Below are 72089 nucleotides of genomic sequence, written 5' to 3'. Positions count from 1 at the left end.
ACGGCTCTTCTCCGTGCAAAAGCGTGGTAACAGTGAAGCAGGAGGCCGATCACTCAGGTAAACGCATCCTTTCCTGCTCACCTGAGCTCAGGTCATGTGACTCTTTCAGGTGGAACCAGTTCAGCAGTTCAGCGCTGAGTGAAGATTTGAAAAAGCGTATCTGATCTTGATCTTGTCTATTATCTCTTCTCTCTGTCACTCATTGTGTCTTTCTGCTCTTTTACAACAACAACAAATGCAAGTCATCTATTTGCAACACAATCCAGGCGTCTTTAGATCAATTTTCGAACTAGAGCTAGCTAGTTTTATGCTGATATCCTCACAGTTGTTTATTCTCTAATATTAAATGGCACTTCTTGACAAGTTTCTAAACAACTAAACTCAAATAAGAGTGAGCATAAAATAACCCAGAATGCTATTGTAATAATAATAATAATAATAACAATAATAATAATAATAATAATTGGAAATAATAATAATTTAAAATGTTAATAATTCGCAAAAATAATTATAATGTAGTAATAAACATTTTCTATTTTATTTTCATTTTTTCAAATATAATATTTCTGTTATTACGATATTATTATTGTTGGTTTAAATAATAATAATAATTATATGTAGTATTTGTAGTATTATGTTAATAGTAGCATTATTAGTATTATTATTAACATACTACTACTACTACTAATAATAATAATTATTATTAAAATGTAATTTTTTCAAATGTTTAGTTATAACTGTTATTAATGATTATTATTATTATTATTATTATTATTATTATTATTATTATTATTATTATTATTATTATTATTATTATTATTATTATTATTATTAACAACAACAATTATAATAATAATAATTGAAAATAATAATATTAATAATGTAATAAACATTTTCTGTATTTTGTTAATTTTTTCAAATATTTAGTTATTACTGTTATTACATTGATAATATTTCTGATAATAATAATAATAATAATAATAATAATAATAATAATAATAATAATAATAATAATTATTATTAATATTATTATGTTAATAATAATATTATGATGCTTATTATTAACAACAACAGCAACATAGTAATAATAATAATAATAATAATAATAATAATAATAATAATAATAATAATAATAATAATAATAATAATATATGTACATAAATCAGTAGATTATGTTAATAATGGTGTTATCATTATGATGATTATTATTATTAACATAATAATACTGTTACTACTACTACTAATAATAATAAAAATGTAGTAACAAACATTATCTGTATTTTTTCAATATTTATTTATTTCTGTTATTAAATTAATAACATTTTGTTATTATTATTATTATTATTATTATTATTAGTGTTGTTATTATTATTATTATTTTGTTAATAGTATTATTATGATATTACTACATAATAATAATAATATTAAGTATACATAAAGCAGTAGGTTTCAGAGTTATGTTTTAGGTTAAGAAAAATGTTTATTTTTTTGTTTAGAAAAAACAGATTTTAGCATAAAAAATTTCATATTATGAAACTACTGTACTTGACTGTTTTTTTGTTTGTTTACATGACTTAAATTAGTTAGTCAAACTATTATGAAAAATATTTATTTATTATACTTATATTTTCTACATTTACCAACAATGTATCAATTTGTAAACAAAGTTGTATGTGTCACTGTAATTAAAGGCACTGTGAAATAACATGAACAATACTGGAACTTAATTATTATTTATTGTTATTATGATTAATTATTGCTTTTATTATTTCAAATAGGTCAAATAAATTGGGGCTGTTAAAGGGTGTAATTCAGGGTTATTTTAGCATTCTATTTAAAAAGAGGCTTGTCTTGTGGATTGAGAGAATTTGAAAGGGTTCTTGCAAACACTGCAGCAGTTTGTTCTGTCTGCCTCAGTCAAAGTGTTGCAAATACCCAGAATGCTTCACGCTTCTCTCACAAAAGCCTGAGATTATTCTGCCTGCTCCTCTTTTATTCTAGTTTATATATAAAACACGACCCCAGCTGGTTGACTTTCCCCTGCATTTGCTTTACAAAACTTTAAAAACAAACACTTGAACACTTGGTACAGAGCTGATGGAAACAGTTGGATATATAGCAGTGATCCTCAACCACCAGGCCGCGGATCGGGAAATTGGTATCATCCCGCACAAGAAATCTGAACGATCTTATATTCTGAAAAATCTTTTATTTTAAAAAGTTGACTGTATTCTCTCGGTTACATCTTGGTCACTTGAGCGCCCAAATTTAACCCACGAGCAGCAATATGAGTAAGAAACAGACATCCAGTGAAGGGCCCACGAACTGCCAAGGAATGGATCCACAACCCATTTGTCAACAAATCAGGTGAATCCACCTTGTCTGTGCAAGAATATCAACTGCTGGAGATCACAAATGACGGCTGCCTGTAAGGGGCTGTTCACATATCGCGTCTTTTCTAGAGTTCGCACAAGTTCATTGTTTCCAATGGAGGTGCGTGACTTGCACGGCTTCCAGACCAGAAGCACCTAGTATACAGCGAGTCACGTGACAAGAATTGACCGATGAGCTTCAGCTTGTATGGAATATTCACATTCGGTCAACTAATTATCTCAGACAAACACAGAACAACCTAACACTGCAGTGCTTGTAATTTTTTCCATAAACAATACTTGTATCAGAGTGACAGCAGTGTTTTGTCAGCATGTCTTCCCTTGAGAAAACTGTTGATGGTCACCTTGAAACCTACAACCTAGCATTGACTGGTCCGCGATGCTAAAAATGTTGAGGACCACTGCTATATAGTATTTTTGCAGTCAAGCCTGAAATTATTCATAATCCTGGCAAATTCTGTCTTAACGTTTTTGTTCAGATGTAAATAAGAGCTGAGAAATATTTATTTATTTCGACAATGATGCCTCTTGTACATCATCTTAGTATGTTTTTGGAGAAACCAGTGTCATTTCCAGTCATAACTCATAATTATTCATAGATTTTACTGGTTGTTTAATAGCTTGCTTGTTTGCCTTTATTATGGTGTTAAATGCAAACATTTTTGCCATAGGCAGTTATTTTGGTTCAGTTATTTTAGCTATATCACATTGCAGCCCAAGATTACTCACTGAAGCTAAGCAGGGCTGGATGGGAGACCACATGGGAATGCTAGGTTGCTGTTGGAAGTGTTGTTAGTGAGGCCAGCAGGGGGTGCTCAGCTTGCAATCTGTGTGAGTCCTAATGCCCCAGTATAGTGAAGGGGACACTACACTGTCAATAAGCGCCGTTTTTAAGATGAAACGTTAAACCGAGGTCATGACTCTCTGTGGTCATTAAAAATCCCATGGCACTACTTGTAAAGAGTAGGGGTGTAACCCCAGTGTCCTGGCCAAAGTCCCTCAATCGGTCCTTAATCATCATAGCCTCCAAATCATCCCAAACCATCGAATTGGCTCTGTCACTGTCTCTCCACTCCACCAAAAACTGGTGTGTGGTCCTATGGCTGCCGTCACATCATCCAAGAGGATGCTGCACACTGGTGGTGGAGTGGAGAGACCCCCCTCATGATTGTGAAGTGCTTTGGATGTATGGCCATACACAATAAATGCGCTATATACACACACATTACATTACATTACAGTATCTGGCCATATTTCTTCATAAAAGGAAAATTAGGATCATCATTTTCATTGCAGTTTTCTAAAATAAATTGTTATACGAGGATTGTTAATAATTAATATATATCTCTGTACTCTCAGAAATAAAGGTACATGAGCTGTCACTAGGGTGGTAACTTTTCAAAAGGTACAAATTTGTACCTGAAAGGTCCATATTAATATCTCAAGGGTACATATTGGTACTTAAAAAGTACAAAAATGTTCCTATTTAAAATTGTCAGGTACAAATATATACGTTTGAGGTACCAATATGGACACTTTAAGTACAAATGTGTACCCTTTGAAAAGGTACCACCCCTGTGAACCCTTGCATACCTTTATTTCTGAGAGTTTAACACAGATTAAATCCTCATTTCCAAACACAAACATTTATTAAATGAAAAACAACATGGATTAAACTGACCGGCTATATCAACACATTCACAGTTCATCCAAAATAAACATGTAAAAATTCTTGAACACCCAAACGTGTTCCTGACAGGTTTCAACATTTGTGCTTTTGCGTTTGGGATGGGATGTGATCGCACTACACCTATCATTCTGTGGTGGACCTGTTTATCCAGATCTCCTTGTTAGCGTGTGTGTGTGTGTGTGTTTCTCACGTCCACCATTCTCTGCTTCCCTCTTCAAATGTGCTGGATTGGGGTAAAAGGTGAGCTTAGCTTGTGTTTGTTTTGTAAGTCAGCGCTGATGTGGAGTTTGTGATACACATCGAATTGGCAAAGCAAAATCAAACTGCAACGTAATTGATTTACAAAAAGCCTTTCAGCTGCTTCATATGTTTGTAACCTGATTTCCACTACATCATTTTATTACAGAGTCGTGGGAAATCCAGTTTAGTTGCAGGGACCGGAGGGATTGTGTCCAGAGTAAACTTATATCGGCTTTTCTTTACGTCACATTGAAATTAAAATTCACTCTTGTTATTTATATGTCTGTATAGTAGCGCATGCTATAAATGATGTATCTGTAAACTTCAGGGCGGAGATATTGGTCCTTTAGAGTGGGGCTATCAGTCATTTATGGCGGGGCTATTCATAATTTGGGGAGGGGCTAACAGTTATTTAGGGAGGGGCTTATAGCTGGGCCATCAGCCATTTAGGGAGAGGATATCAGTCATTTATGGAGGGGCTATCAGTCATTTAGGGAGGGGCTATTATAATTTAGGCCGTGTCTATCAGTCATAGGGAGGGGCTATCAGTCCTTTAGAATGGGACTATCAGTCCTTTAGTGCGGGGATATCAGTCTTTCAGGGAGGGGCTGACAGTCATTTAGGGTGGGACTATCAGAAATTTCGGGCGGGACTATCAGTCCTTCAGGGAGGGGCTACTAGTACTTAGGGGCTACTAGTGGTTATCAGTGCTTTAAGGAGAGGCTATCAGTCCTTTAGGGTGGGGTTTTCAGTCGTTTATGGAGGGGGCTATTTGTCCTTTAGGGCGTGGCTATTAGTCTTTTAGGAAGGGGCTATCAGTCCTTTAGGGCAGGGCTATCAGTCCTGTAAGGCGGTGCTATGAGTCCTTTAGGAGGGGCTATCAGTCTATTAGAGAGGGGGCTATCAGTCCCGTAAGGCGGGGCTATCAGTTCTTTAGGGAGGGGCTATAGGTCCTTTAGGGTGGAGCTATCAGTGATTAAGGGCGGGGCTATAATTGTCAAAATTAATAAATTTTAGATTGTTATAATCAGACTTCATGAAAACAGTCAGAAACACTGACCACAAAACCAGTCAAGGGTTTATTTTGAAACTAAGATTTGTAGATCACTGTAAGCTGAATAAAAAGTACACAACAAAACAAATTACCATCCTTAACACTCCTTATTGTATATAGAAAGAGTGAAAAACATCCAAACTCAACTTCTAATAAAACTGGTATGTAGCATCAGAGGAGGAAAGCCCCGCCCATCAGTGATGATCTCTCCTTCATTAGCATAGGCATAAACAGTCCTGAGTGAGAAGCAGCCCCACCATTATAGTTTTCACACCATGCCTGCCCAAAATAATGTCTAAATTTTAGGATGCATAAATGAACACTGTAGTCTCCATAGACGGCCTTCTTCTGAGACACTTTTTTTTGACATTTTCAGTTTTTCACAGAGATAACATTAGTCCTGTTTGGAATCTGCCACTATGCTAACACATAGATGTTTGTAGCCCCGCCCTCTTTTAAAAAGTGCACAATCTCATTTAAATTTAAAGCGACACTCACCAAACTGACACAATTTGAATCAAAGGCTTAAAGGCTCAGTTTTGAAGCATTATGAAACATTATTTGCGTGATATTTTGAACTGAAACACACACACATTCTAGAGACTTCAGAGACTTATTTGACATCTTGTAAAAAGGGGCATAATAGGTGTCCTTTAAGAGTCCTGTTCACTTCCCTCTTCACTGTTCTCCATATTGACTCTCTCTTCCCTGTTGTTGTTCCTCAGAGGACCATCTGATCATCAACGATCTGCCCGACGTCTGTCAGACCATCGAGGTGGTGACGGAGAACGAGGAGCAGGCTGTGACCTCTAGCGACCTTTACCCCTTACAGATCTCCCCCGTCTCCTCATACGGTTGGTTTGGCCCTTTAATCATTTTATTAGCCGTTTAGAGTTTTGCTGGTGTCATTTATTCAGTGCCATACAAACTCATAAAATACCTACTGTTTAATCATTAAAAAAATCTAAACCTCCAAACCGTCCTGCTGCTTGATCTTCAGCTACGGTGGAAAATTACAGGGTGCTCTGTAAAACTATTTGTTAGTTACCCTGTTCTGCATTTTTATTAGATATATAAACAAATAAATAAATAGTATTGAAAATTCAGAAGCTTTGAGGCATTAAGATCAGGTGTGTGTTCTCCGTGCTGTTCAATGTCCTATAGAGATCAGTGTATCAAGGACACAGTGCGTGTGTGTCACGTCACGGCTGTACTTCTGTACTGTAACTCAGCTCTGGCCAGAGTTAATGTATAACGCAGAGGTAGAACACAATATTCACTGTCCCCTGTGTGCGTGTGTGTGTGTGTGTGTGTGTGTGTGTGTGTGTGTGTGTGTGTGTGTGTGCCCTAGTTACAGTGTGTCTTCAGTCTGATGTAGGGATCCACTTAATGCTAAAATCCAGACGATTTGCACTGATTCTTTCACTAGAGTTGACTGGCTGTATGGTGTCTTGGTGAAACTGTGTTTAGTGTATTGCATTGTAGCTTCACAAGTGATTTGTGGCTGCGGTCAAGCTCTGATTGGTTGATAGGTGATTATTTGCAGGTATATTATATATATAGGTGTATATTATAAACATTTCTTCACGTTTGTGCTGTAAGTGGTGCTGTATGTGCAGCTTTCACTTGTTGGATATCATTAGACAATTTTCAGTTCTGATTCCAATTAGATTATTTGTTTTAATAAAATTAATAATTGCTTAAAATGATCTATTAAATTATGTACAAAATAGTAGCTCTCCTAAATTATTAGCTACCCTGTACACTACCAGACAAAAGTCTTGTCACCTATCAAAGTTTTAGGAACAACAAGTAACTTGACTTCTAGTTGATCATTTGGTATCAGAAGTGGCTTATATGAAAGGCAAAGGCCTCTAGATTACGCTTATTTGACCAAAATAAAATATGATCATGTCTTGATTTTTAATGATTTCTTTAGGACAGTAAGGTCTGACTTTGCTTAGACAAAAGTCTTGTCACTGAACAGAAATATTGTTCAGTATAGAATATAAAGTCATGCTGCAGTGGAAACAGAATGAATATTGTGTCTGACTCCATCATGAGCTTGGAGGACTGCATCCATACATCTCTGCAATGACTCAAATCACTTATTAATAAAGTCATCTAGAATGGCAAAGAAAGCATTCCTGCAGGACTCCCAGAGTTCATCAAGATTCTTTGTGTTCATCTTCAATGCCTCCTCCTTCATCTTACCCTAGACATGCTCAATAATGTTCATGTCTGGTGACTGGGCTGGCCAATCCTGGAGCACCTTGACCTTCTTTGCTTTCAGGAGCTTTAATGTGGAGGCTGAAGTATGAGAAGGAGCGCTATCCTGCTGAAGAATTTGCCCTCTCCTGTGGTTTGTAATGTAATGGGCAGCACAGATGTCTTGATACCTCAGGCTGTTGAAGTTGCCATCCACTCTGCAGATCTCTCACACGGCCCCATACTGAATGTAACCCCAAACCATGATTTTTCCTTCACCAAACTTCTGTTTTCTGATTTCTGTGAGAATCTTGGTTCCAGTAGGTCTTCTGCAGTATTTGTGATGATTGGGATGCAGGTCAACAATTGATTCCTGAAAATCGACCTTCTGCCACTTTTCCAAATGATCAGCTACAAGTCAAGTTATTATTTTTTGTTGCTCTTACAACTGGAATCAATGACAAGACGTTTGTCGGGTAGTGTACATAATATTTTACTAGATATTTTTCAAGATACTAGTATTAAGCTTAACTAGGTTAATTCATTCTTTCATTTTCTTTTCGGCTTAGTCCCTTTATTAATCTGGGGTCGCCACAGCGGAATGAACCGCCAACTTATCCAGCACATTTCCAGCACCATCTCTGGGAAACATCCACACACACTCACTCACATTCATACACTACGGACAATTAAGCCTACCCAATTCACCTGTACCACATGTCTTTGGACTGTGGGGGGAAACCCATGCGAATGCAGGGAGAACATGCAAACTCCACACAGAAACGCCAACTGACCCAGCCGAGGCTCGATCCAGCGACCTTCTTGCTGTGAGGCGACAGCACTACCTACTGCGCCACTGCGTCTTTTTTATTCTTGTTTATTCTAGCCGAAAATAAAACAAATAAGACTTTTTTCCAGATGACAAAAAATATTATAAGAAAATATTGTGAAAAATTACCATCTGTTAAACATCATTTGGGAAATATTTAAAAAAGAAATACCTCAACTGTATGTAAATAAACTAAATAGGATTTAAACCGAAATTACATCCTTGTAAATAAGAGAAATACTTAGTCTGGATTAAGTAATACCAATATCTTAGCAAACATAACTAAAACATAGCTAAATTGTTGCCAACTATGACACAAACTTGCGCTAACTTTTTTGTACTATTCAAAGTCATTCAGTGTAATGCTAAAAGTGTAAAGTGATACAAAACCCACAATGCTACTAGATCTAATAGGCTACATTCCCTTTTATAAGGGTTGTAGTTTTTATCTTGTTTTCTTTGGGAGTAACTTACGAGTAAGGAATGCAAATGACTTCCTAGAATAGTTGAATAAACGCACACTTAGAGTATGTCATTCATCCACATCGCTGTCATCATTTACATGACATGATCTTGGCGCATTGTTGGCATTGTGTGGCCTTGGCTTATCAAAACTTGTTTTAGCGGTGTAAAAATGTACCGTAGCGATTGTCAGTGCGTTTGTATTCAGACGGGAATGTTGACTCATGTCCTGTTGTTCCGTGTTTTCCAATCAACAGTCCTTTTCTTTTTCTTTTTTCTCAGAAGTCCCTGAGGCTGAAAGCGTGTGGTTTTATAGCTCAAACCTCTTGCTCAAGTGTCGAGTTATTCGTGGTAAACACAAACACAATGCCAAAGTTAAACAAAAAGAAAACGAGCTGTCTTTTTTGCATTTGGTATGCCTGATTTAGGCTCTAGGGAATCTTTGGGCAGTTTTAGGCTGCTTGGCTTTTTCTTAACATGTTGTTTCAGGCTGGTGGAGAGAAAACTATCATATAAAATATTATAAATAAAATATAATATAAAATATTACTTTAAATAAATTTACATTTACATTTACATTTAGTCATTTAGCAGACGCTTTTATCCAAAGCGACTTACAAATGAGGACAAGGAAGCAATTTACACAACTATAAGAGCAGCAGTGAACAAGTGCTATAGACAAGTTTCAGTAAAGTCTAAAAAGCAAAGCATTAGAATTTTTATTTGAGAGAGAGAGAGTACAGTTAGTGGTATAGCCAGAGAGGCAGTTACAGATTAGGAAGGAAAGTGGAGACTAAATAGTTGAGTTTTTAGTCGTTTCTTGAAGACAGCAAGTGACTCTGCCGTTCTGATGTAGTAGGGGAGTTCATTCCTCCAACTGGGCAGATTGAATGCGAGAGTTCGGGAAAGTGATTTCTTCCCTCTTAGGGATGGAACCACGAGGCGACGTTCATTCACAGAACGCAAGTTTCTGGAGGGCACATAAATCTGCAGAAGTGAGAGCAGATACGAAGGAGCAAAGCCAGAGGTCGCTTTGTAAGCAAACATCAGAGCTTTGAATTTGATGCGAGCAGCAACTGGCAGCCAGTGCAAAAGGGTGAGTAGCGGAGTGACGTGTGCTCTTTTGGGTTCATCAAAGACCACTCGTGCTGCTGCGTTCTGAAGCAGCTGAAGAGGTTTGATAGAATTAGCTGGTAGCCCGGCTAGCAGAGAGTTGCAATAATCCAGTTTGGAGAGAACAAGAGCTTGAACAATGAGTTGAGTTGCATGTTCAGATAGGAAGGATCGGACCTTTCTGATGTTATAGAGTGCGAATCTGCAAGATCGAGCAGTTCTAGAAATGTGGTCAGAGAAGTTTAGTTGGTCATCAATCGTTACTCCAAGGCTTTTTACCATTTTGGATGCAGTAACGGTTGCCCACTCCATCTGGATTGAAAAGTTATGGTGTAGAATCGGGTTGGCAGAAACTTCAAGCATTTCCGTTTTCGTGAGGTTAAGCTGAAGATGATGATGAAATTAAGTTTTTTTTCTCACACACTGAGCCAAAATGTGGCATTTTTATCTGTGCTTCTTATGGTTTTTACAAAGGGATTTATTCATCAGGGATGTGATTCTTCCATAAAAATACAAACTTCTGGATTTCGGGATTTTCCGAGCTGTAATTTGCTTAATTCCAAAGTTTTTTTTTTTTTTTTGAATGGGAGGAGATCTCAATGAGGTTCATCATCATCAGAGCTGACGACCTGATGCTTTGGGTCTTCACTGTTCATCATTGTGCACAACTCATTCCAGACGTCGTTCAGGCATGTAATTGTAGACGTACTAGGCTACTGTGTGTAAAATATAATATATTGTGTAGTCCTATAATGTGTGCCGATGACGAAGCTGCTGACCATATGCAATATTATAAAATCGTTTTGAATGTGTGCGCAGCTGTGCAAACTGATGAAACAAAAAATGAAACTTGTGTGACTAAAATCAAATATTTATATAAAGAATATTATTTATAATTGTTTTTTGGAATTATTATTTCTATTATTTTTTTTTTACTATTTAAAACACACAGATATATATATATATATATATATATATATATATATATATATATATATATATATATATATATATATATATATATATATATATATATATATATATACAATTTTAATATATTATATATATATATATATATATATATATATATATATATATATATATATATATATATATATATATATATATATATATATATATATTTAGTTTTTTTGTCCTCGGCTGATCACCTACCTGATTCATACAGTTGAAAAAAAAATGATTAGGCCTCCTGTAAAAAAAATCTTTCTTTTTTAAATATTTCTTAAATGATGTTTAACAGAGCAAGGAAATTTTCACAGTATTTCCTATAATATTTTTTCTTCCAGAGAAAATGTATTTGTTTTATTTGGGCTAGAATTAATACTATTTTTGAATTTTTTAAAAATCATTTAAAGGTTAAAGGTCATTATTCGCCCCATTAAGCAATATTTTTTTCCCGATGGTCTACAGAACAAACCATCATTATACAGTAACTTGCCTAATTACCCTAGTTAAGCCTTTAAATGTCACTTTAAGCTGAATACTAGTATCTTGTAAAATATCTAGTCAAATATTATTTACTGTCATCATGGCAAAGATAAAATAAATCAGTTATTAGAAATGAGTTATTAAAACTATTATGTTTAGAAATGTGATGTTTTATGGAGTTTAGATGTTAACACAATTAAATAAAACAAGAATTTTGAAGCAGGCTTTATCCATTGTTCAAATTTCTGTTTACTAGTGCATATTTAAATTAGATTATGCCTCATTTGCATATTTATGATGTGACCCTGGGCTACAGAAACTTAAGTCTTAAGCTGTTCAGATATTCAGATGTTCAGATATTTTTGGCAATTTGGACATTGTAGTGGCCAAAATGATCCCTGAAGAACATTTTGTCAATTTCAGACTGTAATTATATCAAAATGTCATTTTTGATTATCGCTAAGAACTTCACTGTAAAAAATGCTGGGTTCTATGCAATTCCAACACAAATTGATAAAGTTAAATTAATTGTTTTAACAAATTTAAGTGGATTTAACATAAAACAATTAAGTTGTACCCAAAAAAACTCAAGAATTGTGTTGATTCAGCTCAATTTAAATACTTAGTTTGAACAAGAAGCAGAAATATTTTTTAATGTTCATTGCAACATAGGCTCATTGTGAAAACGTACCCCCGCATACATTTCTGGAGATCATGAATTATGTAGCCAGAACTACGTATGGCTGCATTTTGTCTTTAAAACGAACACTTCAGTGGTATGACGCTACCGGCGTCTTTTGTTTCTTTTCGCGCTAGCAGCTGACCGTTTACCTCCATGTGGATGGCTTTTCCGCTGTTACCAGTTTGCCCAGTGGCTCGCCGCGTACGTCGGCGGACTTGAGATGCAGAGAAGAGTTGACCACGATGACGGGGTTCGAGTCAGATGAAGAATGGTTCTATAAAGCAGATAAAACGAAAACAAAAGGCAAACAAATTAAAAATAAACAAGTAAATAACAGGGTAAGAATGTGGTAAAATCTGAAAAAAAGTAAAAATTAGGCGAGGGCTTTTCTTTTTCTGGATTGCTTTTAAAAACACTGTGGGTTGGGTTTAGGGAAGGGTTAATCTGTGCTTTTGAAAACATTTGGGTTTAGGGAAGCTGGTGGATGGGGGGATCGTTCGGTCAGTCAGTCAGTCGACAGCGGCCTCTGGTGGATTTACACAAGAACAGCAGGCATGAATGGTACTCGCGAGAGAAATTTGAGATCTGAAAAAGCATACACAGTGGCCTCTGGTGGATTTGCGAAAAACAGAAACTGCAAAAAAAAGTAGCTCCTGGGTGGTATTTGCTGCTCTCCAGAAATGTATACAGGGATACGTATCATTAATAAGCCTGGGTTGGTTCATTCACTCTTTAAATGTCATTTTGTCAATATTTAAATTTTTTTTTAATAGTTGTATCTCAACCAAATATTGTCCTATATTAACAAACCATACATTAATATAAAATAAATGACGATGTATAAATCTTGAACTCAAAAAATTGACACTTGTAGTTCAGGGTCACATTTCAAAAAACTTGTAATACCTAAAAATCTTTTACAATGAGGATTAGTTAGTTGACTACATTTGTAACATGCTTCTAAACATTTTGGTTACCTTTAATTTCACCATTAAACAAGACAACTTCTGATTTAAATAACGTATTAGTCAATAGCTATGTTTCCATCCACCTATTTTTATGCGCGTTTTGGATATGTTCATAAAAAAATCAGTTGATGAAAACGCCAAGATGCACATCAATTTTGAAAATGTGCATAAAAAAACCATATGCGTATGACTGAGTAGGAGAAACTTTTTATTCGATGAGAAAAGATGCGCATAAACTACGATGGAAACACTTTTACCTAACAAATTCCAGTATGCGCATTAAAAAATGTCAAGTGATTTTGTTATAAGAGATCATGTGATGATAAAAATGTGTGTGAATGGACAAACCAGCAGGCTGAGCACACTGTAAAACATCTGAAATGTTGTTTTGGTTATTCTAAAACACTGCAACCATCTCAGTATTAGTGTTATTATATTAATAATGATCTCCAAGAGATGCCCTCCCTGCAGGCACAGGACATCAACATGACGTCATATTGACGTTGTACCCCAACGTCAAGGGGATGTTGGATTTTATTTGGAAATGAAAATCGGGTTGACGTCAGAACCCAACGTCAGGCCGACGTCAATGTCCAACGTCCAACCTAAAATCAACTAAACATTAACGCCTAATCATCGTACAACTTCACATTGTGTGGACATTACCACTATGACATTTATCAGATGTTAGATTTTGGTCACTTTCAAATGCAACCTAAAATCAACCAAATATCAATGTAATTAGGCATCGTTATTGGATGTCAAAATAACGTCCTTAGATACTGGCTAGACATTGAATTTTGGTCACCTGACATCACGAGCTAAATCGAACCTAACATTAATGTCTCATGATGTTGTGTGCCTGCTGGGTTCAAACGCCACCATGTGTTCATTGTGTATCGGCATTGTCTAGAAGTTATTTATTTAATAAAGAAAAGACTCACGCAGCAAATTCTGTCCTTATTTTAAAAATTTGGCACCAGTTAATCAGGAAGTGACTATTTTGTTCTCTTTGACTCATTGGACGGAAACACTGCTTTATTCGCACATCTTTCATGCAATAATCCAGTTTTGCGCATAAATTTAATTAGCGTTTTTGGATGGAAACGTAGCTACTGTCATCTAACAGAAATGAGCTAACGTGAACTAATAAAGTACAACTGTTGATTAACAAAAATGATCAAAATGTGTCACTCGATGTTAGCTAATGCAGTAACTAATAATAGCAAACTAATGGAAGGTAAAGTGTAAAGTGCATTTGTTGTGTCAGGATGTATTCAGTCTGTCATTTCTTAATAAATGAGGTAACATCATAAATGATTGGCCCTGAGGAGATCAGTTAACCTGTAAGGCTGAAATATTGAAGTAGAGCAAACAGTCCATCGGTTGAGCTGTTTTATTTAATCTGATGATCCATTGCATTGTTTCATCCACCCGTACACGATAACCAGTCTGTCAGGATCTCCTGGATTTCTCAGTCTGACTGCTTCGCTTTTTCTGTGTCTTCCAGCTGAGAGCGAAACAGACAGCGCCAGCGAGGAAGACTCCAAAGAGGTACGTGCAAAAAAACAAACTAAATAAATAGAGTTTCTGATAGAGAGCTGACAGGTTGAAACGCACAGCAGATCACGGATGTTTTGGGTTATGAAATTATTACTGAGTGATAGCGGATAGAAGAAAAAAAATCCATGCTTTTAAATTGGGTGTGTCCAAACAATTCCCAGAATCCTTTTGTGTGTGTGTGTGTGTGTGTGTGTGTGTGTGTGTGGGTTTATTGCTGAAGCTTCAGGGGTGTGAGAATTCAGTTTTTATCATAGTCTACTCTAAGGGATAGTTCACTCACAAATAAAAAAAAAGAAAAAAGTTTGAGGTTGTTGTTGTTGTTTTTTTCTGTTGAACACAAAAGAAGATATTTTGAGGAATGTTGGAAACCTGTAACCACTGACTTCCATGATATTTGTTTCCTACTATGGAAGTCAATGCTTACAGGATTTTCAACATTTTTTTAAAAATATCTTCTTTCAAGAGTTCACACTTCTTATCACACTTAGCTGATAATCAATAAAGCGTATTTGGCATGCTGTCCCGGGAGAGAGCGCTGAGCTCGTAATATCCTCGAGCCCGGGGTTCCCTCCCATTAGAAGGGCGAGAGGGGAGTTCGAGCTCAGGTAGGTCTCGAGAACTCCCCTGCTTGTCGCCGCGTGAGAAGTGTAAACTAAAGTTGTTTTAGGTGATAATTGGTTCAGTCGATTGGCTATTGTTTGTTTTTGGACGGTGGGAGGGAACCGGGGAACCCGGGGGAAACCCACGCAAACACGGGGAGAACATGTAAACTCCGCACAGAAACACCAACCAGCCCAATAAGAGGTTAGACCAGTGGTGTTCTTGCTGTGAGGCAACAGTGCTAGCCACCGGGCCACCGTGTCGCCCTATCAGAAAAGGGGAAGGAAGTAGGGGTGGAAGGGGGGAAGCTTCAAGACGAAGATAACTGGAGTGGAAAAACTCTGGTTATTTATAATGCTTCCGTAATCAACTAATGGGTCAGATTACAGAGCTAATGAGGAGCCAGCCGTGTTGATCATAAGCACGTGATCCTCTCGAAATTAGTTTATAAATAAACCACACTTTGTGTTCAACAGAATTAAAGGGTGAACAAATGGCGGCAGAATTGTCATCTTTGGGTGAACTATCCCTTTAAATATTGTATATTAAAATTAAGGACAAAGACTGCAGGTTTCATGGCAGAAAAATAAAGCATCATTCATTCATGCATTCATTTTCCATCAGCTTAGTCTCTATTTTAGAGGTCAAATGAACCGCCAACTATTCCAGTATATGTTTTTTACGCAGCGGATGCCCTTCCAGCTGCAACCCAGTATTGAGAAGCACCCATACACACTCACTCACACACACACTAATACACTAAAGACAATTTAGTTTATTCAATTCACCCATAGTGCATGTGTTTGGACTATGGGGGAAAACCGGAGCACCAGGAGGAAACCCACGCCAACACGGGGAGAACATGTCTACTACACACAGAAATGCCAACTGACCAGCCAGGACTCAAACCAGTGACCTGTGATGTGAGGCGACAGTGCTAACCACTGAGCCACCGTGCCGGCTAAAACATCATTCAGTGTAATACAAAATAGAAACTGTTTCACAAACTTTTGACATCTTATTTAGAATATTTAAAAAATTAAGACATATTAAAAGACTCTATATGAGACCATGTGACCTGGTCTTATGTTGCACAAAATATATGACAAAAATATATTGTATAGGTCACCATTATAGATTTTTCTTTTATGACAAAATCATTAGTATATTAAGTAAAGATCATGTTCCATCACTTTTTTTATACTACATTTCCTATTTTTGTGAAATACATTATACAGAACTTAATTTTGGCAGATTAAAATGTTCATTCATTTTCTTTTGTCTCAGTCCCGTTATTCATCAGGGGTCGCCACAGCGGAATGAACTGCCAACTTATCCAGCATATGTTTAGCACTCACAGCAAGAAGCTTTCTGGTTCAAGTCCTAGTTTCCCAAACACATGTGCATTAGGTGAATAGAATAAACTAAATTGGTCGTAGTGTATGTGTGTGAAAGTGTATGGATGTTTCCCAGTACTGGGTTGCAGCTGGAAGGGCATCCGCTGGGTAAAACATATGTTGGATAAATTGGCGGTTCATTCCGCTGTGGCGACCGCTGATTAATGAAGGGACTAAGCCGAAAAGAAAATGAATGAATGAATGAATATAAATAGAACATTTCCCACCCTGTATTTTAACAAAGTGCACTAGGAAAATACCAAGTATAGTATTGGGACTCTTTTTATTCTCATTTCCCTATTCCATTTTCCATTAAAATCTTTATTTGAACTCTAAAGTTGTTTAACCTGATTTCTGTAGTCATGCAAAGTTTAGTATTTTGCCACATACATTAGTATTAAAGCCACAGTTCACCCGAAATTGACAATTCTCCCTTCATTACTCACCCTCCACTTGTTCCAAACCTGTTTGAGTTTCTTTATTCTGTCGAACACAAAAGAAGATATTTTGAAGAATGTTGGAGAAAAGCAGCCATTGACATCCATCATATTTTTGTTCCAACTATGAATGCCAATTACATTCTTACAAATATCTTTTTTTTGTGTGTGTGTTAGAGAATCACTTGAGTGTTCATTTTTGGGTGAACTATCTCTTTAATTGTTTGTGCATTAAATGTAATGTTGAAAACTGATGCAGATGCCCTGATGTGATGGGTTGTGGACACTTCAAGCTTCGTCTTCACAGCATCATAATGTACTAAATGTGAATTATTTATTGCATTCTTAGTCGTTCAACAAGATGCATTGTCACATGAACTTCACACTTGCATTGTGCACTTGAGGTCATCTACCGTGAATTGAACAGCTTGAGGAGAATCTTGCCGAGCAGGCTACTGTTTATAGAAGCAACCTGAATGATAGTATTCAGTTTAATGGCAGATTCCTCCTTATCGGCCTCTTGTTCTGAAAATTGTTTACCAACATGATACAAATACGCATGTAGTGCATATGCTGATACAGGCAGAGAGAAATAGTTTGGCCTGATATGAAAGAAGAGCACTGGTCAAAATTTTATGAGTGTCTTTCACCAAATACAAAACTTGATAAACTGAAGAATCTGAAGAAACTGAAGAAAAAACTGACATCCATAGCAGACATCAGAAATACTATGGAGGTTAATAAGTATTTTTTTCAGCATTCTTCAGTATATCTTTCGTGGTGTTCAGTGGGAGATTCAAACAGGTCTGGGACGAGTGAAGGATGAGCAAATTTATCCAGATAGTCTAACAAATTTGAGGAGAACGGTCTGGTCTGGGATTGTCTCTATGGAAATTTACAGCTGTTTTTGAGTAAACCAGTCTCGAGGGCCATTTCCTGAGTCTAATATTGTGTAATTGTGCTTGTAGAAGCATACCATGCATATAAATCAACTGTATCTTACTGTACAGTTTGGCACTGATTTCCTAATGTATTGTAAACAAGCATTTTACATGAACAAAAACCTGACCTCTCTGTATACTGAATTGTAAAATATGGAGCAATCGCTTGCTTTATCGATGTCTAAACTTACACTACCTGACAAACATCTTGTTCCTAAAACAACAAATAATAACTTGACTTTTAGTTGACCATTTGGTGTCAGAAGTGGCTAATATGAAAGGCAAAGGCCTCCAAAATAAAATATGATCCTGCCTTGATCATGCCATACATCTCTGCAATGACTCCAATCACTTATTAATAAAGTCATCTGGAACGGCAAAGAAAGCGTTCCTGCAGGACTCCCAGAGTTCATCAAGATTCTTTGGATTCATCTTCAATGCCTCCTTCTTCATCTTACCCCAGACATGCTCAATAATGTTCATGTCTGGTGACTGGGCTGGCCAATCCTGGAGCACTTTGACTGTCTTTGCTTTCAGGAACTTTGATGTGGAGGCTGAAGTATGAGAAGGAGAACTATCCTGCTGAAGAATTTACCCTCTCCTGTGGTTTGTAATGTAATGGGCAGCACAAATGTCTTGATACCTCAGGCTGTTGATGTTGCCATCCACTCTGCAGATCTCTCGCACGTCCCCATACTGAATGTAACCCCAAACCATGATTTCTCCTTCACCAAACTTGACTGATTTCTGTGAGAATCTTGGCTTCATGCGGGTTCCAGTAGGTCTTCTGCAGTATCTGTGATGATTGGGATCCAGACAAACAGGTGATTCATCAGAAAAATCGACCTTCTGCCACTTTTCCAAATGATCAACTAGAAGTCAAGTTATTTGTTGTTCTTACAACTAGGATCGACGACAAGACATTTGTCTGGTAGTGTATTGTTTTATACCTTGAGGTATGACAGAGTTTCACATACACATACTCTAGTGTGACCGCGGCTATAGTCTTTATTTTATCTATAAACTATGTGCTGCCAGTTAGAATCATGTTTTATGACATCATCGCTAACACCAGCGTCTCATCAGATCTTCTGACCAATCAGCTGCTGTCTCGTTTGCGTCTTTTTAAGCGTCATGCACGTCTTTTTGACACTGTGTGAAGTTAAACGATCTTCGACATTCACACGCAGCGCTGCTCATCACTGTCAGTTCCAGAACAGTGTAACAATCCGAAGAGCTCGGAAGTGGGACAATTGTTGCAAGTTTCTGTATACAGGCACTCAGTGGCTGTGTCCAGATACCATCGTGCTTTATACTGCGCTTCTTTTCTAACCAGTCCGAAGTGTTGCATCTCACGTTTTAAGAAACAAAGATGCATTTGGTGTGAATGAGCCCTTCGAATGTTAATCAGCCAATCAGAAACACCAGCAAATATCAGGAACACAGTATAAGCCTCTGTTAAAAGCGCCAATTGTGTTATTTTAAGGGTCTCTCTCTCTCTCTTTTTTTAAACATATGCTAGGTTTATGTCTATCTAAGGAAAAAAAAGTCAAATATTATATATATATATATATATATATATATATATATATATATATATATGTGTATGTGTGTGTGTATGTGTGTGTGTGTGTGTGTGTGTAATATTCGTTGCAGGATCAGTGTTTTTCTCGGTGTCTGAAACAATCAGGATCCAGTCTTTCTAAACCCCGCCTTTTTAAGAACCTCCTGTGCTCTGATTGGTCAGATCTGGTTCAGAATGTTCAAATTGGCATTGCACACATCAGCTACAATTATAGTGAATATATATATTTGTGAGCAGCCAATAGAGGCCATAGACTGGCATTGTGTAAATGTTTTGCAAACTTATGTATGGCTGTGGAGGAAGTAAAACTGAAATTACTGGTGATTTCAGGCAGTTCAGAATCGCTCCTTTCTTTTGCAATACCTGCACTTTTAGAAACATTTTAAATTTACAAACAAACAGAAACACATGAAAAAAACAAGCGAAATAGGGGCAGTTTAAACCATTTTAGTTCTTTAGACTGAGCAGCGTCTCTGTTTTTGCAAAAAAAAAAAAAAAAAAAAAAAAAAAAAATTGTAAACGCATTTTAAACATGCACCTAATACGTGTAACACGGGGAGTGACACAGACAACTGAAGTTAGGATCCACTTGCAGGTTTATTCGAAGTCAGGGAAGCAATGGTCAACACAGGTGCAAACAGATGTATAAAGGCAGTCCAGAATCGTAGTCAAATGTATCAGGCGAGAGGTCGGAAGACAGGCGGCAGACAAGGAGAAAGGTAAACAAGGCAAAGATCAAAACGCGGAGAAACAAGACTAAGGAGACCGCGTTGAATTGTCACTTACAGGTAAACAAGACTCAGCAAGGAAGTGAGTGTGTGCGCTGCTAAAGTAGTGTGTGTAATCAGTCCAGAAGCAGCATCACCTGTGGGAGTCTAATCAGTGGAGACTTGGAGCAGGTGTGTGTGTGTGTGTGTGTGTGTGTGTGGCATGACTGAATATGTAGTCCATAAGTTGTATAACATTAAACATTTTAAATTCACAAACAGAAACATATAAAGGGATACATACATATAATATCGTAGGACTAAATCAACTTTTGGACTAAATCAGGTCGGGTCTTGTGATTGTTTCATGCCTGAAAGATTGTGGCTTTTCCTAGTTCCTTTTGCAAGCGCAGTGTAATCTGCACACAAACACACACACACACTCTTGCGCACTGCAGACAGTGTTTTCGGTTCCTGTACCTCAGAACTGTGATGCAAAACAAGAGCAGAAAAAAAAAAAACGAAAGCGCAAGCAGTGACGCCAGAAGGCGCTGATTCCCGCAAATGTGCCGCGGTTTGTTCCAAAACTGGAGAATAGAAAGAGTGAATCGGTGACTTTTGCTTTAAATGTCACGATGTGTTTTGTCGGAGGGGAATTTCTGCTTAGAAGCACGAAAGCGACAAGATTTTAAACTGAAAACTACACATACGTGGACGCGCATGACTGAATTGGTGCTTATGATCTGACCAATCCACACCCGTTCATTTCTTAGTTTATCTACAGCACCGCAATAAGTAGCCTAACACACATTACTCATTTAATCCCTTTATATTATTCAATATTTTAGAAAGCATGTGTTATTTTACATACATGTTATATCGTTTTTTATTAATTAGTTTGAATTAATTTGATATATTTGATACGTTTTTATTTGAGTACTTCTTTGATTTATTTTATTTCTTGTTTTAATAGGTATCTGACAAATCAAGAACCATTTATTTCTTAGATTATCTAACCACAGCAACAAGTCATAAATATTAATAAAATACTGATTAAATTGATAAAGGAAAAATAAATGAAACAATGAATTGAATTTATTCATTCATTCATTCATTTTCCTTCGGTTTAGTCCCTTTATTCATCAGGGGTCACCACAGTGGAATGAACCGCCAACTTATCCAGCATATGTTTTACACAGGGGATGCCCTTCCAGCTGAATCCCAGTACTGGGATTACTAACCCTAACCCTAACCCTAACCCTAACCCTAACCCTAACCCTAACATCCATATACACTCATTCACACTCATACACTATGGCCAATTAGTTTATTCAATTCACCTATAGCGCATGTCTTTGCTGTGGGGGAAACCAGAGCACCCGGAGGAAAATCCACACCAACACGGGGAGAACATGCAAACTCCACACAGAAACGCCAACTGAACAAGCCGAGACTCAAACCAGTCACCTTCTTGCTGTAAGGCGACAGCGCTAACCGCATTATTATTTCTTAGTTTAGTCAGCCAGTCTTTATTCATTTCCAGAAGGCAATTTGGTTGCAGCATACAAACATATCACACATAATACACAAAAGCACATTGTACAATACAAATTCGACCCGAGATTTAAAGACTTTACAGCTGAGGGGATGAATGAAAGTTTAAACCGGTTTGTTTTACTAATAGTATCGAATACCAGAAGGGAGAAGATAAAACGTGGTGCTTAGGATGGGAATCATCTGACAGAATACTCTGAGCTTTACTCAAACTTGTCTATGGTATAACTGAGCCATGGTCATCTGTTTTCTCCATGTTATTTTTCCTCCTAGGTTCTGTATGATCGTGTGGCCTTCTTTGCAAAGAATAAAACTTTAAAAGACATTTTGGGTTCCCAGAGATGGGTTGCAGCTGGAAGGGCATCCACTGCGTAAAACATGTGCTGGATAAGTTGACGGTTCATTCCACTGTGGGACTAAACCAAAGGAAAATGAATGAATGAATGAATGATAATTACATTTAGACTTAAAATATAAATATATACTTTGACTGCCTTGGCTTTATCTTTCAGCTCTGTTAGACTATAGTTTTTGTTCTTTAGGTTTTATGCCTTTTCCTCCGCATGCGGTCAGGAAGCCGCAGGTCCTGCAGTGTGATGATATTGTGTGTGTCCACATAATTCACTCAGTAGAAACAATAGTGGCAGTGAATAATGACTGAAGTGTGAAGTGTGTGTGTGGGCTGTAATTCATGAAAATATACCGATATATCTCATCAGTAGATCTTTGACCTCTTTCTGGTACTTTCTGGTATTTCTAGAGCTAGAATTGAACCTAAAATATTGACTTTAAATGCCCACTGAGATAATATTTTGATCATTTGTCGCATGCAAATGTTCCTCATGCCAGTTAATGATCTTATGACAGTGTGGGAAATAAATAAATTTCATTTGTTTTGATTTTTAATGTATTCACATGTTTTAATTGGACTTTTTTTTATAATTAAAAGTAAAAAAAATAATAATAATACAATAAAATAAAGGTGATTTTTAAACTGGTGTCCCTAAATATGTTGATTATAGCAAATATAAAAGTTAAATGTATTATAAATATGAAGAAATATAAAGAACAATTAATATATATATATATGCTTTTTATTCTTACATAAATATAAATATAATTATAAATATATTAAATAAAAAATACAAAAAAAAAAAATTATAAAAAAGATTTTTTTTTAAAACTACGGTCCCTGAAGGAGTTTCTAGAAAAACAAACATAACAAATAAACATAAAAATATGAAGAAATATTTAAAAATTACACAATAGTTTTAATAACTCATCTCTAATAACTGATTTATTTTTATCTTTGCCATGATGACAGTAAATAATATTTGACTAGATATTTTTCAAGACAATTCTATACAGCTTAAAGTGACATTTAAAGGCTTAACTAGGTTAATTAGGTTAACTAGGCAGGTTAGGGTAATTAGACAAGTTCTTGTATAGCGATGGTTCGTTCTGTAGACAATGGGAAAAAATATAGCTATAAACAATTAAAAACTGCTTTCATTCTAGCCGAAATAAAACAAATAAGACTTTCTTCAGAAGAAAAAAATATTATCAGACATACTGTGAAAATTTCCTTGCTCTGTTAAACATCATTTGGGAAATATTTAATAAAAAAAAAATCAAAGGAGGGCTATTAACTATGACTTCAACTGTATATATATATATATATATATATATATATATATATATATATATATATATATATATATATATATATATATATATATATATACATACAAAAGAAAGTTCTGTCTGGTTCTCGAATCTGATTGGCTGATAGCCGTGCGATATTCTGCAAGAACAGCACTCTCACAGCCTCTTCACCTTTCTGTATTACTCCGCCCACATAGAGTGACTGCAGATCAATAAACTCACTACAGTTTGACAAATTTTGCAGCTGTTGGACAACATAATGTACTTTTGAGGCTCTTTCAGGCGAGAATGTAGTTATTTAAATTGCAACTATGCAGTTTATTTAAAAGGACAGTGCCTATTTTAAACATTTATAATTTCGGAGATTCAGCGTGTCAGCGGCTATCATACTGAGCAGAGCAAAGAGGGTTGACAGTCCGCCACAAGATGGCGACAGAGACTGCATAATAAGTACTTAGGAGAGAAAAACTCAAATTATTACTCAAATTGAAAATTTCAAATTAGAGCTGATCAAATTATTATAATATTATTTATAATTATTATATATATTAAATTATATAATTATTATCGACATTCTAAGTCGATCTCCCTCTTTTGTATGTTGTAGTGCTTTATTTATACCATAATAATCTGGTAGTGTTTGCGCTGCTTTGGTTTGTTCAGGGTTAATTATTGTGATCTCCTGATTGCAACAGAGAAATACTGGGAAATCTCTGTCGACTGATGGCATTTCTTGCTGTTTAGTCTTATAATCTTAAATTGTGAGCAAAATCACCTGTGAATGAATGGCGGCAGAAAGTAGTTCCTAATACAAAAGGATTTCTGAGACTCTCCGGGTTTGATTTGCATTTTTATATACACGTTTATGCCATCGAACTGTTGTATAAACGCAATATCACACTCGTAGCAGTAGCAATTTATATAAATGAAGTACTTAATGTATAGTAAAGTCTTTAACAAAAAAAAAAAAGGTGCTGTCCATTTATTACCACGTTTTTGTACCATAACACCAACCTAGACAATACATCACTTAAAAATATTAAAAATGTCAATAAATGTAACTTTTCTGAACTTTTCAACATCAAAGTCCCATAATGCAAATTAAAAAAAGCAAATATAAACCCAAAAAAGCACGAAATACAATATTTTTTAGACATTTTGCCTTTCATCCTTAAAATCCCTTGTGCAACAAAACGAGACTGCATAATAAGTACTTAGGAGAGAAAAACTCAAATTTTTACTCGAATTGAAAATTTTAAATTAGAGCTGATCAAATTATTATAATATTATATATAATTATTAAATATATCAAATTATATAATTATTATCGACATTCTAAGTCGATCTCCCTCTTTTGTATGTTTTAGTGCTGTATTTATACCATAGTAATCTGGTAGTGTTTGCGCTGCTTTGGTTTGTTCAGGGTTAATTATTGTGATCTCCTGATTGCAAGAGAGAAATACTGGGAAATCTCTGTAGACTGATGGCATTTCATGCTGTTCAGCCTTATAATCTTAAAATGTGAGCAAAATCACCTGTGAATGAATGGCGGCAGAAAGTAGTTCCTAATACAAAAGGATTTCTGAGACTCTCCGGGTTTGATTTGCATTTTTATATACACGATTATGCCATCGAACTGTTGTATAAACGCACTATCACACTCGTAGCAGTAGCAATTTATATAAATTAAGTACTTATTGTATTGTAAAGTCTTAAACAAAAAAACAAAAAAGGTAGTGTCCATTTATTACCAGGTTATTGTAACATAACACCAACCTAGACAATACATCACTTAAAAATATTAAAAATGTCAATAAATGTAACTTTTCTGAACTTTTCAACATCAAAGTCTCATAATGCAAATAAAAAAAGCAAAAATAAACCCAAAAAAGCACGAAATACAATATTTTTTACAATATTGTTTAGATATTTTACCTTTCATCCTTAAAATCCCTTGTGCAACAAAACAATTTATTCCTTCCCCTTGTCTTTCAGATTACTAACATCCCTGTGTTTTTATCCTGCAGCGGATCCAGGCCTTAATATACCGCAACGAAAACAAAAACCGGCGTTTCCCCCTGCCTGGCATGTCCTCCTTCATTTCTCCAGACAAACCCAACTTCAAGATCACCACCGTCCAAGACTCGGTGCTGCCCTTCGCTGTTGAGACATCCTGGAGCCTCTTCCCCACACCGTCCCACAAACCCGGACCCTCGGGCCAAGCGGCGGCCCACGAGAAACGGGCTAGCGTCATCATGAAGACCTCGGACGTGTCCAAATCCTCCGTCAAGAGCTGCTGAGGGCGATTCAAGTCGACTTGACTACGACACTAACATCCTTACAGGACCTACCAGCTCACGGGACCATCCCATAAGAGGTAACACAGAATTGTTCCCAGATGGGACAGAATCCCCAGATGGGACAGGAAGCGTGAGCGCAAAATTCAGGGAGATTTGGAGCATGGTGTATCCATACGCTGATCTGAAGCCATTGTGAATGTGTATATATAGTGGGATCATTGCCTAATTGCCTTTAGCACCTTATGGATGAGCACTGGCCGCCATAATCAGTGACTTTTCGATGTTTATGTGCGCTGGTAAAACCACGTAATCGTAACTTATCCCGTCATGAGCGAATATATTTTTATATCTTATGCAACGGATAGATGCCATTTTACACGATGACGTAAGAAAATCCTGTGTGAGTTTGTGTTTTTTTATGATGAGAAACAAAAGCACTTGTGTTTGTAATTTGTTTTGTTTTTAAGTTTTAAGTCAAACGTATCTTTTCATGTGTCTCTTTCTACTGTATATGTGAAGGTAAAGATGCCCTGCTTGTCTTTGTGTGTCCCAGATAATGTGTGTGTTGTGCCTTTCAGATCTTTGTAAAAGTACAAGGGCTTCTTTAATTATTTTCCTCGAGATTCTGGTGTATAAAAAATATCATGCGATCATAAGAATAAATGACAGATGCTGTTTGGTCAGATTTGGTCTCTTGCGGTGTCTTTTATCTGTGTGTTTATATTTAAGAACTCGTTTTCTAGTGGCTATTTTGTTCTAAATTTGTATTGTGCATTTAAAACGACATAACAAAAAGCGTGAAACTTTAAAGTCCAGAAACAAATCCTCAAAACAGACCTTATTTCTTCAGTTGTTCAATCTGAATATTTTCAAGTTACGAGAATATTTTTGTGCGCACATAAAACAAAAGTAACGACTTTATTCAACAGTTTCTTCCCCTCAGTGTCAGTATATTGCGCATGTTCAAGTGTGACACTGAAGGTTTTTAAGTTACGAGAAAAAAATTTTGCGCACATGAAACAAAAGTAACGACTTTATTCTACAGTTTCTTCCCCTCAGTGTCAGTATATTGTGCACGTTCAATTGTGACACTGAATATATTTTAGTTACGAGGATACCTTTGTACGCACATAAAACAAAAATAACGACTTTATTCTACAGTTTCTTCCCCTCAGTGTCAGTATATTGTGCATATTCAAGTGTGACTGAATATATTCAAGTTACGAGAATACTTTTGTTCGCACTTAAAACAGAAATAACAACATTATCTGACAGTTTCTTCTCCTCAGTGTCAGTATATTGTGCATGTTTAATTGTGACACTGAATATCAAGTTACGAGGATACTTTTGTATGCACATAAAACAAAAATAACGACTTTATTTGACAGTTTCTTCTCCTCAGTGTCAGTATATTGTGCATGTTCGAGTGTGGCACCTGATATATTCAAGTTAGGAGAATACTTTTGTTCGCATTTAAAACAGAAATAACAACATCTGACAGTTTCTTCTCCTCATTGTCAGTATATTGTGCATGTTCATGTGTGACTGAATATATTCAAGTTACGAGAATACTTTTGTTCGCACTTAAAACAGAAATAACAACATTATCTGACAGTTTCTTCTCCTCAGTGTCAGTATATTGCGCATGTTTAAGTGTGACACTGAATATCAAGTTACGAGAATACTTTTGTACGCACATAAAACAAAAATAACGACTTTATTTGACAGTTTCTTCTCCTCAGTGTCAGTATATTGTGCATGTTCAATTGTGACACTGAATATCAAGTTACGAGAATACTTTTGTATGCACATAAAACAAAAATAACGACTTTATTTCACAGTTTCTTCCCTTCAGTGTCAGTATATTGCGCATGTTCAAGTGTGACACCTAATATATTCAAGTTACGAGAATACTTTTGTGCACACATGAAACAAAAATAACAATTTAGTTTGACAGTTTCTTCTCCTCAGTGTCAGTATATTGTGCATGTTCAAGTGTAACTGAATAAATTAGTTACGAGGATACTTTTGTGCGCACATGAAACAAAAGTAACGGCTTTATTCGACAGTTTTCCCCCTTAGTGTCAGTATATTGTGCATGTTCAAGTGTTACTGAATAAATTAGTTACGAGAATACTTTTTTTGCACACATAAAACAAAAATAACGACTTTATTCGACAGTTTCTTCTCCTCAGTGTCAGTATATTGCGCACGTTCAAGTGTCACACTTGTTTGCGATGTGTACACTGGATGTGCCTGTGCTTGGTTTCAAACAGAGGAAGATGTGCAATATACTGACACTGAGAAGAAGATATAATCTAGATATAATCAGGATTAAAAAAAAAAACTTTTAGGTTCCGCTTCAGCTAATGTTAAGCTTTTACTTGTCAGCTGCCCTTTAAAGAATGATAATAAATAACCTTTAGTGAATCTAAAGTGAACCTCTATGTTTTTATTATTATTATTTTTGCTCCTAGCAAAAAATGCAAATAAGTTCAAACTCTATGGCTGATGGTCTTTTTAAAAGAAACAGTTTGAAGCCTTCATGAATCACATTTATTTATAACGCAGATTTCCCCTCCAGTGCAGTAGCTGATAGAAGAATGTGCTGTAATGTCTCTTATTTAGCAGGTTTGAACACAACTCATGCTCTGTTGTGTGTAAAGAGATCTGCCGTGTGTGTGTGTGTGTGTGCGTGCGTGCGTGCATGCGTGCGTGCGTGTGTGTGTGTGTGTGTGTCTTATGGTTTCATTTACTCTTCTTAATTCAACCCTAATTGCACCTGGGTTACTATGACAACAACAAACAAAGCAGATCATCACCACACAGCTGCAAACACAACTGTACATATCATATTTACCATTATACATACCGTACATACACTCATACATAGATATGGAAAAGTGTTCAGCAAAGGAAGTATATTTATTTATTTATTTATTTTATTATTTATTTTTTTTTATTGCCTCCACATTTCATTTTCAGCTTACAAATGTTGGTAAATTCATTCATTCATTTTCTTTTCGGCTTAGTCCTTTATTCATCTGGGGTTGCCACAGCGGAATGAACCCCCAACTTATCCAGCATTTTACACAGCGGATGCCCTTCCAGCTGCAACCCATCACTGGGAAACATCCATACACACTCATTCACACTCATACATACACTATGAACAATTTAGCTTACCCAATTCATCTATAGCGCATGTCTTTGGACTTGTGGGGGAAACCAGAGCACCCGGAGGAAACCCACGCCAACACATGGAGAACATACAGTACAAACTCCACACAGAAATGCCAACTGACCCAGCCAGGGCGCAAACCAGTGACCTTCTTACTGTGAGGCGATTGTGCCCCCCACTGCGCCACCGTGACACCCTTTGGTAAATACATAAATAATTAAATTAAAAATTAAATGAATGACTGAAAGATATTTATAACAATATTTATATATTAATAATACTTTCAATAATTACATTACGTACATTACATAAATATATAAATAATTAAATAATTCACGTAACTATATATGTATGAATATATATGTGTGTATAATTAAATAATTACATATTTATAAATAAATAATTATATATTATTAATGCTTTCCATAATTAAACTATATATCGTTAAACATATAATTTAATTGTTGAAAGCATTAATAATATATAATTAAATATTTTTAAATATGGATTTATGTAATTATTTAATAATACACACATAAATATATATATATATATATATATACAGAAGTCTAATAATATTTTTCTTCTGGAGAAAGTCTTATTTGTTTTATTTGGCTAGAATAAAAGTTTTAAAATTTTTATAAACCGATTTAAGGTCAATATTATTAGCCCCTCTAAGCTAATTTTTTTTTCGACAGTCTACAGAACAAACCATCGTTATACAGTAACTTGCCTAATTACCCTATCTTGCCTAGTTAACCTAATTAACCTAGTTAAGCCTTTAAATGTCACTTTAAGCTGTATAGAAAAATATCTAGTGAAATATTATTTACTGTCATCATGGCAAAGATAAAATAAATCAGTTATTAGAGATGAGTTATTAAAACTATTATGTTTAGAAATGTGTTGAAAAAATCTTCTCCGTTAAACAGAAATTGTGGAAAAAAATAAACAGGGGGGCTAATAATTAAGAGGGGCTAATAATTCTGACTTCAACTGTATATAAACATTGATTTAATTTGGCCCTCCATACTTAAACATAGATTCGCCTTTATGTACTGAATCCAGCTGTGATGTGGTTGATTGCTGTATTATAACTGCTTTTCTTATGTTATTGTTTTTCTATTTTTCTGCACACTTGAGTCTTTAGTGAGGGCATAAAGTTGAGGTTACTGCACAGCCTAGTGGTAGAGTCAAGACCCTTCAGGTTCAGTCTAGTAGGGATGTTTTAAACATTTCCAGACGCAAGAGGTCAGTGCAGATCATCATGTAGAGCAAACCTAGTAGTTTAAAAAAATGAAAGTTCTGTCATCATTTACTCATCCTCAAGTTGTTTTAAACCGTTCTGCTAAACACAGAGGAGATATACTGAAGAATAATGGGGAATGATCTCCATGGTATTTTTGTTTCTGCTGTGATGACGGAAAATACACAAAAAAACAAAGAGTGTGAGTGAGAATTTGAAATGTTGAGCATCCATTTCTGGGTAAACTATCCTTTTAAACCAGTTGCTGAGAACATTTTTTTTAAGTTACAAAGTGTTCACCGGAAGCCAGTAAACATTTAATATAGCAGGTGTTTCACAAAACAGGCCTGAAGTAACACGGATAGCAAGTTAGCTTATCTGAATCATACAATATTGAACTTGGTCAAAGGACTGAGCTTCTGTTGAGCTTCAGTTTGAGCTCACACATACCCGTATCAGCTGACTTCAAACATCTCAGGAATCCGCATGTTAAATAACCACTGAATGGGAGTGAAGGTAAACAGACTGAGATTTCAACAACCTTATCAATACAACTCACACTGTGAACATACAGTAGATATATAATAAACAGAGCTGTTCTCATAATGCAGGTATATACTCATACAGTATAACTTCTGTTGTGTTCGAGAAAGTTGGAGCGGGAGTTGAAATGCCACACTTAGGCTACCTCAAACTGAGGTAAAGTTGGTTTGAGGTAAAGTTGGGTTCACATTTGGTCATTTTTGAACAGTGACAACTTGTGACATAGTCCCTATATTGCTTTGTTTACCACGATACTTTAAATATTCTGTCTAAAATTGCAAGTTTAACATCAAAACAACATTACCACTATTTAATTGACTGAATGATGTTGTACTTTGCTCGTCACTCTACTGAAAAAAACTGCTTAAACCAGCCTAGGCTGGTTGGCTGGTTTAAGCTGGTCGACAAGCCTGGTTTAAGAGGGGTTTTGGCCATTTCCTTGCTAGTTTCCTGGCATTTTCAGCAGGTCTTAGCTGGTCAGGCTGGAAAATGACCAGCTAAAACCAGCTTGACCAGCCTAGCCAGGCTGGGAGCCCAGCCAAAACCAGCTATGTCCAGCTTAAACCAAAACCCCTCTAAAACCAGACTGGTCAACCAGCTAAAACCAGCTAACTAGCCTAGGCTGGTTTAAGCTGGATTTTTAGTAGGGCACTAGCTGCTAATATGATTTCCTAATTAGCATTAGCAAAAAATACTTTTTTTTCTCTTTTTATTAAAGAGAAAGTATATTTGAGTAAACCATCTTTACCCCAAATTTACCAAATGTATTATTACCAGATGGGGACGTGACACAAAACATTTCGGTCAAAAATACAAAATATATATTTGAAGCTTAAAACCCGTAAGCCGATTTCCATAGCAGGAAAAACTCATTTTAGTTTTTAGCATTACTTAAAATGTCCTATTTTGTGTTCAACAGAAGAAACTCGAGTTTAAAACAAGTGGAAGGTGAGCAAATTTCAACAGAATGTTAATTGTTGGATCAACTATTACTTTAAGGGTAAAATCAAGGAGTAAAATCTTCATAAAACATGAACAAAGGTGTTAGTTTGTTCTAGCTTTTATTGTGAATATGTTAGGACTTTTGCCTTATGGCACGTTCAGAACATAAACAACACCATGAAATCCCTGCTGAAAAATCCAGCTTAAACCAGCCTAGGCTGGTTGGCTGGTTTTAGCTGGTTAACCAGCCCAGTTTTAGAGGGGTTTTGGCCATTTCCAGGCTGGTTTCCAGCCATTTCCAGCCTGGTCTTAGCTGGTCAGGCTGGAAAATGACCAGCTAAAACCAGCCTGGTTTTAGCTGGACATAGCTGGTTTTGGCTGGGTTCCCAGCCTGGCTAGGTGGTCAAGCTGGTTTTAGCTGGTCATCTCCCAGCCTGACCAGCTAAGACCAGGCTGGAAATGGCTGGAAACCAGCCTGAAAGTGGCCAAAACCCCTCTAAAACCAGCCTGGTCAACCAGCTAAAACCAGCCAACCAGCCTAGGCTGGTTTAAGCTGTTTTTTTTCAGTAGGGATATCTCATTATTGCTGCTGAAAATGTTCACTTTTTTCCACGTCTTACTATTTCTGTTTTCACTTCTTCTTCTATTCTTTTCTAATCTCCCCTATTGGCAGTTGTGCAGTATTTCTGACTTAAGTCATCATCATACATAAATCAGTCTGACGGCTTGAGTCAAAATTGTCCTAAAACTATACAAAAACAGCTGACTTAATATATTCTTGCCTTCGGACATGTTTGAAAAACATCTTTGATCCTCTTCAGATATTGACTACAGCATGTCAAAACTATTTGCCCTCCTATGATTTTTTTTCTTATTCAAATATTTCCCAAATGATGTTTAACAGAGCAAAGAAATTTTCACAGTATTTATGATAATATTTTTTCTTCTGGAGAAAGTCTTATTTGTTTTATTTTGGCTTGAAAGCAGTGTTTATAAAAAAAAAACATTTTAAGGTCAATATTTTATCTTCCATAAGCTAATTTTATTTTCGATTGTCTGTAGAACAAACCACTGTACACTGATTTGCCTAATTAGCATAACTTGTCTAATTAACCTAGTTAAGCCTTTAAATGTCACTTTAAGCTGCATGAAAAATATCTAGTCAAATATTATTCACTGTCATCATGGCAAAGATAAAATAAATCAGTTATTAGAAATGAGTTATTAAAACTATTATGTTTAGAAATGTGTTATAATAATAATTCTGACTTCTTGGAGAGAAAGTGCCCCCTCAAAATGAAAGTGCCCCTCTTTCACGTCCTCCCCACAACTTCGCTGATGGATCGCCACTCCCCAAATCCCACTCCCAAATTATATATAATATACTAATATATTAAAATATATTATTATATATTATGATATATTAAAAAAATAGTCTGGGATGATTCCAGTATCCGAAGTTCGTCCTCTCTCTCCAGCTTGTTATTTAGTTTCTGTCCGCTTAGTTTCGCGGCCCACCAGATGGAGAGTTTATCCTGAATCAGCAGATGAGTGTGTTCATCTCTCTTTCAGCCTCTCAGTCGGCCAGTCTCTCTCAGAACAGCAGCATCATGACTCGAACACTCCTCAAAATCTACACCCTCTTCATCCTCCTCCTGTGCCGACAGTGCGACGCAAACCGCAAACTCCTGGTGTTTCTGATCGACGGATTCCGCCATGATTACATGGACGACTTACAAAACTTGCCGGGCTTTCGGGAGATCGTGGAAAACGGCGTCAAAGTGGATTACCTGACTCCAGATTTCCCCAGTCTGTCCTATCCAAACTACTACTCTCTAATGACAGGTGAGTTTCTGACAGAGCAACTCTGCATTATGATATAGAAAGCTGAAGTATTGAATGGCATTGAACTTCTGTGGCTTTAATTACATGCAGGAATGTTGGACGCTACCAACTCCTATATAGCGTTTAATTAATACCACATACTTACAAACCGTATACACACGCTGTCACTGTTGGCGCTCTGGTGTTTCACCGTATAATTCATCTTTGTGTGGCATTTTAAGATGTTAGAAACAGTTCAAGAAGAGTGTAAAGGTCGTTAAACTTACTCTTACTGCAGAACAGCAGAGATATGTTGGATCTGCTCGTATATTATTGTCTGAATAGAGCCATTGATTTGAGGGGACAGGCACAAATGATGAGTCCTTCTGCACAATGACTACAGACAAACAGCTTGCTCAAGTACCAGAATATTTAAGCACAAATTATTTTCAAATGACAGAATGTTTATTTATTAATATATTTTGGCTTATATAATCTATAGATGCACGATGTATAATCATTGACAGCCAATAAAATACTTTCCACATCGAAACGTACAACGTACAGAAACGTACATCATCTGTCCCTGAAATAAAACATAAATACAGTGAATAAAAAGCATTTCATTCCTAAAATGGACCGATGGTTGATTTCTGTGCGTTGTTCTGTAAAGGATATGCCATTTATTTGGTTCTCAGATGTCTTTTCTTTATTAAAAACGCTTTACAAATCTTCACCTTAGAATTACAAGCTTCTTTCTGACATTTTTTTGTCAAAACTGAGTTATTGACATATTCTTATTAATAACTTATTTACATTATGAAATGTTATTTATAAGTTGTTTACATTTTAGGGATTTTTAATTTAAAAAACAAATGTTACACACATACTGTTTGCTATGGAATGCAAAAACTTTGAAGCTCAATATCTCTAAATATCTCAGAACGCAGATTGAACCTTATAATTGCAAGGTGACGAAATGTACCCGGTCATTGTTATTGTCCTCAGCCCAATTGAACCTACAGCTTAAATAGTTTTGTTATGCTAAAAATTGTTAATTTTAATAAAAATACTTCAGAAATAGCAAGTTTTATTCACATTAATTATTTTAAAAACATACAATAATAAAGAAATATTACAAATAAATGTATCATACAAATACATTTACAATGGGCAGCTAGAGTTTTATGGCCGATGATAAACTTGAAAGCTTAATGTGAGTGTTTTCAATTTCACAAGGTTGTTTTTACAGCATGGATGTTGTAATGTCATTACAAAACATTCAGTTAAATAGACTTAAGCGTTCATTTAGTCGTTCAAGAGTAAAACGTGATGAAAGACAGTTGTAATCACTTTTTAAAGAGATGGCGGGGGGAAATTTAATATAATGCAGTGCTTCTTGTCCGATTTGAGACCCACTTCATATCGTATATCTAACAGGCAGTGAAGATTGCTGATTTTTAAAGAAATCAGATCTTAAATGTGACAATTTTGTAATGAAAAGACCCTTGGGCTGCCTGGCTGAAAATTAAAAGTCTGTGTGCATAAAGCCGATAGTCCTGTCACATTTGCATTGAATTTAACGTAAAATGCGTGCGTTACACATTTAAGACTTGGAATTGAAATCATTTGACGGAGGAGATGCTGAGGACGCGTTCTATCATTGAATATATGATTTTATGCTTGTTTTTGTATGTTTTTTTGAGGAGGACAAGCTGAAGTCAGGCCCTGTCACATTTTTATAAGTGAAAATGTACGTTTCTAGTAGGATATCCCTTATCAAGTGGAATAATTTGAGTTGTTGTCATGAGAAGGGCCTATTATTTTGTTTGTGGAGTGTAAATGTGAGCCTAACACAGTTTTTTTTCTTTTAGGAGGTTTATATGAATTATTATCATTCAGCAAGAAGTCCAAATTTGAGAAAGTAGCTGAAAGGTTATGTAGGTTGTAGGTTTTATGTCTGAAATAATACAAATTCTGAAACTTGTAGAAATTGATTACATTTTTTTATTAGGAAGTCCTTCAAAGTTGTGGAATTCATTGTCATTCATTCATTTTGGCTTAGTCCCTTTATTCATCATGGGTCGCCACAGCGGAATGAACCGCCAACTTATCCAGCATATGTTTCACACTGCAGATGCCCTTTGTAGCTATACCCGTCGGTTATGTCCGTGCATATCATGTGTTGAACACCGTAAAAACTTAAAACATAAACAAACAAGCAAAACAACATCAAAATAAACAAACAGCGTACAAACAATGTTTCGTTTACCGTGTTGGCCTGAGAACCAACAGTAGAATAATCAGGAGCATTTAACAGGTATGCTGTCCATACCAACTCATTCATTCATTCATATTCTTTTCGGCTTAGTCCCTTTATTAATCTGCGGTCGCCACAGCGGAATGAACCGCCAACTTATCCAGCATATGTTTTACGCAGCGGATGCCCTTCCAGCCACAACCCATCAATGTGAAACATCCATACACACACTACGGACAATTTAGCCTACCCAATTCACCTATAGCGCATGTCTTTGGACTGTGGGGGAAACCGGAGCACCTGGAGGAAACACACACAAACATGGGGAGAACATGCAAACTCCACACAGAAAAGTCAACTGACCCAGCCAAGGCTTGAACCAGTGACTTTCTTGCTGTGAGGCGAACGTGCTACCCACTGTGCCACTGTGCAGCCCTTCCATACCAACTCTTCCAGGTTAAATCAATCAAAGAGAATCACGTGACCTCCGACTCAAGCCAACCGGAAACAAAGAAATTTTTAACATAAACATACACCAAAACACATTCAAATAATGAAATACAAAAACAAGAAAACAGCCAAAAAAACACAAACTGACCGATCAGCGTCAGATACACCCTTTCAGCTGAAACCCAATTCTGGGAAACACCCATACACACACATTGACTCACTACAGTCAGTTTAGTTTATTCAATTCACCTATAGCGCATGAGTTTGAACTGTGTGGGAAACCGGAGCACCCGGAAGAAACCCACGACAACACGGGGAGAACATGCAAACTCCACACAGAAATGCCATCTGACCCATTCGGGACTCAAACCAGCGACTTTCTTGCTGTGAAGGGACTGCGCCATCATATTACTGATTTTATCACTTCATATTATTCAATGTTTTAGGAAGCTTATATTATTGCTAACCACTGAGCCACTGTGTTGCTCAAAATCAATCATTTAAGTTATTTAAATTAAATATCTTAAATTAAAATAATTGGCAACGCAGTGGCGCAGTAGGTAGCGCTGTCGCCTCACAGCAAGAAGGTCGCTGGTTCGAGCCTCAGCTGGGTCAGTTGGCGTTTCTGTGTGGAGTTTGCATGTTCTCCCTGCATTTGCGTGGGTTTCCTCCGGGTGCTCCCGTTTCCCCCACTGTCCAAAGACATGTGGTACAGGTGAATTGGATAGTCCGTAGTGTATGTGTGCGAATGAGTGTGTGTGGATGTTTCTCAGAGATGGGTTGCGACTGGAAGGGCATCCGCTGCGTAAAACGAGCTGGAAAAGTTGGCAGTTCATTCCACTGGGGCGACCCCGAATTAATAAAGGGACTAAGCTGAAAAGAAAATGAATGAATGAATGATAAATATAATAATATATAATATGATATAATATAATAATAAATATATAATAGATAATAAGGATCCATCGTCAATTGTTCCTCGCAAATATGTATGCCAAATGTGAACAAATAAATGGAGTTGTCATAACCCAAATTTAGGTAAAAATGGATAAAGTCAATGTTGGAAATTGTAATATATATATATATTACAATTTCCAACATTGACTTTATTGTATTGTAATTGAATTGTAATATATATATATATTACAATTTCCAACATTGACTTTATCCATTTTTACCCAAATTTGGGTTATGACAACTCCATTTATTTGTTCACCCAACAATATATTTATTTATTTATTTTTTCAATTAAATTAAAATTTCATTTAGAAATAATATTAAATCCAAGTTAAGTAAAGTAACTTTTGTGAAAATAAAACAAAATTATAGATTGCAGGAAAATTAATTGCAAAAACATTACCCTTTTATCTTTAATTAAACAATAAATACTATGTTAATAATATAATTGTCTTCTTGGCATATGAAAGACTGAGTTTTCATATTGAGAGAGATGGAAGAATGAGAGCTTTTGGCCTTCAGTGAAACATGCTGGAGGCTGTTTTGAGCTGCATTTCTGCCAGCGCTCTTGGCAATATTATCAGAATTGATGAGATTGTGAAAGCTGAAAAGCGCAAACAGGTTTTAATTCATCATGAAATTCCTTCTAGAAAGCACCATATTGGTGGTTGTTTTATTTTTCAGCATGATAATAACCCCAAACACACTGCTAATAAAGTGAAAGCACACCATGGAGAAAGATCAACAGAGTCCCGACCTGAATATTACAGTGACTTAATACATTGTGTCATTCCTTCTAGAAAACACCTCATTGGTGGTTGTTTTATTTTTCAGCATGATAATGATCTCAAACACACTGCTAATAAAGTGAAATTAGATTTCCACAGAGTCCCGACCTGAATATTACAATGGCATTATGAGATCACATGGGTTGTGCACGAAATCACCCATATACCCTCATTCACTATATATATGTCAAAGAGGTTTAATATGCATAATTACATTAAACACCTTTAAAAGTTTGGAGTGCAGTGGCTGGTATTTAAATGTTTCTGTCATGTCGTGTTGCTTTTGCAGAAAGACAAATTGCTTGTCGCTGGGATCTTGTTGTGAAGGGTTTTGTTAGGACACGGTGTTAGTAAGCTGTCTATTAGAATCAAAGTGTTTCGATTTCTGTCATGTCTACAAATGTTAATTTAACAGTTAAATAATAATTTATTTCAAAACTTACAACATTGAGTTTAAGTGTCCAACATTCTTCAAAACAACTCATTTTTTGTTCTACAAAAAAAAAAGAAACTCATAAATGTTTTGAACCACTTAAGGCGTGATTACAGGAGTACATTTAATTTTGGGGTGAACTATCCCTTTAATGTATTTTAGTTTTATATAAATACACTCACCGGCCACTTTATTAGGTACACCTGTCCAACTGCTCGTTAACGCAAATTTCTAATCAGCCAATCACATGGCAGCAACTCCATGCATTTAGTCATGTAGACATGGTCAAGACGATCTGCTGCAATTTAAACTGAGCATCAGAATGGGGAAGAAAGGTGATTTAAGTGACTTTGAACGTGGCATGGTTGTTGTTGCCAGATGTGCAGTTCTGTGGGTGCAAATGCCTTGTTGATGTCAGAAATCAGAGGAGAATGGCCAGACTGGTTCCAGCTGATAGAAAGGCAACAGTATCTCAAATACAACTCGTTACAACTGAGGTCTGCAGAAGAGCATCTCTGAACACACAACACGTCCAGCCTTGAGGCGGATGGGCTACAGCAGCAGAAGACCACACCGGGTGCCACTCCTGTCAGCAAAAAACTTTCACACATGCTCACCAAAACTGGACAACAGAAGATTGGAGAAACGTTGCCTGGTCTGATGAGTCTCTATTTCTGCTGTGACATTGAGATGGTCGGGTCAGAATTTGGCGTCAACAACATGAAAGCATGGATCCATCCTGCCTTGTATCAATAGTTCATGCTGCTGGTGGTGGTGTAATGGTGTGGGGGATATTTTCTTGGCACACTTTGGGCCCATTAGTACCAAATGAGCCTCGTGTCAATGCCACAGCCTACCTGAGTATTGTTGCTGACCATGCCCACCCCTTTATGACCACAGTGTACTTCTGATGGCTACTTCCAGCAGGATAACGCACCATGTCATAAAGCGAGAATCATCTCATACTGGTTTCTTGAACATGACAATGAGTTCTCTGTATTCAAAGGGCCTCCACAGTCACCAGAACTTAATCCAATAGAGCACCTTTGGGATGTGGTGGAACGGGAGATTTGCATTATGGATGTGCAGCCGACAAATCTACAACAACAGCGTGATACTATCATGTCAATCTGGAGCAAAATCTCTGAGGAATATTTCCAGTACCTTGATGAATCTATGCCATGAAGGATTAAGGCAGTTCTGAAGGCAAAATGGGGTCCAACCCAGTACTAGTATAATAATAATAATAATAATAATAATAATAACAGTACCTAATAAAGTGGCAGGTGAGTGTGTAGTTTAGTTTTAGAAATATATGCTATTTTTTAAATACATAAGAAAAGTTCGCTTGTTTTCATCTGAGCACCTGCCTTTCAAAATGTCTCTGCACATCCCTGAAGCTTTTTATGTCCAAATAAATCAAAATATGGAAAAATAGGAGAAGTATTCCATTAGAAAACTTCCTGTCCATTTTGTACAATATGATCATGTTGACTCAGTTGACTCAGGTGAATCTGGCTGCTGAATCACATACCGATAGAGTGTGTAGTGTGGTGTGGTGTAGTGTAGTGTAGTGTAGTGTTGTGTTGTCTGTCCACCACCAGCCTTCATGATAACAAAGGCACACCCGCTTTGACCCCCCTCCACCAATCACAGAGCTCACTGCCAACGCTTCAGCTCTTTGCTGATGGCAGTTGTTTTGTTTGGGCTCATTCTCTTCTCCACAAAGCTTCAGAAGACAGTCTGCTGTCAAACTGAGCTCCAGCTGCAAACAATGATGGTAAAACTGGGACACCGTGAGGGACGTCTGCCCGACCCCCTACCCCAGTCTAAGAAGAACTTACATTAATATCATTAAAAATACATTACTAAATCATTTAACAAATCTTTTTTCATTCATTCATTCATTCATTCATTCATTCATTCATTCATTCATTCATTTTCCTTTGGCTTAGTCCCTGATTTATCAGCGGTCACCACCGCGATATTGTATAAGTGTGAATGACAGTGAATGGATGTTTCCCAGTGTTGGGTTGCGGCTGGAAGGGCATCCTCTGTGTAAAATATGTGCTGGATAAGGTGGCGGTTCATTCCACTGTGGCGACCCTTGTTGAATAAAGGGACTAAGCTGAAGGAAAATGAATGAATATATGCATTACTATATTGTATAAACTGCTTCTTTATGTTTATATATAAATATGTTTATCTAAAACAAATGATAATTAGATATAAATATGAATGTAAATTGATCTATTTTGCATATTTTTGTATTTTATGAACAGTAGGTGTGTGTATTATATACAAAAACGTACACAGTACATTAGCACTTTTGTACATTACTATATTATGTAAATACAAACTTTTATCTTGTATGCGAATTATTTGCATTCATTGATTTTTCTTCATCTTAGTCCCTTTATTAATCTGGGGTCGCCACAGTGGAATGAACCGCCAACTTATCCAGCATATGTTTTACGCAGCGGATGCCCTTCCAGCTGCAACCCTGTACTGGGAAACACCCATACACTCCATACAGAAAGCCAACTGACTCGAACCAGCGTTTTTCTTGCTGTGAGGCGACAGTGCTAACCACTGAGCCACCATGCCACCCAAAAGCACTAGTTAAGAAATGTTATCAGTCTTAAAGAATATAGCAAATAATAACCAATTAATTTAAACCAATTAGATTAAATTATAACGGTAACACTTTACAATAAGGTTGTATTAGTTGATATATTTATGAACATGAGCAAACAATGAACAATACATGACAGTAATTATTCATGTTTGTTAACGAATAAAAAATATTGTTCATGTTAGACTCACAGTGCGTTAATTAATGTTAACAAGCATGAATTTTAATTTTAATAATGTGTTAGTAAATGTTAAATCATGATTAATGTGAATATTGGGGCAACATGAATAAATTAAGTTAACTTAGCAAATTTAAGTGGATTGAACATAAAAACAATTAAGTTGTACCCCCCCCCCCCCCCCCAAAAAAAAATTGTTGTTTCAACTCATTTTAAATAAGCCCATTCTGTCACGATAACCAGCAGTCTAACCTTCATAGATCGCTGGAGAACATTCACATTTTCAAGAACTACAATTTCACCAGTATATGGACTACAAGTCCCACACACCTCCTACACACACACCTGCTCCAAGTTTCCATTGATTACTCTCACAGCTGAAGCTGCTCATAGACTGATTAGTTGGACTATTTATACAGCACACAAACACACATACTTTGCTGAGTCTTGTAAACTGTACTGTGAGAATTACGACGTGTTTTCCCTGTTTTGTTTGTTTTACGTTGTCTGCCTTTTTGACAATCTGTCTATGACTACGACTCTGGATTTCCTGTGTACATCTGTTTGCCCCTGTGTTGACCAGTGCTTACCTGACCATTTCTTTTTAATAAACCTGCGTTTGGATCCATACTCCTTTGTCCAGCACCACTTCACGTTACACATTCATTTTCTTTTTTGGCTTAGTCCCTTTATTATTCATGGGTCACCACAGCTGAATTAACTTCCAACTTATCCAGCATATGTTTAACACAGCGGATGCCCTTCCAACCACAACCCAACACTGGGAAAACACCCATACACTCATTCACACACATACACTATGGCCAATTTAGTTTATTCAATTCACCAGTACCGCATGTCTTTGGACTGTGGTAGAAACCGGAGCACCTGGAGGAAACCCACGCCAACACGGGGAGAACATACAGTACAAACTCCACACAGAAATGCCAACTGACCCAGCCGGGGCTCGAACCAGTGACCTTCTTGCTTTGACGCGATCGTGATTGCTGTTTTAAATAATAACATTTTCTTGTGTGTTGTTCATGTTAGTAAATACTTTAATACATTAACAAACAATAACTGAAGAAACGTTACTGTAAAGTGTGGCCATTTCTAGAGGTTTGTTGGGCTCTTAGCGCTGGCCAAAGGTTCTTGGCACCTTCATTGTTTTATAGCAGTGTGTGTTATTAAAGGATTGCGTCTATTTGTTTAATGTTAGCGCTGAGCCTGCTCTTTGCACTGTGTACGCCTGAACATTCAGCAGATTAAATTTAACACTTCAGTTTAAGATGGATCAAGCATTGGTTATTCCTGTCCAAGCAGTCATCAATACAGTTGAAACCAGAAGTTTACATACACTCTAAAAAAAGGAACATAACCATTTAAAAAAAATGTCTGATGTTAAATCACACTAAACGTTTACTATTTTAGGTCTGTTAGGATTACCTAAATGATTTACATTTGTTAAATGCCAGAATAATGAGGGAATTTTTTTGGAGAATTTTTTATTAATCTCTAGACCAGGGGTCACCAAACTTGTACCTGGAGGGCCGGTGTCCTTCAGATTTTAGCTCCAACCCTAATCAAACACACCTGAACAAGCTAATCAAAGTCTTCCTAGGTGTACTTGAAACATCCAGGCAGGTGTGTTGAGACAAGTTGGAGGTAAACCCTGCAGGGACACCGGCCCCCCAGATTGGTGACCCCTGCTCTAGACAGTCAAAAATTTACACACATTTCCTTGGTATTTTTTCAGCTTTGCTTTTAAACTGTATAACTTTGGTCAAATGTTTTGAGTATCCTTCCACAAGCTTCTCACAATAGTTTGCAGGAATTTTGGCCCATGCCTCCTGACAGAACTGGTGTAACTGAGTCAGATTTGTAGGTTGTCTTGCTCGCACAAGCTTTTTCAACTCTGCCCACAAATTCTCTATAGGATTGAGATCAGGGCTTTGTGTTGGCCACTCAAAAACATTCACTCTGTTGTCCTTAAAGCACATTTGAACTAATTTGGCAGTATGCTTAGGGTCGTGGTCTGTTTGGAAGACCCATTTGTGGCCAAGTTTTAATTTCCTGGCTGATGTCTTGAGACGTTGCTTCAGTATTTCTACATAATGTTCTTTCTTCATGATGCCATCTATGCTGTGAAGTGGACCAGTCCCTCCTGCAGCAAAACAGCCCCACAACATGATGCTGCAGCCCCCATACTTCACAGTTGGGATGGTGTTCCTAGGCTTGTAAGATTTCCCCTTTGTCCTCCAAATGTAACACTGGTCATTATGGCCAAACAGTTCAATCTTAGTTCCATCAGACCACAGGACATGTCTCCAAACATTAGTCTTTTTCCCAGTGTAATTTACCAAATTGTAATCTGGCTTTTATGTTGATTCTGGCTTGTTGATTTGTGTTGTCGCACAAGGAAGCAGTGTGTTTGAGGTTTACCTTTAGTACTATTCCACAGTTGTGCCTCCAATTAACTCAAATGTTGTCAATTAGCCAATCAGAAACTTTTAAAATCTTGACACCATCATCTGAGCGTTTTCAGAGGTATAATAATCTTATTGAATATAAACTTTTGACTTTAAAGAGAAGTTATACCAAATTTCTTTAAAAAAATCTCTCTCTCATTATTCTGCTATTAAGCATAACAGAAACCAATTCGATAATTCTAACATCCCTAAAAAAGAAAAAGCTTAGTCACATTAAAATCTGCCTTTTTTTTAATGGCTTTGTCCCTTTTATATAGTGTATGTAAACTTCTGGTTTCAACTGTATATAGCATTAACATCTCAGAGTTCATTTAAAATTAAATTGGAAACTAAAACGTCAAAGGCACTCTAATTAAACATGCTTGCCCATGCAGAACTGTACAGTGGCTGATCTGGGCCTTTGCCAAGGCTGCTTTGCAGTTGCGAGTGTGTTTTGTGTTTGTTGAATGGGTGGCGTTTCTGTTTTAGTGCATCTTTATAGGGCTGGTTTTCTCTTTTTAAATCAGATCCCATAATATCACACATATCTAAACAGCTTTATATGATAGTCATTCAGGTCTTTTACATATACAGTGCAGAACAATGTAATCCTTAACACTGGGGTTTTGGCATAAGATCTAAAGTACAGAGATTCCAAAGAGATGTGCTTTATCAGCAGCATTAGCATACCGCTGTCAAAGTAAAACTATCTGTTTATTTGATTTCCTAAGCTCTGCATATTTAGATATTTGATTGATGGTGTTTGGTGTGCCAGAATGTTTAGAAGTTTGTCTGTTGTGGGAGAAAATGAATCTTCTGTTATGAAAGGTTTCAACTCATCAGACTGACTCGTTCAATTCCAGAATCATCAAACAAAGCAGAGCTGACAGTTCAGAGATGGCATGCTTTTGACCTCTTGTTTGCTGTTTCCTGTGTCATTTGAACAGTACATTGTATTGATACAGTATTTCCAGATAGAGATTGCCAAATATTGTTAAATTTGTTGAGAAATATGTACCATGTACCATATATGTACCATATATATATATATATATATATATATATATATATATATATATATATATATATATATATATATATATATATATATATATATATATATATATATATATATATATGTGTAACTCCTACAGCCTCTTCACCCTTGTGTATTACTCCGCCCACATAGAGTGACAGCAGATAAATTAACACTCAACAGTTTGACAAATATTGCAGCTGTTGGACAACATAATCTACTTTTGAGGCTTTTTTGTCAAGAATGTAATTGTTTAGATTGCAACTATACAGTTTATTTATAAGTATAGTGCCTATTTTAAACATTTATAATTTCTGAGATACTGTGCCTGTCATTGAGCAGAGCAAAGACTGTTGACGTCCATCCACAAGATGGCGACAGAGACTGCATAATAAGCCCTTAGAGAAAGATCAGTGTTTTTTTAAACTACTGCTGATCAAAGCATTATAAAATTAGTGAGTGTCATCACCCAAGTCGATCTTTCCCTCTTGTATGTTACATTGCTGTATTTATACCATAGTAATTGTAGTGTGTTGAGTGTGAGATGGGACTCATATCAGGAATGTATGTATTTTATGTTGGCCACTCTATGTATAACCCTGAGTTATTTTTTGGTTGGCCATCTGTTTCTAATGAGTCTCTTGTTTTTGTTACTGCAGACTAGTTCAGTAAAAAGAAAGAAAGAAGAAATGCCCGCATGTGTTTAGTGTTTTTCCTTATCGCAAATACAACAGTAATCTGGTAGTGTTTGCGCTGCTTTGGCTTTTTCTGGGTTATTTATTGTGATCTCCTGATTACAACAGAGAAATACTGGGAAATCCCTTTAGACTGATGGCATTTCATGCTGTTCAGCCTTATAATCTTAAAATGTGAGCAAAATCACCTGTTTTGTCATCACTTTAGACATTACGCTAGAGAATCATTCAAACTATATATTTTTCGATAGTCTACAGAACAAACCATCATTATACAATAACTTGCCTAATTACCCTAACCTGCCTAGTTAACCTAATTAACCTATTTAAGCCTTTAAATGTCACGTTAAGCTGTATAGATGTCACACCGAGTCTCCCGTGTGTGTTTGTTTTTGTCATGTGATTTTAATATATAAAGTTTTTTTGCACTCTTCCTCACGTTTCAGGACGCCACTGCGAGGTGCACCAGATGACTGGGAATTACATGTGGGACACAGACACCCAGAAGGAATTCCTGATCGGAACCAATTCGGACAGCCGTCTGCCCATGTGGTGGGATGGATCAGAGCCGCTGTGGGTCACCATGCAGAAAAAAGGGAAAAAAGTCTATATGTACTACTGGCCAGGTTTGTACACATCTGATTTGTCATGAATAAAGCACAAATCAAGTCTACAGTACATCCACACGGCTTTTCCTATACAGTTTTTGCCTTGTTTCAACAAATATCTAAATACACATATTTTTAGAATTACAAATTAATATTTATATTGGAATAACTATATTTTATTATGATTACTGTACATTCAGTACTACGAATCAAATTACAGTTACATCTGAAAGTATTATAAATACTTTAACATACAACACTGTAAAAAATTGACGTTTTTTATTCAGTAAATGAATCAGGTTTAAACTAAATTACTTTCGAGAGTTCACACTTAGATAATGCTCGCCTATGATAGCAGGTTTGGCATGCTGTCCCGGGAGAGAACCCTGAGCTCGGTGATAGATGAGCCCAAGGTTCCCGCCTGGTCAATGAGCATTAGGAGGGATACGAGATCAGGTATTTTTTGAGAGCCCCCCATTAAGGTGGTTCTATAAGAATCGATTCAGAATGTATGCGTTAAGTGCTTGTGACCGTTATTACAACTCACTTATGTCACATGTTTTTAGACTGTTGGGTAAACCGGAGTACCCGGGCAAAACCCACGTGAACCGGGGTGAACATGCAAACTCCATGCAGAGTGCCGACTGGCTCAATTAGAACTGAACCGTTGGCCCTTCCGCTGCGAGGCAGCACTGAGCCAGCCACTGAGCTGCCGTGTAGCCCAATCCTAGAATTGAGAAGGGAAGGATTGAGGGGGGTTTCCAAAAGGAAGAGAGGGAATGAAGATTAGGCAGGATATTTATAGTAATTTAGGAATGATCCTATAGGTTAGCTTATCATTAGCGATAAGGACCAGCTGTAGTCGATCACATCATGTGCTCCTCTCGAAATTAGTTTGTGAAACTTCACTTAAGCTGCGTTTCAAATGGCACTCATGCACTTATGCACTTAAACACTCAACAGCATAGCATATGTATGTAGTGTCGTCCCAAATGGAACACTAATGGTTTTTTACTAAGCGGAAATTCAAACCGATTCCCTGATGACGTTTGTCGGTTGCCAAATCAGTAAAATAAATGACCAAACTATTAAATAATACCTGCTATGAGTATAACCGCATTCACCATCAGGAGGCGCTATAATCACTCTCATAGGAGAATTTTGCTTTCACCATCCAAAATAAATCAAGTTATCCAACATGTGCACCCGATAGCTCCGCCCCTTCATCTACGTGAGCAAAGCTGCGGCCGTTGAGTGTGTGAACTGTCCAACATAACACACTTCATTTTACCAGCTGACTGAGTGCGTCATCCGGGTAATTAAAGTGCACTTACTATTTTTAGAGTTTTCAGTGTGAACGCACTACTTACACTATTTATACTGCTAAATGGCGTAGAATAGTGCATAAGTATGCGATTTGGGATGCAGCTTTAGTTTTACAAAGTTTCCTTGGATTTTTTTTGTCAGTTTGACTGATGTACATTGAGATGACTAGAAAGGTTAATTTGTAAGAGTTCTACACTGTAAATCCTTTATTTTTAGGAGTGTGTGTTCTTGTTGGCATTGTCAAGTCTAATATCTGATTTTAGCTCTAGTATTTGAGTGGCCAACCTGATTTCACCAAGTAGGACATGTTCCTCAATTAACTTCTGTGTTGATCCTGGAACAACATTCCAATCAGCCAATCAGAATTAAGGGATACATTTACAGTTTATGCTAAATTTAGGCTTATAGTTTTGTGCACTTCTACATGAGTGTTATCAACTATTATTCTCTTCTGATTTTGGGAATAATTTATAGTTATGGTTGGGTTTAGGGGTGGGGAATAGGTATGGATTACATTTTCCAACAATAATGATGTTCCAGGATCAACATAGATGTTAAGCCAGGATCGCCCCTGCTGAAAAAAAACAGCTTAAAACAGCCTAAGCTGATTGGCTGGTTTTAGCTGGTTGACCAGCCTGGTTTTAGAGGGGTTTGGGCCATTTCCAGGCTGGTTTCCAGCTATTTCCAGCCTGGTCAGCCTGGAAGATGACCAGCTTAAACCAGCTTGACCAGCCTAACCAGGCTGGGAGCCCAGCCAAAACCAGCTATGTCCAGCTTAAACCAGGCTGGTCAAGGTGGTTTTAGCTGGTCATTTTCCAGCCTGACCAGCTAAGACCAGGCTTGAAATGGCTGGAAACCAGCCTGGAAATGGCTGGTTTACGCTGGTTTTTTCAGCAGGGGCATCGTACTTGGCAAAATCATGACGTGCTATTTGCATGTTTTTTAAAATTGCTTATGTATTTATATTGTATTCCAGATTATTGTATGAATAGGAAGTTCAAAGAAACATCATGTCTTTATTGATCAATAGAATGTGCCCTAAAATTAAATAATACAATCATTTGATCATTAATGAAGTACTAGTAAAGTATTTAATATGCATGTACTCTGGTGCAACAAAACTTGCCAGACTCACTTAATCAGTGCCTTTCTGCTAAATGGCTTCTAATTTACATCAAAATAGGTGTGTGTTGTCAAGTGATCTATTCAGGCTCTCCAAAGCTTTTTTGATCTCCCTCTCAAATGCATTTAAATGCTCTAAAGTGTGTCGCTGTGTGCTCAGGTTGCGAAGTGACGATTCTCGGAGTCAGACCTACGTTCTGTGAGGAATATGTGTACAATCCTTCAGAGAAAAACCTGACGGACTCAATGGAGAACGCTCTCAATGCGCTAAAGTAAGACCACAGGCCTCCTCAGAAATCACTAGCTCAGAGGAATCCTGCTGTTCTGTCAGAATAGAGCAACGCCTGTTAATTAGCCAAGAGCCCACACAATATAGGAGTTGACAGTTGAAAAGAAAAGAGGAGTATGTTATTAAGATCAAGTAAATTGAGAATGTAGAAAGTAAATTGTCAGCACAATTCCTGGGGAAAGCCACAGCTGATAAAACGTGTGCTTTCAATGCCAATAGGTTTGGCTAAATACATCTGTCAAACTGTATAAATGGGAGTCATTTGTCATTTGCCTAAAAATATTAACAACATTTTAATTTGTGTTAGCATAGTGTTAAAACATGCTATCAAGATATTTAAAACACTATCAACACTAGAAAGCTATTTCTTGTCTGATTGGTTTTAACACTAGCAGCATGTTAAAACAGTAGTTAAACACACTATTATTACACATTATTTTAATTCATGCTTTACATTTTTTTGATAGCAATAAAAGCAACGTGATAGCAATAATAACTGTGGTAGCAATTTTTACTTACAACTTGTTTATGTGGTAGAAATACGCTAGTCGTGAGCTAAAGTTGTTAGAAAACAAAGTAGCAACATGCTAAACATGTGATCCCAGTGTTAAAACAAGGTACTAAACAGCAATTTCAGGTAGCTTAATGCTAAAACTGTTGATTCTTGTTAGCAATGTGCTAGAAGCATGTTAACAATGCTAATACTTGTTAGCAATGTGTGCATACATTGGAACAACCTGCTAATACATGCAAGCAAAGTGTTAAAAATACAAGCTAAACATTCATGTAGCATGCTAAACATTTTAAAATCTTCATATCAACAAGATAATCAATGTTCCTTCACAAAAATAATGATTGGTTTTACTGTATCCATAGTTAAACTGTGTTTTTTTGGTGTGTACTGTGGTTTTCAAAAGCAATGGCTACTACAGTCATGGTTCCTATAGTTTTACTATAGTTCTAACACAGTATTATGTAGTAAAACCATGGTTTGAAAACCATGGTATGAAGTAAAACCATGGTATCATGGTTTTTAAGACCACACACCAAAAACCTATGGTTACTACAGTCACTTCATTTTCACTAAAGTAAAACCATGGTTAATTTTTGTGAGGGTTAGCAAGATGTTAATGTACATGCTAGAAACATGATCATTCATGCTAGTTGTGCTAGAACCCTCAAACATTCTGTCAATGTTAATTCATTTTAACAATGTGTAACCATAGTAGAAACCTGCTAGTAAAATGGTAATTCATGCTAGCATAACAGCAAGATGCTAAAACCATAGAGACTTCTAATTTCTGACAGTTTTTGATGTGTAACATGTTTGAAAATGATAGCAACATGCTGAACACCAGCAAAATAACCAACACACTAGAACATGTCTAATTCGTAATATGGTTTAAATGATCATGCTATCAATGCTAATGAAACATGCTAAATATGATATGACAGTATTAAAAACATGACAGCAAGATGCTAAACTCACCAAACCTTTCTAATTGATGACTGTAACATGTTTAACACGATTTAAAATGTTAGAAACATTCTTTAACAGTCTTAAAATAAGCTAATAACATGCAGTTTGCCATATGTGAAACATGCTAGCAACATTAATTTTTGTTAACAATGTACCACCCTACAAAAAAATCAACTTAAACCAGCCTAGGCTGGTTGGCTGGTTTTAGCTGGTCGACCAGCCTGGTTTTAGAGGGGTTTTGGCCACTTTCAGGCTGGTTTTCAGCCATTTCCAGTCTGGTCTTAGCTGGTCAGGCTGGGAGATGACCAGCTAAAACCAGCTTGACCCGCCTAGCCAGGCTGGGAACCCAGCCAAAACCAGCTATGTCCAGCTTAAACCAGGCTGGTCAAGTTGGTTTTAGCTGGTTTCAGCTGGTCATTTTCCAGCCTGACCAATTAAGACCAGGCTGGAAATGGCTGGAAACCAGCCTGGAAATGGCCAAAACCCCTCTGAAACCAGGCTGGTCGACCAGCTAAAACCAGCCAACCAGCCTAGGCTGGTTTAAGTTGATTTTTTTCAGTAGGGCACTCTAGCAATAGTGTCTTAAAAAATGCTAACAAGATGTTAAAACCTCTACAAGTTAACACGATAGCAGTGCTGATGTTAGTAACATGCTAATTTATGCTAGGAACTTGTAAGAAGAATGTTAATTCAAGTTAATCAAATGTTAAACAGACTTGAAACATCCCAGTGTGCTGTCACAATGCCATTTACCATGTGTGCTAGAAACATGCTAGCAACATTAAATTATGTTAACAAAGTACTATGCTTGTAATAGCATGTTAAACATGCTAACAAGATGTAAAAAGTTAACATGATAGTAGTGTTCACGTTAGCAACATTATAATTTATGCTAGGAACTTGTTAGAAGCCTGCTAATTCATGTTAATCAAGTGTTAAAGAGGCTTGAAACATCCTTACTTCAGTGTTCTGTCATAGTATAAAATCATAACGGATCATTTCAATGTGGCGATGTCGCTGGCCCATGAACATTTCCTGCTTGTTACCAAACTGTCATAAATGTAACAAGAGGCAATTTGATCATATCTTAATGTTAAAACAGCTGCCATAACATTATTTATCAATATGTAGACCTTTTTGGATTCTTGGAAGCTATGGAAATTCAAAATGTAATACAGGAAATACATTAGGCCAATTTGTTACTGTTTACATCCCTCGAAATGGTCTACACTTTTAACAGTGGTTTGTGTTTTGACCAGGAGCAATAAAGCAGACATGGCTGGCATTTATTATGAGAAGATTGATGTGGAAGGGCATCACTTTGGGCCTCGCTCTCCAGAAATACAGCGCGCCATTCGCTCCCTGGATCAGGCTTTCCAAATTCTCAACCAGAAAATCAGGGTATTTTTTACACAAGTGAAAAAAAACCCCACAAGTTCTTCTGTCTGCTCTGCCAGTCTGTCTAAACACAACATTTTGTCCCGTCAGGAGAAGAATATGAGGGATAATATAAACGTGGTGCTGTTCTCTGATCATGGCATGACTCAGCTGAAGTGGATGGAGAAGATCATTGAACTGGACAACTACATTGACATGTCCCACATCATTAAAATGATGGACAGAGGGCCCGTGGTCAGTCTGTGGCCCAAACAGGACAAGTTTGAGGAGGTGAGCTCAGCCGTTCTGTTTCTTGCAACCTGTTTGCATCTACAGTATGGTTTTCCTATGCCCCATGGTGTTTTGAATTACAACCCCAAATCAGAATAGGTTGGGACAGTATGAAAAACGCAAATAAAAAAGTAGTCATTGCTAATTTTTCTTTCACTTTTATTTTAATGCAGACAATGCTACAAACATTATTTAATGTGTTCCTCATGATTTCTATAGATAAAAAAACATTATAATTTAGATTTCTGCCACCCATTTCAAGAAAAAAGTTGGAACAGTAAAGTATTTACCACTTTGTAATGTTGCCATTTCTTTTCACAAGTGTCCCATTCTTACTGCAAACAAGTCTTAAGCTGGGCAACAGTACGCGGCCTTTGTTGTTGCATTTTGCGCTTCAAAAGGCGCCACATTTTTTATTGTGAACAAGTCAGGTCTGCAGACAAACCAGTAAAATTTATCCCAAAAAATACCTGAAATACTGGTTCATCTGACCACAGTACACGTTTCCACTGTGTGATGGTCCATCCCAGATGCCTCTGAGCCCAGAGAAGTCGACAGCACTTCTGGACACTGTTAACATAGGGCTTCCTTTGGGCACAGTGCAGTTTTAACTGGCATTTGTGGATGTAACTGGGTATTGTGGCACTTGACAAAGGTTGGCCAAAGCAGTCCTGAGCCCATGAGGTGATATTGTTTATAGGTGAATGAGGATTCTTGTTGAGGGATAGGAGATCACAGTTTTTCAGATTAAGCTTGCACCCTTGTCCTTTACGCACTGAAATTCCTTCAGATTCCTTGAATCTTTTAATTATGTAATGCACTGTTGAAAGTGAAATATCCAAATGCAACCCAGGCTCATTCTGTAAACGTACCGCTATATACATTTCTGGAGACCGCCATATATGTCCCAGGAGCTATGTTTTTTTTTTTTTTTGCAGTTATTGTTTTTGCTAATCTACCTGAGGCTGCTGTGTACACTTTTTGAGATCTCAAATTTCTTTTGCGAATGCATTTCGCACCTGCTGCTCTCGCGTAAATCCACCAGAGGCCGCTGTCGACTGACTGACTGACCGATCAACTGACCAACCCTCCTCCTTCCCTAAACCCAACCGATAGTGTTTTCAAAAGCACAGATTGACCAGCGCTCACCCACTTCCCTAAACCCAACCAGCAGTTTTTAAAAAGCAATCCAGAAAAAGAAAAACCCTCCCCTGATTTTTACTACGTTTTCAGATTTTACCACATTCTCACCCTGTTATTAACTTCTGTTTTTGTCTTACCCATTTCTGGAACTGTTATTCGCCAGACTCAAACCCCATAGTCACAGTCAACTCCTCTCTGCATCTCAAGTCCACCGATGTACATGACGAGCTAACTGGACAAACTGTTAACAATGGGAAAGCCGTCCACACGGAGGCAATCGGTCAGCTGGTAAGCGCGAAAAGCAACGACTTCACACTGCCCCGTAGCGATCTCCAGAAACGTACATAGGGCTACATTTTCAGAATGAGCCTATCTTGTCCAAATGTCTTCCTACAGTATCTTTCTTTAAGGAACATTGTTTTTAAACATTTCAATAATTTTCTCGCGTATTTATTGGCAAACTGGCGATCCTCATCCCATCTTTGCTTATTTTCATGCTTTAAAAATAAAGTAAATAAACCAAACTTATCTTAAGATAAACACACTACAATGGGATTATTCTTAGTGCAGTCTTGGTATTCGAAGTGATTTGTTTCAGTTCTTTTAAATGAAAGTTCTCCAAACTGGGAGTGCAACTCAATTTAAGTCTTGTGCATTAAAAGTTGGACCTCTTGTCATGAGGTCAAAAAACACGCTTGGTGTAAGAATTCATAAATGTTAAACAGGTGACTCTGTACTTTGACCTTCAGACTTAAACTTTAACTCTACTGATATTTTCATGCTTAAATCATTGATTTTTCTGGCCTGCTAAAAAACACACGAATGAGAAGGAATGTAGTGGACAAATGTTTATGAAATCTGACAATAATATGTTTCATTTTATTGTCAGATTTCATAAATTTGTTTCAACAATTTGTCAAATTGTTAAAAATTTATTAAAAATAAAAAAGCTGAAAAATCACATGTACAGAAGTATTCACAGCCTTTGCTCAATACTTTGTTGATACACCTTTGGCAGCAATTACAGCCCCAAGTCTTTTTAAATATGATGCCATAAGCTTGGCAGATTGTCTTCGGGAATTTTTGCCCATTCCTCTTTGCAGTACCTCTCAAGCTCTATCAGGTTGGATGGGAAGTGACGGTGTGCAGCCATTTTCAGATCTCTCCAGAGATGTACAATAGGATTTAGGTCTGGGCTCTGGCTGTGCCACTCAAGGTCATTCACCAAGTTGTTGTGAAGCCACTCCATTGATATTTTGGTGGTGTGTTTTGGGTCATTGTCCTGCTGGAAGATGAACCGTCACCATAGTCTGAGGTCAAGAGCACTCTGAAGCAGGTTTTCATTTAGGATGTCTCTGTACAGGTTGCATGGTGGCGCAGTGAGTAGCACGTTCGCCTTACAGCAAGAAGATTGCTGGTACGAGCCTCGTCTGGGTCAGTGGGCATGTTCTCCCTGTGTTCACGGGGGTTTCTTCCGGGTGCTTCGGTTTCCTCCACAAATCCAAAAACATGTGGTATAGGTGAATTGGGTAGGCTAAATTGTTCGTAGTGTATGTATGTAAATGAGTGTGTATGGATGTTTCCCAGTGATGGGTTGCAGCTGTAAGGGCATCTGATGTGTTAAACATATGCTGGATAAGTTGGCGGTTCATTCTGCTGTGGCAACCCCAGATTAATAAAGAAAATGAAATGAATGTCTCTGTACATTGCTGCATTCATCTTTCCCTCTATCCTGACTAGTCTTCCAGTTCCTGCTGCTGAAAAACATCCCCACAGCATGATGCTGCCACCATCATGCTTCACTGTAGGGATGGTATTAGCATGGTGATAAGCGGTGCCTGGTTTTCTCCTAAAGTAACACCTGGCATTCACTCCAAAGAGTTCAATTTTAGTCTCATCAGACCAGAGAGTTTTCTTTAGTATGGTCTGAGAGCCACTCTACCTTACAGGCCTGATTGGTGGATTGCTGCACAGATGGTTGTCCTTCAGTAAGGTTCTCCTCTCTCCACAGAAGAACGCTGGAGCTCAGACAGAGTGACCATCGGTTTATTGATCACCTCCCTGACTAAGGCCCTTCTCCCCGATCACTCAGCTTAGATGGCCGGCCATCTCTAGGAAGAGTCCTGGTGGTTCCAAACATCTTCCACTTACGGATGATGGAGGCCACTGTGCTCATTAGAACTTTCAGAGCAGCAGAAAATTTTCTGCAACCTTCCCCAGCCTTGTGCCTCGAGACAATCCTGTCTCGGAGGTCTACAGATACACCCTTTGTCTTCATACTTGGTTTGTGGTTTGACATGCACTGTCAACCCTGAGCCCTTATATAGGCAGGTGTATGCCTTTTCAAATCATGTCCAATCAACTGGATTTACCACAAGTGAACTCCAATGAAGCTGATGAAATGTCTCAAGAATGATCAGTGGAAACAGAATGAACCTCAACTCAATTTAGAGCTTCACGCCAAAGGCTGTGAATACGTCTATACATGTGATTTTTCAGCTTTTTTATTTTTAATAAATATTTAACAATTTCAAAAACTCTTTTTTCACATTGTCATTATGAGGGTATTGTGTGTAGAATTATGAGGAAATAAATTAATTTAATCGATTTTGGAATAAGGCGGCAACATAAACACTTTCCGGATGCACTGTATAATATATATAATCACAAACATTGTATTTATAATATAATAATATATATCATTATATAATAATATAGTAATATATAAATTAAATAAAATATAAAATAAAAATAAAAAATAAATATATATATATATAGATAGATAGATAGATAGATAGATAGATAGATAGATAGATAGATAGATAGATAGATAGATAGATATATAGATAGATAGATAGATATATAGATAGATAGATAGATAGATAGATAGATAGATAGATAGATAGATAGATAGATAGATAGATAGATAGATAGATAGATAGATAGATATATAGATAGATAGATAGATAGATAGATAGATAGATAGATAGATAGATAGATAGATAGATAGATAGATAGATATATTTTGTATTACATTCATATGAATTTATGCAGACGCTTTATCTAAAGCAACTTACTGTATATTGTATCGAGGGAACATAATGCTCTACTATGCTATTTGAGCTACTGTACTGTAAAACTTGAGAATATATTATGTCAGAGTCTATAACTGTATTTAAAATAATAAATAGATATAATAGATTCTGCAGTGCCATAAACTGAAATGTCAGCATTTATGTGTTCATTTAGATCTATCAGAACCTGAGCACAGCGGACAACATGAACGTTTATAAGAAACACGAGATCCCAGACCGTTTTCACTACAAGAATGGGCAGTTCGTCTCAACGCTGACGCTAGTCGCAGAGCCTGGATGGTTTATCACAGAGGTCAGTAAGTTTGTTCTCAGGAGTGTTAACGGCATTATTTTATGATTAGGTCAATCCAACCAAATCTAGATGTACTGCAGATATCGATGTCTTTATTTGAGTTGTCCTTATCTGTACTATTCAAACTTTTATTGTACCATGCACTGACTTAAAGATGTAAGATAAGTCTCTGATGTCCCTAGAGTGTGTATGTGATGTTCAGCTCAAAAAACACACACAAATAGTGTTTAATACCTCTTTGAAACTGACCCTTTTAGGCTTTGATTTGAATATTGGTGACTGTCGCTTTAAATTTAAATGAGATTGTGCCCTTTTCAAAAGAGGGCGGAGCTACAAATGCCTGTGTGTCAGTATAGTGGCAGATTCAAAGACAAGACTAACTGTCCTATGCTAATGAGGGAGAGATCGTCACTAGTGGGCGGGGCTTTCCCCTTCTGATAACACGTACAATGGGAGAATGTAAATCAAAGTGTTTCTGCAGACTGTTTTTATCAAGTGTGATTATAAAAAATACAATTAATAATTTTTTACCATTATTAACTGGTTATATTCACAGACTATTGACACACAATTGTGTTCAAGCCCCTTATTAAAGGGATTTTTGCATAATAGCTCCCCTTTATTATCTTGATTTGTAGACTGCTGACAGGAATGGCTTCAGTCATGATTCAGTCTTGCATATTCAGCCCTATTTTGCCCAAAATCAACAGTCTTGGTTTTGTTTGCTTGCCTGATAAAACATATATTATCTCAGTCATGCATCATTAGATTACAACAAATGCCTGTCCAGATCCCTTGGCTGAATAACGGATAAAACATGCTAACTGCTGCACATCTTCCTGTCTTGACAGAATAAAGCCAAACTGCCCTTCTGGAACAACGGCACAGAAGTGGCTGAGGGCTGGCAACACGGCTGGCATGGCTACGATAATGAGTTTGTGGACATGAGGGGATTTTTTCTGGCACAGGGACCAGGTAAACTTTATTTAATGATAACTGATGAAACTAAAGCATATTTGTATGATGGTGTCATTGGGTACCACATGATCTTTCTGAAAGTATTATTACAGAACTTGGGAAACACCCTGGGAACCATCCAGATCAACTTAAAACCTCATGACAATACTTTAAAACTCTTAAAACATCTTAAGACGTCCATAACATGACCCTAGCAACAACACAGACCACTTTACTATCCACAGCACGGCATAGTAACACCTTGGAAGTTCTCCAGAACTTTTTAAAGCTGCAAGTTTGAAGTATGTGTGAAATCAAAATTTACAATGTTTATTTTGCTAACGCACAGTGTTATGTTTTAGGTGAACAGTTAACTAAGCTTAACTTAGGGGTGGTCTAGAATGTATTTTAAGGCTTGGTTGTGTTTATAAGATGGAAAGCAATGTCTGCTCATGCTTTACTTGTAGAAAATCATGTCATTTTTTCATATATCTGACTTTGATTATATACAGCTACTCAGCTAACATAAAAACGACTGTCATATTTCCTAGCTCCTCCGAAAGGCCCACCCTCAAGAGGCTCTTATTGGTTAGCAAACATAATGTGCTGTGATTTGCAGATTGGCTCCACGTCACGCCTCTACAAGCACGCTCTTTAGCACTGTGTAAACACAGTCAGTCAGAGCAGCTGTTAGCGTTAGCTGCCTGAATCAGACAGAAAAATGAAGAGCACACAGGTGAACCTCACACCTGCTCTCTAAAATATAATCTGACAAGTGTCTCACATATATTGAGAATGTGTGTGTAATATGAAACGTTCTCATATCTTTTGTGAGCTTGTTATTTGAGATAACGCAGGGAAAGCGGTCTCACAGAGAGACACTGCAGCGATATTGAAGATTGTGGCTGTTTACAGGGGTTTGACAAATAAATATGAATTTGTAGCTGAATACAATAAATAAAAACACTTACAGGTTGTGGCTCACAATCCACAAAGCCCTCTATTATTGTAGGGGGAGTTTTTAGCTGAGTCCAGCACTGGGAGCTATCCTTTGTCAAATGCTAGCTATATCTTTTTTATAATTTTCTGGAACATAAAAAAAAATTAAACTGTAAGCGCTTCTCTCTTTGTGTCGTGTCCTTTTGAAGCCCGAATACAGAAACAGAAGAATTACTGTGGAAATAGCAGCATTTGGACGCCAATTTAGCTTTCTCTGCTGTAACATTATATCGCCTCTGGTCACAACCCTTCGCTGCACAGGGTGTGTGCACGTGGCAAATGCGCGTAACCTGAAGCGCTTATGATTTCATTAGCCGGATGTATTTTTTTGTATTCCTCAAACTTCATTCGTTGTAAGCTTTGCTAAGCTAACTCTGTAAAAGCCAATGTCTCGCTTTGCATTGAACTTTGAGCGTCTCTCATTCAGAGATGTTGTTTATGTTCACACAGCTACATTACACAACAACTAAAGTTTAAAATATGATACCATAGTGGACCACACAATTTAGTATATTCAATTCACCTATAGCACATGTCTTTGGAGTGTGGGGGAAACCAGAGCACCCAGAGGAAACCCACGCCAACATGGGGAGAACATGCAAACTTCTCACAGAAAAGCCAGGTGACCCAGCTGGGACTCGAACCAGCGACCTTCTTGCTGTGAGGCGACAGTGCTAACCACTGAGCTACTATGTAGCCCCACTCACATTATTATAAAATAAAATATTACAACATTTTAGCTATATACCCCAAAAATGTTTTGTTGCAGGCTGTAAACATCTTTTTTCTGCTGTAAAGCTGTGCATTTTATCATATGTGAACCTCACTAACATAAGTGACACATGTGGTATATTTTGGCAATAGCCATAAATACAGTGTATGGGTCAAAATTATTGATTCTTATTTTATGCCAGAAATCATTAGAATATTACCTGAAGATCATTTTCCATGAAGATATTTTGTAAATTACTTACTGTAAATGTATCAAAACTCCATTTTTGATTACTAATGTGCATTGCTAAGAACGTACTTTACTAAGAACTTAAAGTAATTAACTGTAAAAGTACAAACAAAAAATGGATAAAAAGTTTCCTGTTTTTTTTTTCTTTTGTTGTCTGAAAATGTTGTGTGAACAGCCCCGTAGTCAGTTAACTCATCATCATTTAAAGGGCACCTATGGTAAAAAATCTACTTTTCAAGCTGTTTGGACAGACATATGTGCATGTATGGTGTATAGACCGTCATATTGGGGTGATATAAACACACCCAGTGCTTTTTTTTCAATTTAACAACATAAAAAACGGTGGACCAATTGGAGCTGTTTTCAAATCGACCGCTACCTGACGTAGGAGTGCGGTCCCCCCGCCCACCAATATTGATTGACAGGCGCGTCATCATATCCTCAGTTTGTTGATTCACGTCCGCCATTTTCAGCGTGAGTCGAAGCGATATCACTAAAGGAACACCCTAGCTCTATTTTTAGATGCAAGGCTCATTGGGCTCAACACAAGAGCAATATTCTCCACATTATCGCTCTAATCGGTGTTATTGGTTGTATCTTTAGGTAGGTTTGCAAACATGTGTACTTCTCATTGAGTCTACCTTATACTTCAGCCGTTTGCATTTCTTGCGATCCCAGAAGCTCCCTGTGATCTTAACTAGCATGCGTTTTAGAATTCTAAACATCGGTTTCTATCAGGGTACATTCAAGTCGACGGCTGTGCGCTGCGGACCGCTGCAGACTTGAACTGCCGTTGTGTGTACCCTGATAGAAACCTATGTTTAGAATTCAAAAATGCGTGGCGCGACGATTCGGGACACTTAATGCTTCTGCCGCGCCACAGAGAGTGTCTGGTGTGCCGTGTCGCGGCTTCGAGCGGCGCATCCGGTGCCTCAGTCAAAGTTAATTCAGTGTGTGTGGCTATTAGTTTCTGTGTACAAGCTCAGCACTTGAAACTAGCACACAGTTGGCTGTAAAACTGTACAAAGACACAAATGATTTTGTACTCTCTGCTTGGTCTGTGTCAGAGTCGTACATGTACGACTGAATGCTGTACCTCCCACTCCAGCTCCTCGCAGTCTGCCTGTCAGACTCTGTTGCAAACGCAGAGCAGGTGAGCTCATGACCCCGCCCCCTTGTTACGTTGACGGAAAGCCGAAACTAATTTACATGTGAAGCAACACACCCATAAATCAGCGAACTGTGGACACGCCCCCAACATGACACTTTTTAACACATTATAATAAACAAATCTGAATTGTGTTTTAAACTGAACCTAAACTGGCACTCTCAGAAGAGCCATAATATTAATATTAAATCATAAAAAAGAGCTAAACTATGTGCCCTTTAAACGTTTCATTTTTCTGTCCAGACTCCATGAAAAACTTCAGCGTTTTCAGCACATTTACTTTGTACACCGTTTTCAGTCCCCAAAATGCTGCTGTTGTCCCCAAAACGCTCAAACAAAATGCATAAAAAATTTCCTGTTGTTTTTTTTGTGTGTGTGTGAACGGCCCTAAAGTCTGTTAACTCCTCATGATTTAAATATATTTTTTCTCTCCAGACTTACGTTCAAAAACGTAAACCATTTTCATTCCCCAAAACGTTGTTGTTGTGTAAACAAACAAATAAAAAGCTTCCAGCTTTTTTGTTATCTGAAAAATGTTGTCACGTAAAAGACCCCATGATCTGTTAAATGTTTTAATTTTCTGTTCAGACTCTTTGAACAACTTCAGCATTTTCAAAACGTCAACTTTGTAACCAGTTTTCAGTTTGCAAAACACTGTTTTTGTGTAAATGAGCAAACAAAGCATAAAAAGTTTCCCTTTTTTGTCTGGAAACGTGTGAACGGCTCCATAGTCTGTTAACTCAACATCATTTATACATGTTTTTTTGTGTAGACTTCAAAAGCAGCTTCAGCTTTTTCAAAAACATTCACTTTGTATTGCATTTTCTGTCCCCAAATGCTGTCATTGTATAAATGAACAGAGCGCATACAAATTCCCCTATTTTTTGTTGTCTGAAAATGTTGCCATGTGCATTGTTGTGTAAACAAACAAACAAAACAAAAACAAACAAAAGTTTCCCTTTTTTGTTGTCTGAAAATGTTGTCATGTGAAACTCATCATCATTCATAAATCTTTTTTGTCTCGATTTCAAAAGCAACTTTTTAAAAGCAAGCGTTTTCAAAAACGTCCACTTTGGAAACCATTTTCAGTCACCAAAATCTATGGGGCCCCACCAAAAAGGCCCCCATAGTTAGCAAACATCATTTAAATGTTGTATTTTTTCTGTCCAGACTTCAAGAGCAACTATCGTGCGGGTCCCATCCGAACAGTCGATGTATATAATGTCCTGTGTAAGGCGCTGGGGATGGATCCTCTCCCGAACAACGGCTCGTGGTCCCGTGTGGAGTGTATGATGAGGAGCTCTGCTGCTGCGGCCGGAGCTTCACTGATCTTCTGCTGTTTCCTGCTGCTCCTCGCGCTCGCCAGCATCTGCTAACATTCATCCACGCTCATCAGTAATCAACACACCTGATAAATGCCAGGAAAAACATTGGTATCAGCTTTTTTTATTTGCTGCGCTGCCTCTATTTTTTGAGCTGTAAATATCACCCGTTGCTGATGGAGTTGAAGAAACGATTGGCCATTTTGCACATTTGCTTTCTCTGAAATTGGATGACCTTTAAGATTTATATTTTAGTAAGGTGATCTCTGTGTTCTCCAGATGTTTTCTGTCGTTTCGTGACTATTCAATGTATCCTGTCCGACATAGGCTCATTCTGAAAACGTAGCCCTATATACATTTTTGGAGATCACGAATTATGTAGACAGAAGTACGTATGGTTGCATTTCATCTTTAAAACGAACACTAGGGGGCGGTATGACGCCGTTTCCTTTCTCACTTACTAGCTGACTGCTTACCTCTGTGTACATGGCTTTCCCGCTGTTAAAAGTTTGTCCAATACCTCGCCATGTACGTCGGCGGACTTGAGATGCAGAGAGGAGTTGACCACGATGACAGGATTTGAGTCTGATGAAGAACGGTTCCAGAAAGCAGGTAAGACTAAAAATAAAAATAATCCAAAAAATAAAATAAACAAGTAAATAATAGGGTGAGAATGTGGTAAACTCTGTAAGCATGGTAAAAATTAGGTGAGGCTTTTCTTTTTGTGGATTGCTTTGGAAAATTGTTGGTTGGGTTTAGGGTAGTGGATGGGCGCTGGTCAATCTGTGCTTTTGAAAACACTATCGGTTGGGTTTAGGGAAGGAGGAGGGTTGGTCAGTCGATCGGTCAGTCAGTCTGTCGACAGCGGCCTCTGGTGGATTTACGCGAGAACAGCAGGCTCGAATGGCACTCGCGAGAGAAATTTGAGATCTCAAAAAGCGTACACAGCGCCCTCTGGTGGATCCACAAAAACGTAGCTCCTGGAATGTATTTGGCGCTCTCCAGAAATGTATATATAAGTACGTTTTCAGAATGAGCCTGGGTTGATCCTGTCAATCTTAAACACACACTGTAAGGGCGGATTTATTATTTTTCTTATAACGTTTTATTATGTTAAGTAATTTGACTAATGCCGTCACCTTGGAATTATAAGTTTCTGTCTGTGTTATGAGCAGTATTAAGATATTGAGATGTTGAATTTCAAAATCCTTTTAAAGTTATAAATGGAGATTATTGGAATAAACTTTATAATTCTAATAAAAAAAAAACACTTTCTGTCATTATACTGGAATTATGGAGAATTACATATAACTATGTTTAACTAAGGCAATAAATATAAGAAAAAACTAACCGTTTGTTGTATTTGAATAAATAGTGACCTATTATGCTCCTTTTCACAAGATGTAAAATAAATCTCTGATGTCCCTTAGTGTGTTTATGTGAAGTTTCAACTCGAAATACCACTTAAATAATGTTTTGAAACTGACCCTTTTAGGCTTTGATGTGCCATATTTGGTGACTGTCACTTTAAATTCAAATGAGATTGTGCTCTTTTCAAAAGAGGGCGGAGCTACAAATGCCTGTAGGTGCGTCCCAAATTGCATAGTTATGCACTATTCTTCGCCATTTTGAAGTATAAACAGTGTAAGTAGTGCATTCTGAATACTCTAAAAATAATAAGTGCACTTTCATTACCTGGATAATGCACTTATTCAACTGGTAAAATGAAGTGTGTGATGTTGGACACTTCACAAACTCAACGGCCGCTTCTTTGCTTACGTAGCGGAAGGGGCGGAGCTTTCGGGCACACATGTTGGATAACTATTTATTTTGGATTGTAAAAGCAAAATTCTCCTATGAGAGTGATTATAGCGCCTCCCAATGGTGAATATTATACTCATGGCAGGTATTATTTGTTGCTTTGGTCATTTATTTCACTAATTTGGCAACCGTCAAACCATCATCTGGGAAACGGTTTGAATTTCCGCTTAGTAAAAAAAAAAACAGTGTTCCATTTGGGATGACAATATATACATATACTAGTGTATAGTGTACCATTTAGGATGCAGTTTATGTGTCAGCATAGTGGCAGATTAAAAAACACTAACGTCCTATGCTAACGAGGGAGAGATTGTCACTGTGGTGACAAAGAGTTTAGAATCACCAAGAGGCGACACTCAATAGAACGTTCCATTGCAACAGCAGCGCGCAGCAACAGCCCCGGGATTCCGCCATTTTGGAATGAAAGCGATCGGCAGTCCATAGGGTATATGCCAAGCTAGTGTTGTTCCCATGCTGATAAACTTCCGGTGACCTGTTATTGTACGTTTTTTTTCCATTTTATATGATTCCTTTTAAAGCATCGATGTTGTAATGTAATTAAAATACAATCAGTTAAACAGACTTTGGCATTTATTTAGTTGCTCAAGCGTAAAACAAGACAAAAAGCCATTTACTCGCATGCGTCTGTCAGAATCGGCGGGCTAGCGCCGCAGCTCCATTGAATATACTGGGTATGGCGGGGAAAAATGTCATTTAATGCAGTGCTTCTTGTACAATCTGAGACCCACTTTATATCTGATATCACTCAGTGGAGATCGCTGATTTTTAAAGAAAACAGACCTTAAAAGCGCCGATTTTGCAATGGCATACAGTTAACCAGAAGCGCTTAACCCAGGTTACTGGCAAATTAAAAGTCCTATTAGCATACTTCAGCATATACCCAATCTCATTGCTGTCACGATGACAAGCAGCTGCTTTGTAATTTATTTATTTATTCAAAAAGCGCACTAAAGCTGAGATACAACCTGAAAGACGACAATACAACACTTACTATCACAATCATCAGCACTTTTAATAGTTTATATTAGTGACTTATAAAATGCTGTTGTTCTATTGGAATTTATTCCAAAATGGCCACCGCGTGACACTAGTGTAACCGGTCCTACACCACCCATCCCGAGCTGGTATCAAACCAGCGATCTTCTGCATGGGAGTCAGTTGCTCTACCAAGGAGACTTAAGACCATGGCCTCTAGTGTCAGTTGTTAGAGCACCTATTAGAGGTCAGAGGAGTGAGGTTTACCTGCACAGCACTGACTAGCTGGCCTCCATTACACTAGTAGCATCTAGTGGCTGTTTCCTATACAACAACACAGTGTCCCCTCTTGGTGGTGAGTAATAGTGAGTAAATTTTCATTTTTGCATGAACTATCCCTTTAAACATGGACTTAATATTCACTCTTCTTAAAGATTCTAATTGGGCCCCCTTTTTTGCATTCATAGTGCTGATTGGCTCACAAATATAACGCTAGAGACTAGTTTTTCTATATAAAAAGAAAGAAAAAATAGACAAAATGTCAGATAGAACCTTATAACTTAAGTGATGATGTGTTTCCTGTCTGCCAGGATCTGTACTGTTTTGAATGTATTATTTTTTACAAATCTTGATTATTTGTTGAATATCTATAACCATTTATTCTTCTTTTAGTACAGTGTGTACTTCTTTCTCAATAAAAAACTATTTTCTCTTGAGTACTCCTTTAAGACTCAAAGTTTTTGTTATTTTAAGACTACATTTTCCACTTATTACAGAATCAGATCACGAGTATATCATAGAGTATATGATCATTACAGAATGACTCGTACTTTATGAATATTTTTATGTATATTAATTTGACGAAAGCGTTTGGTTTCGTCAAAGTAGTGAGCTCTCGCCACCTGCTGGCCTGACTGACCATTTTAAACAACGAAAAAAATAATTTTATTAAGTTCACTTAGCCTAAAAGCGTAGAGATTTTGAGTTCGAATTAACTAGTAGTTAATCTTGTTATTATAACTGGGTTATTACTAGAAATTTAACAAATCTTTTGTGCTATAAGGTTGGAAAGGCAGTGCTTTTTTACTCTTTCTTTTCAGTTGACCTGATAAAAACATGCACGATGAACACTAGGTGGAGCAAAAACCCAATATACATGCATTGTTTATCATTCACACTCAAACTGGTTGCTGTACACACATGTAGGCCTACATTATGGTGTAGTATAGTAATCTGTTATGTGTGGGATTTGTACATTTATTTTTGTAAACACAGAATTTGCCAAACGCACCTCAGGGTTTTGTTGTTGTAAAGATTAGATCGTTATTTTGTTGTTATTGTTGACATTTTGTTATATAATTAGACATCACCAGTTTTAAGTTCTTATTATACTTGTATCATTAAATAGTCCGTAGTGTATGTGTGTGAATAAGAGTATATGGGAGTTTCCAAGTGAAGGGTTGCAGCTGGAAGGGCATCCGCTGCGTAAAACATATGCTGGATCATACCACTGTGGCGACCCCGGATTAAAAAAGGGACTAAGCCGAAAAGAAAATCAATGAATGAATTATTTTTTTTAATTATGATTATTAATATTATTATTATAATTATGTATACCTTTAGTAAATCATTTACAATCATTTAAATACAATACTATTTACGGTTTGTCCAGGTGTCCTCTATCTGTGACCTATTACAATAAATCTATTACTATGATCATTTTTATTATTTTTATTTATTTTGTATTAATTAATTATTATTATTGTTGTTGATAACATTATTATTATTATTATTATTATTATTATTATTATTATTATTATTATTATTATTATTATTATTATTATTATTAAATCATTATAGTTGTATATCTTGGTAAATCCTTCTATACTATTTACGATATGTCCAGGTGTCCTCTTTTTGTGACCTATTATAAATCTATTACTATTATCATTATTTTGTATTTATTTATGTTTACTATTTATTATTATTATTATTATTATTATTATTATTATTGTTGTTGTTATTATTGTTATTATTATTTATACCTTTATTAAATCATTGTATACTAATTGTATGTCACTGTAAATCATTCTATACTATTTACGATACGTCCAGGTGTCCTCTATCTGTGACCTATTACTATAAATCTATTACTATTATCATTATTATTTATTTATTTATTTATAACTGCTGCTGCTACTACTACTACTACTACTGCTACTAATGTCTATTATTATTATTATTATTATTATTATTATTATTATTATTATTATTATATTTTCATTATATCAGTATATACTAATTATATATCATTTTAAATCATTGTATACTATTTACAATGTTCTAGGTGTCCTCTATCTGTGACCTAGTACTATTATCATTATTATTTATTTATTTGTTTATTTGTTTATTTATTTATATTTACTAATTATTATTATTATTATTATTGTTTTATTATTATTGGTGTTGTTTTTTATTATTATTGTTGTTGTTATTATTATTAATATTATTATTATTGTTATTATTATTATTATCATCATCATTATTATTATTGTATTATATTTTCATTAAAGCATTGTATACTAATTGTACATTATTGTAAATCATTCTATACTGTTTACAATATGTCCAGGTGTCCTCTATCTGTGACCTAATAAATTCACAAGAATTGTATTCATTAATCCTCATTTCTTTACAAAGCTCAGACACGCAACCAGACGTACAATAACCCGTCTGTCTGGTTGACGTTGTTTCGCGATTATTACAGTTTAATTCATTTCTGTGTTGTTTTCCCCCATTGTGTGTGTGTGTGTGTGTGTGTGATTTGTGGCCTACTCGAGGCTCCATAGTCTTCGTTCCCTTCCTATCCTACTACGGCAAGGAATCGCCTTATGAATATTAATCAGATAATGCTGACGTTGCCTGGTAACCTTCCGCTAGCTTACAGTCAAGTGACTAATTGTTATTAATGAGACAAATCTCATTCGCTAATTCGCCAGTAGAGAGCAACCTACGCGCGAGCGTCTCTTTTATCCGCCAATCAAATCAGCGGACGGCATGCTGCGTCATTAATATTCATGTTTAATCCCTTCTCCATAGTACAACTCGCAAATTCGCCTGTCGAAAGGCAGCCGATGATCTATAGGCAAAACAGAGACCGCTTGTCAGCGCTACAAATTGACGATAAGTTTCATTCTTTAGCACATTTCGGATCAATTTTGGCTGATAACAAAAATACATTTGAACTACCCTCAGCACGTACAGCTTTATTTCACATTTGAAGCTTGAAAGTTAAAGTTATCTCGTGATGGCTCTCCGTTGTTTGTGCTCGCGCGTCAACGGCTCCTCGAGATGTTTTCATATATTCGGACGAGTTTAACGTAATGTCAACATTTGCTTTCTTCCCCTCGTCCTATGACGTGAGTACTTGGTGTTCTTGTGCAATTGTGGAGGATTTGAATTAGCAGCCATTTAAGCTGTCCTCGAGCTGTCCTAGAGATTTCAGGTGCTCTGCTGTCATTTAATAACGGCTCCGATGCAACAGCTACACGCGCGTTTCCATCATAAAGTGTCACCGGAGGACCGGATCATCCGCGTTTCTCCTCTGAACTGAAGCCATACACTGTGATGAGTGAAATCTGGGCTGTGAACTGGAGCGACATGCAGCCCGTCTCTTGTGGAGCACACGTGAGGAGATGTCATTTCCAGCAGCAGCGGCATCATGCGTCCTGATGGCCGAAGCAGCAGCAGCAGCGGCAGGTCGGATGTCCTCATGCCCAGCGCCGTCTACCCGTCCCTGGTCCTCGGCATCGCGGCGGCGGTGCTGCTCTTCCAGCTCGGCTCTGGAGGACTCGGTCTCACCTCGTTTTTCCTCAAACTCTTTATTTATGTGTCCTTCGCGTTGTTCTGCTTCCTGCTGGGCAGTTTCGGGCTGCTGGTGAAGAAAAGCCCCCTGAGGATCAGCAGGTTTGACAACACGAAGAGACAGTCAGACAAGCTCGTGGATTTATTCAATAAGTTGATGGTAAGGATGAAAGCACATCACAACATGAAAGCAGTACATCCCAACCGTTATTTACACTCACTGTGGTTGTGTCAAAGAATGTGATTGTCTGATTATTATATTATATTTTATTTTATTATATTATGTATTTGCATAATATACACATTGTATATGAAGAGTTCAGATCCAAATACGTTCTCTAAGTGCCATCTGTAATATTCTTCTACAATGTGCATTTTTCTCAGCGTCTTATGTTTATGTTCAGTTATTTCATGTTACAAGCAATGAAAATAACCCATTCTTTGCCATAAAAGTGAAATAACTGAATCATGACATGGGACTCTGAGAAAAATGCTTGTATATATATATGTATGTATATATATATATATATATATATATATATATATATATATATATATATATATATATATATATATATATATATATATATAAATTCTTTATATTACACGTTAATGTACTATTTTGTAATTTAAATATTTGAAAAAAATCCATCCATTAGAATGTGAAATTTCATTTTATTTGATCAATAATGTCTATCAAACATTTTTACAGTGATTACAGAAAACACTCACTGAAATGTTATTCACTGTAACAGTTTCTGTACTAAATATGAATCATTTTATATAATTAGATTAGTGCAACCCCAAAATGCTTATTGATTACATTTTATTTTTATACACTACATTATATGCTATCCTTTACCTACCTATTTTGTTAGCCATTTTTCAGCAATACATAAGGAACTATATATATATATATATATATATATATATATATATATATATATATATATATATATATATATATATATATATATATATATTCAGTGCTCAGCATATATAAGTACACCCCTCACAAATCTATCTTTTAAATTCATATATTTAATAGGAAGTTTTACAATATTATATTTGTGCATATACATTAGATTAGTCAATACTGAAGCCAAATCTGGCGCTTATCTAACAAAATAACTTACAATAATGGTCCAAAAACTAGCCCACCTAAATTAATATGTTATTGAAAAATATTAAAAACATAAAAAAGCAAGAAAAGCAAAAAATGGAAAAATGTAGCTGAAAATTTTCAGGTTGTAATTTATTTTTTTGCAATATTTTCCTTGAATTTAATTGTATTATCTTTCTAAATATGTTTGGTGACCAAAATATTATTTTAATAAATATATCTGTTTAATAAGTCAGTTTTGTTTTAATGCACCAAAATATATTGCCTATATTCACAGAAAAATTGGTATATTAGACATATAGAAATATTAAATATTTTATTATATTGTATATTTGTTATTATATTTAATATGACAAATTTTCATTAATTTATTTTTACAAATCAGTCAGTCAAAAAGTTTATTATCTATTATTTTTAAGTGTCTTAGTTATTATAACTATTTGAAGTTATTAAGATGTGATTTGGAACCTGAATGTTATTGTAATTGTTATAAATTTGTGTCTGATTCTGAAATTGTAGATTACACTGCATGTTAGTTCAAAATCAAACCAAAAGTTCTTCATAATAATGGGTAGTTAATGTGTCGGTACTCTTTGAGTAAGGGATTCATAAAGATAACAAACTAATAAACAACAAAATCATAAGTCCAAGGCACTTGAAAAGTATGTGAAAAAGTAAAAACTACACTGCGCTGTGTATTGTGCATTACACTGTATATTGACTAGTATATTCCACACTGCATCAGTCTAAGATTTATAATCATTATAACTGGTACTAAAATGGCCCTCACTTGGGTCTTTTAATTGGATTTTCTTCATAATGAGTGCTGTGTTTGGATGTAATGATTGATTTATTGTCTAATGGTTGTCTTCCTGTCTCTGTAGGGCCGGTTCTGTGTGCCTCTGCTGGATTCAGCCCAGACCAGACGGGTCGTAGTTTCCCTCAATGTAGATAAAGCCCTTAAAGAAGGTGAGTAGTCCCCTTTTAGGACACATAGAGACCTGACAGCCTATAATGGTCTAACACATTCAATTAATCAGTTGGAATCGTTTAGAATCACCTTCAGATTCTACAATGCATGCTATTGATTAATCAACAATTGATTAATTGTCGAGAGACTTTTAAATTGATACACCTTATTGATGCTTAATGAGCGTGGAATTCATTACCTTACACAGTTTTGGGAAGCATGAAGCTTACTTGCAAATCATTTACAGCAGATGTGAAGAAAAAATTAAGTGAGCACAGGCAATCAACTGAGCAGTTCATTTAGAAAACTGTTATTATGCTTGGAGAACATTTTTCTGTGGTGCATAAAGAGCTGTGATAAAATCATTAAAAATTGATTCTGCATCGATTCTGAGATTTTCAAAATGCTTCAACATTCTCACTTGAATGGATTCTGAGCTTAGTTTTATAATAACAGACGGCACTTTAGGCTAGTGTTTAACAACAGATTGCATTGTAGTTTAAATGCATTAAAACAGGCTTTTTCCCGGTAAATTTACATTATGAATGTGAAATTTGCACATTAAAATAATTAATTACTTTATCTTTGAAATTCTTTGATCACAATATCATGTTTCGTATCATTCGATATCGATAATTCTTGAATATTTCATAACAATACATTTAGCAATATAGTAATTTTTTATTGAACCACTATTTTAATTTACCAACATCACCGAGGCAAATAGTTTTAATAGTCAAAAGGAAAAATATATAAACAAAATATATGATCCCGTTATAATAAAATAAACATAAGTGTTAAAGAGAGTCTTAAACTTGATAGATAAAATTTTACAAAGTGTGTGCAATGGTAAAGTGTAAATACTGAACAATCAAAGCAAACTTAAAGGTAGATCAACATCTGAAAGGTGTTAATAGTAATGATACAGAAAACCTTAAACTCTGTAAACAAAAGAAAATTTGATAATCAAATCTGAGCTTTCAAGTAAAGGAACTAACCAACATTATTCACATACATACTGCAACATTACAAATTGTGAAGTTGACTATATTACCCCCAATGCTAAAACATCTTTCAGATGGGGAGCTAGTGGCTGGGATGCACAAGAAAAGAAACCAAAAAGCCACTCTGGCAACATACTCTTTTATTTACAATCTCCTCACTGCTGCTAGCCACCGCACTCATTTTCGCATGTGTTGTTATTCTGACCTGAAGTGGCGAGCATGTGGTTTCTTTTTCTATGGCATCTCTTGTAACTAGGCGACCATCGACTCTTTTCTCAGAGGATGACAAACGGATAAATCATTGCTGCAGCTCTGATGCAAGTTTATGGGGAAAAGTAAAAAGCACTGCAGTGTTTAGATGTGCTGTGTTTGTATGATGTAATTGGTTAGTTTATTTACATAAATCGC

The 72089-nt window shown here is 36.6% G+C and overlaps 3 protein-coding genes across 4 annotated transcripts in view; all 3 read left to right on the top strand.

The window, feature by feature from the left end:
* Positions 1-26522, top strand: part of irf2b (interferon regulatory factor 2b) — a 41695-nt gene extending 15173 nt beyond the window's left edge. For both annotated transcript variants that reach the window (XM_056472139.1, XM_056472138.1), the window contains exons 6-9: positions 1-57; positions 6103-6231; positions 14599-14642; positions 25565-26522. The exon at positions 1-57 is cut by the window's left edge and continues 43 nt beyond it. In XM_056472139.1, the coding sequence (XP_056328114.1) occupies positions 1-57; positions 6103-6231; positions 14599-14642; positions 25565-25837 (503 nt within the window). In that variant the 3' untranslated portion in view covers positions 25838-26522. The remainder of the gene's footprint in view (positions 58-6102; positions 6232-14598; positions 14643-25564) is intronic.
* A 6744-nt stretch (positions 26523-33266) lies between these two features.
* Positions 33267-63946, top strand: enpp6 (ectonucleotide pyrophosphatase/phosphodiesterase 6). The gene is made up of 8 exons (XM_056472630.1): positions 33267-33594; positions 45920-46099; positions 48690-48801; positions 51558-51699; positions 51787-51966; positions 56359-56496; positions 57348-57471; positions 61752-63946. Exons 1-8 carry the CDS (start codon positions 33297-33299, stop codon positions 61955-61957), a joined length of 1380 nt encoding a protein of 459 aa, XP_056328605.1. The 5' UTR covers positions 33267-33296; the 3' UTR covers positions 61958-63946.
* A 3894-nt stretch (positions 63947-67840) lies between these two features.
* snx25 (sorting nexin 25) overlaps positions 67841-72089 on the top strand; it is an 84403-nt gene continuing 80154 nt past the window's right edge. Inside the window, exons 1-2 of the mRNA XM_056472287.1 lie at positions 67841-68744; positions 70592-70676. Coding sequence (XP_056328262.1) covers positions 68442-68744; positions 70592-70676 — 388 coding nt within the window. The 5' untranslated portion in view covers positions 67841-68441. The remainder of the gene's footprint in view (positions 68745-70591; positions 70677-72089) is intronic.

Source organism: Danio aesculapii, chromosome 14 (genome assembly GCF_903798145.1).
Source record: "Danio aesculapii chromosome 14, fDanAes4.1, whole genome shotgun sequence".
Classification (NCBI taxonomy): domain Eukaryota; kingdom Metazoa; phylum Chordata; class Actinopteri; order Cypriniformes; family Danionidae; genus Danio; species Danio aesculapii.
Note: the sequence above shows the minus strand (reverse complement) of the source record. Positions and strands in the feature narration are given on the sequence as shown.

Excerpts from the sequence above, each read along its gene's own strand:
- enpp6 (XM_056472630.1), top strand. The coding sequence starts at position 33,297 with ATGAGTGTGTTCATCTCTCTTTCAGCCTCTCAGTCGGCCAGTCTCTCT. Across the intron at positions 51,967-56,358 it reads AACAGGACAAGTTTGAGGAG|ATCTATCAGAACCTGAGCAC; the intron begins GTGAGCTCAGCC and ends GTGTTCATTTAG. Across the intron at positions 56,497-57,347 it reads CTGGATGGTTTATCACAGAG|AATAAAGCCAAACTGCCCTT; the intron begins GTCAGTAAGTTT and ends CTGTCTTGACAG.